This window comes from Rhinolophus sinicus, linkage group LG03 (genome assembly GCF_036562045.2).
Source record: "Rhinolophus sinicus isolate RSC01 linkage group LG03, ASM3656204v1, whole genome shotgun sequence".
NCBI lineage: Eukaryota > Metazoa > Chordata > Mammalia > Chiroptera > Rhinolophidae > Rhinolophus > Rhinolophus sinicus.
The window spans coordinates 187,423,964-187,496,052 of NC_133753.1; positions in this window are offsets into that span (position 1 = coordinate 187,423,964).

The window sequence follows — 72,089 nt, forward strand, 5'->3', positions numbered from 1 at the left end:
TTTTTAAATTTTGAAAAACCTTAAGTCCTGATTTGGAATACTTTTAGCCCGTCAAACAATATTATTACAGTTTTACATACATTAAATTATTTAATTCTCGTAACTCTCCATGAAGCAGCTGCAGCATAGAAAGTCTCGTCATCTTGCCCAGGGCAACATGTGCACTAAACGGAGAAGATGGTTCCAAACAAAAAAATGTTAATAGCTGTAATAAAACACATGTGGGACACAAATGACAATAACACAAATGACAATAAATGACAATAAAGTTTGTAACTGGCCAAAGGAATACCTGTATTAATATAAATATAAAATAAAGTATAATTCGATAAAACTGATATAAAAGGAAAAAGAGTGATATATCATCATAAAGTTTAGAGTCCACAGTCCATCAATCCGATTCAATAGCTATGAATTTTTATTAATAACACAGCACAAGACCAAATTTGAGTAAGCATAAGATGATTGTATAATTATTATAATAATTTATAATATTAAATGCATTATTTTAAACATTGCTAAATAAATGACCTAGATTTTACATAAAGAACCATAAAAACAACAACTTGAAATAAAGTGAAGTACAAGGTAGAAAATCAATAAAGATAAATTCAGAAATTCATATACTTTAAAGATATAAAAATATTATTTTAAAAGATAAGAAAAATAAACCATAATTTTCAAAACAAAACATATATCCTCAATCCGGTGTTCCTCCTTACCCTGATTTATTTTCATAGCATTGTTCACATTCCAACAATTATTATACATTTAAAATTTTTATGTGTGGGTTTATTTCCATATTTTACTACTAAAATGTTAGCTGTATAAGAATAAGTGTGTCTGTGTGTGTGTGTGTATGTGTGTGTGTGTGTGTGTGAATATTTACTGATGTTTTCCATCCCTAAAACAGTGCCTAGCATGCAATAAACATTCAACAAATATTTTAGGAATAAGTAATTACTTGCAGCATTATAGAATATAAGAAATAAATGTCAAAAAATAGATATCCATGTACCACGTAGTTTTAAATTTATGTTTAATAGAAAAAAATGTCTGAAATAAAGCTCATCAAACAGTTAACACAGTTTACATCTGATGAAAAATACTGAATTTTCAGTGAGTAAAAAAGATCTTTAGTCTCTGCTCATATTCTGTTGAAAACACTGAATTGTGGTACTCTTCAAAAGTGTCAAAGTCATGACAGACAAAGAAAGATTGAGGAAGTATCACAGACTGGCATACTAAGGAAACATTACATCTAAAAGGAATGAGGTGTTCTGGATTGAATCCTGGAAACAAAAGAAGAATATTAGGGGAGCAGAAGGTAGAATCTGAATAAAGTTTATAGTGTAGTTAATAGTACTACACTAGAGTTAATGTCTTAGTTTTGAGAATTGCACAACAGTTATGTAAGATGTTCATATCAGAAGCGATTGAGGAAGAAACTACCGGACCTCCTGCACTATCTGTTCAGCTCTTCAGTTAGCATGTACTTATTTCAAGATAAAAGGTTAAAAGAAAATTCCAAACAACAGAAAAAAACTTCTGACCAAACAGCTTCACTAGTGAAGTTTACCAAATGTTTCAGGAATAAATAATACTAACACTATACAAACTGATTAAGAAATTAGAAGAGAATACAACACTTCTCAACTCATTTTGTGAGTTAAGTATTTCCGTGGAACCAAGATCAAACAAGACATTGCCAATAGAGAGAACAACTCATCAGTATCCTTAATAAATAGACAGATAAACAGACAGGAATCCAGCATCTTAACCAACATATTAGTAAATAAAATTCAGTAATATATGTAAGTATACATATGAAAAAGTTGGTTTAATCACAGGCACGCAGTGTTAGTTTATCATTCAAAAAATCCATGAATGTAATTCACCCAATCAACAAACTGAAAATGAAAAAACATATTACCCTCAAAATAGATGCAGAAAAACAAATACTAGAATAAATTCAACATCCATTGATGATAAAGGAATAACAAAATAGGAAAATAAGGGAACAGCTTTAGCCTGAGAAAGGGAATCTACAAATAACCTACAGCAAAAATTATAGTTATGCTTTGAACTAACTGCTATTGTTTCTTCTTTGTGCCTCTGATGACAATATATCTTTGTTTTCTATCTCACACCGACTCCTCATTTTTATTATTGATATTCTCCATCAAATGACACAGGTTTAGTCACAAAGTCATACTTTTTCTCTCCAGTACTAATTGAACTACTTGATTATGCCTTGTACAATAAATATAGATAGCATCGTAGTATTACAAAGAGTAGTTCTTGGTTTTCAATTATGGCATTAGCCACTAGTCAAAGCATTGTAGAAGAGAATGTAAGTGCAATAATTCTTAATAATTTAAAATTTAAAAACAATACAGACACAGGAAATAGAGAAGAGAAAGAAGGGTATGACTTCTAATAAATTAAATATAATTTAACTTATTCCCTTATGTGAAATTTAGATTGTCTTTTATCCCATTGAAAAGCCATTTTTTTCAAAAGCTATGTGCATGCTCTATGTGTGTGTGTGTGTGTGTGTGTGTGTGTGTGTGTGTGTGTGTGCGTGCGCGCGGGCGCCATGAATCCAATTCTCTCAGATTTCATAAAAATCTCTGGCAAGACGAAGGATCAGTTCATGAATATAAACAGGCTTAAAGCATTTAAACTCTGTCCTTTATGCTGTCTTAAAAACTACCAGGCCAGACATAGTTAAAAGCATCTGGAATGGCATTGATCACCTATACAACAGAGTAGAGGGTCCATCTTTAAATAACACGAGATGGGGCTGCACATTTTCCATTAAAAATTTTAATTAGAACCATGTATAAATATTCTCTGTATGAATTTTGCTATGAGGCCTTATATAGTCTCGTAATTTCCTCTGTTAATAGTCTAGATATGCTCTGCTAAGAGGGAAACAATGTTTCTGTGAATCTGTGTGCCTGGCGATGCTCATTATTCTCTGAGATAGGTTAGAAAAGGGTTTCTGACAGCTGTGTTTCAATCTTAATAGTTTTGTTCTTCAGCGTATCAATTCTTGCTCCGATTTATTATAAAGCAAAATTACCAACATATATGTATCCCTTCTATTTTAATAGAAATATTCACTAGCGTTTGAACTGTTAATTAGGGTTTACTTTTTCAAAAGCAAGTTTATAACGTTGTTTAAAGAAATATTTTTTACTACTGTGTTTCTCTGAAAATAAGACCAGGTCTTATATTAATTTTTGCTCTAAAAGATGAATTAGGGCTTATGTTCAGGGGATGCCATTCTGGAAAAATCATGCTAGGGCTTATTTTCAGAAAAACACGGTAGTTATTTTTACAAGGATTAGCAAATGCATTTCTACTTGTTAGAGTCTCTGCACAAGTCCAGACATTTTGTTTTGTTTCAGGAAAACAATTATTATCATACTCCGTATCAAATAAGGAATTATTGTTGCATTTTCTGATCTTTTATGTTAAAAGAATCACAAATGGTACCTTGTTTTCTTTCCTAAATACAACAAAGTCCGGTTAAATTTATTTCATGAAAATGCTGTTCTTTTCTTAAAGGTTACAAAAGACTGTATAAATATATAACATCCTGGGACCAGGGGACCAGACACATAAACAAAACCACTCTCAGCTATCACAGCTGTGATGATCACATTTCAGTTTTTCAATAAAATATTCTGCAAAATTTAATAACTGGGAAAACTACCTTTGTATGAAACAACCATATTCCAACATTAAGATATCTCAGGATGCCTTGGAAAAAACAGACTCATGCAAGGATATTTAAAGCACAGGTTCCCAAATATTCTCAGTGATAACCAGGGGCAATAGCTGCCTGGTGGGTTGTATTTTGCTACACAGACAGGGGGGGAAAGAAATCCCCAAATCAGAGCTTCATAATTACATTGTGTCTAATCCATACTTTCAAAATTGACTCAGAAATAAAAACAAAGAAAAATGTGTAAGAGCACCCTTTCCTCCAAGAGGGTGTCAGGAGGGAGAGAGTGAGGAAGAGAGCTCAGGAAGCAGTAGACATGAAAACTGATGATAAGGAAATTTAGTACATTAAAATTATTTGACTCTTTGGAAAGACTTTGTCTCTGGATGTGTCTTCCCCCTTTCAAAGGATTTTAGTCTGGATTTTAGTCTTGGTTCTTAGAGGAAAATACCTTTTTTGAGATTCTGTCTTGGGTGCCTTATTTTAATAATTTCTTTGTGATCATCTCTTAAACATATTTTTCAAACTTTTCTTCTGTTCCATTTTGTAGTATTTTGCCACATGTCTGTTATTTCCTGTTTTGTTTTGTTTTTGTTTTTTGTTTATTCCAATTAATATATTTTATTATGTGTTAGCATTGACTGTGGGGTTCTCATGTTGCCCCCTCTCTCATTATTACTTAGTTTATATAGAGGATTTTTTGTTTGTTTATTTAGGATTTGCTATATCTTGAAAAAGCCTTGAGAAACAGGCTAGGAATTTATGTGACACTGGTACATTGAGCTTTGTTGTTTTTCTTAGAATGTTCTCACTAATACAATTATGTTCCCTGGGGTATGCCTTTTCTTTTCAAATGCTCCATTTGCCTTGGATTAAAAATACTATAAATCCAAGGCACAATCTATGAAATATAGCTTCCTAATACAGGGACACTTCAACAAATGGAGGAAGGCGGCTGAGAGCTGGCTCAACACCTCTACAGGTTTTAACTAAGGTGCAGAAGGTTCCCAACTCCAATTATCAGCAGGGTGTTACAGAAAATTGTCTTCTCACCAGATTTAAAATACTGTAGGTATAAGTGGAGGAAAAATCAGCTGTCAGCTAAAAAAAAATCAATAAATAAAGTAATAATAATGAACAGTTTGGCTTAAGGGCTTCAGCAAAAAGACCAGCAGATTTCTAGTATCATGAATTTCCTAAAGTAGCATTTTTAATGTAGCTTATTTTATCACTGGCGTTAAGCCTTTATTTTGTACTCCAAATCTTTTGTGTGTGCGTGTGTGTGTGTGTGTGTGTGTGTAAATTTTTCTAAGTTAAAAATAGATATATGAAGAACAAGGTCAAAGGAAGAAATAAGTCTCCACCTCACCACCAACACCAAAATAAACAAACAAACAAACAAGAGACTCTTTAGAAATCGTTTTTAGCTCTTTTTGATACACAGAAATGATAGTAAGTGGAGGTTATATTTTCATGAAGTCCATTTTGGATGTCCTTCTTTCCAGCACTTATTAAAATCACACTGTTTCTTCAGGAAGCTCCCAATTTTCTGAATTTTTAGGAACAGAAATGTTTAAACTTTGATTAAGAACTAATGAAGGGGACAGCACCAAGGAACCACCAACACCCAAATTAAAAAGTAATTTGCATAATTGATATAGTCCCTTCATTTTACTTTGTTTCATTTTGAATGGTATATCATTCAACTGAGATTCATTTTATTATTTTTTGCATATTACTGTGTAGTAAAAGTTTTTAAAGATGTATCTTCCTTTAATATTCTTGCATCCACCTATATTAAATTCAAATGACATTTGTATCATATATTAGATTCAACAATTGCTACAGTCTTATTATCCTCTTCCCTGCTATATTAAAAATTATATGTTTCACAAAGTAATTGTTATTTAGTTTCTGACCATTTCATTGTTATGAAGTTTGCTTCCCAATCACACTATTTCAGTTGTTCATCCAGGAATACTTGTACCCACAGTGATATCAAAGGGTTGTATTAATTATAGTTCTTAAATTGAAACATTGACACAGTTAACCTACAGCATCCTTAAAACATTGTAGCCTAATAAAGAACAATTGATGCAATGAGTATAAATGCACTATTAAGTTTTATAAAGGTTTTATAGTAATAACACAACAGGGATGAAAAACTAAGACCTATTAGTGAAATAATTTTTTTTGTCTCTTTAAGATAGCAGATTTGTGACATCGATTTTCTCTTCTCATAGAAATAATTACACGCATGTATATTATCAAAAAATGTAATTCCCATCTTTCTAAACTAATAGTCTATTATTTTTTCCTCTCAAGATTTTAAAGAATGTTCAGGGAAATTAGTATCAGTTCAAAGAGAGGAATTATTATACAAAAGCATCAGTCTGTGGGTTATTTCATTTCATTGTGGTCTGATAGGAATTGTTGGGGACTTTGATACACTGTATGCTCTCATTTGCAAATGAAAAAAAAAAGTGGCTGTAACCAAGTAGGCAAAATTGTTTGCACATTTGGATACATTGCTTGAGTATTATTAAACATGGCTTGCTAATTTATTTAGAATTTATTGACTGCTTTCTTCATGAGTTTGTATTTATTAGCATTATGATAAACTTAAGCTAAAAAGAATGTCTGAACAAAAACTATGGCCTGGAAATATGATTTATTTTGTTTTTATTTTGTTTTGGCAACTAATGTGAAACTCACACCAACTGGTGATAGTCTCAGTAGCAACTTTGCTCCTTTTTCTATTAGAATCTAATAATATGATGGTATCCAAGGAACTATTCATTTGTATTTCTACTTCTTGCTCAAATGCTGGATATTTCATAGAATCCAGAATTCCTTGTCTCATTACCACTGTAACCTTGAGTTCAATCTAAAACAAAATATCTGAAAGTCCCATTCAACACACATTGATGAAACTCTTCTTATATGTTAGGCAGTGAGCTAAGAATTTTAAGGGTGGAAAAAGATTAAATAAGACACATTCACTAATCTCTAGCATAAAAAAAAAAAGAGGTTAGAAGGAAAATAAGCTTATAAGGAAATATTTACCTAATAGCCTAAAAATGTTACAAGGAATTAACAGAAATTCACCTATGTAGTAAATGATCCCCTGCCCATTGTCGTCTCAAAATGAACACCTGTACAGACAATGAAATGGAACCATGCAAGTGATGGACACTCCAACTTTTATCCTAATCAGAGTAATGAAACTGTGAGGGCACAGAAAGATTAATTCTGATTTAGGGATTGAGTCAAACTTACTTAGCCACACTTATAAAAGTAAATGAAGCTGGGCAATTCAGTAGCATTATTTACATAAAATAAAAGGCAACCACTTGAGGAAATAAGAGTTATCCTCAATTAAGAAGGGGCGAAACAGTTTTACTAGAACCCAGAGTGTATAGAAATACAAGTGAAAGACATGAGTATGAAATTGCCTGAGGGGAAGAATTGTGTAAGGTCTCATTTCTATCAGTAATGAAAAATCATTCAAGGTTGAAACTTATTTAACCTTCAAAAACTATACTTTGGAGTTCCTGGAAAATAAACACTCCATCAAAATATCATAATCTCATAATTACCTCCATCTCCTCCTGACTCCACTTTAAAATGACCAAAGGAATAAAAGGGTTGGCAGAGAAGAAATCAGTTCCAGAACTACAGATTAGGTAACTATGACATATTTATGCCAAAAGAAAAATGAAAACAAAAAATATAATCTATAATAAATATAGTCCCTGATGAAGGAATGATGCGGTTGCTGAATGGGACCCTTCATGTTTCAGTCATCAGTCAGAGCACATCATCTGTTTTATTTTGAGGTTCAAGGTCTTGAATCCAAGGCAGTACTCCACTCAGAAAAGAAAAATAGAAAGCAAGGGTGTTGGAAGACGTTGGGTCAGCAGGATTTAGAAATGATGCTCATAATCTCTTCGACAAGCCTGGCAAATGCACCCGGCCACATCGGCCATATAAAACCCAATATATGAGCACCTCCAAAGAGAAATAGCGACACTAATGGTGCCTCCCTAGTATGGAGTATAGAAAATGAACCCATTTGAATCAGTACATATCCATAATTCCAGCTCTAGTTTCTCCTCAGACTGCTAGTTCACTGGGAAAAAATTCAAGTTAGAGTAAGCAGCCCTCAGACACAAAATCTGAAAAGTGGTTCCTCAAAGTAAGAGGTGATGGAGTCAAAGGGCAACACATCCTTCTTTTTGTGAAAGGCCAGCTACTCCTGGTGTGCATATAACCCAATTTCTGTCCCCAACACAGGGCTCCAGCAATTACGTTCTCTTTAGCATCATCAATTTCCCTCACTCAACCAAATTGTTCACATCAGCTGTTCAGACATGCTTTACTATCTCACGTATTAAGAAGAAATATTTCCTTCTTACTCTACCTCTTTCTGATTACCACACCATTTTTCTGTAACTTTTCACAACCAGATATCTTGCAACAGTTCTAAATAACTGTTGTGTGCATTTCTTCTCTTCCCAGATTTTCTTAAATTTACTTCAGTCCAGTTGTGCCCCACTATCACACCAAAAGTGCCTTTGTCAGTTTCGCCAATAATCTCCACCTTTTTATATCTAGTGTTCAATTCTCAATCCTGATCTTAGTGAAATGATCAGCAGTTTCTAACTTGTTAGTTTACTGCTTCCTTCTAGAAAGGGTATTGTTCACTGGCCTCCTGGGATGGCATACTCTTTTTGTTCTGTTCTCCCCTTGCTGAATCATACTCCCCACTCTTCTTTCATGGTGTCTCCTCACCTGTCCAAATTCTAAAGACAGGAATTCCCCAGAATCCAGTCTTTCTCCCCCTCTCATCTCTATTTACGTTCATTCCTTTATGATCCACTCTGTGGCTTTTAAAATCATCTATAACTTCTTCTATCAACTCTACCCCTCTTTACAGAATCAATAGTTTTCACCACAATAGATGTCTTAAACTCTACATAAATAACAATAAAACTCCTGCTTTCCATCCAAAATTGCTAATTTCACAATACTTTCCTTCTTACTACGTAGTATTGCCAGTCTAAAAATCCTTGAAATAAGCCCTGCTTAATCTGCCAAATAAGATGCAATATATCATCCCTATGTAATGTCTGCCTTCAAAATAAATACATGCAGAAACTAACCATTTCTCATCAGTTCTAAGCACCTTCAATGCCATTATCCTGGGCCAAGCCTCTATCATATTTCTCCTAGATTTCTACAAATATGGAGGGTGCCAAAAATTGTATACACATTTTAAGAAAGGAAAAAAACTATTAAAATTGTAATATTCAATACATACCGATAACAAAAGATGAATACAAGTCACGTTTGACTTCTGCAATTACAAGAGGTGCTCAAAGTGGTTACCACCAGCATCCAGACACTTCAGATTACAGCAAACTACTGCTTGAGTAACACTGACCAAAGTGTCCACTTGTATACGTTTTTGGCACCCCATTATTTTTTACATGTTTTCACATTATTCTAGATATTTTATTATGAATGCAGCAGACAGCATGGCCCATTTACACCCAGTTAGATTGTACCCCTTCTTCAATCAACCTCCAGTGATTTCCCATGGGACAAACAGTAAGACAATGTCCTTAAAAGGACCTCAAAAGCCACACACCTCTTATACCTCATGCCATTCAAATCCCCCCACTAACCACTTTACTGCAGCCCTGGTGGGCAAGGCTTCTCTTTACCAAAGGACCTGTGTTTGTAATTCTTGACCCTGAAATTTTCTTTCTCAAGAGAGTCTTGTGTTTCACTCATCTCTCTACCTTTCAGTCTCTGCTAAATTAAGTTATAAGAGAGACTTGCCCTGATCCACCTATATTAAACAGGAACACTTATCGTCACATACACACATTACTTACTTAGGCAGCTATAGATACATGGTATGTGGTTTTTGAGTGTTGTATGTTTCTCTGTGCCTTGATTTCCTCAGTTACTAACATATCATGAAAATTTCTCCCTTTTAGCTGTTATAGATCAAATTCATTATTTTAATGGTTGCATAATATTATACGGTACAGATATATGAAAACATATTAGACAATTAATATACATTCATTTTGTTTCCATTATATTATCACAAGTAAGGCTATAATAAACATCCTTATATTAATTTCTGTGTTGTACATATACTGCAACATGATAGGGTGGGAATGAAGAGAATTCATGCATTTAATTATCGTGATCATTGCCATTTCTCACAGGCTGTGAAAACTCACATTTGGCCTGTAGTTTGAATGAGAAGTTACCTGTTTGCAGCATCCACTCCTGATGACACTCAAGTGGAAATCAGGTTCTCCTGGGCTGCTCCCAGGAGATGGTTTTACCATCTCAGAGAACTTTCCATCCAATGAAGCATCTGGAATGAATATATGCTAGTTCAGTTCATTCCATTAACATGAACAAATCTGTGATCAGCCTAATTGCAAGGAAGTTTGGGAATGTAGGGGAACTCAAGGATATTGATGGGACGTTTCCTATGTAGACCCAAGGTTAAATATGTTTGCAGATGTTAAAAATAAGAAGAAGATAAAGGACACAACATGACACTTTAAAAATTGGTCATTGGAGGTAGAGAATGAAGGGCTGTCTCTATGACATATGGCATAATAATTAAAACCTTTATTATACACAGGCTTCTTACAAAATAATGAAAACATGATGGCCTTGATAAAAAATTAGCAAAATGCGCGATTAAGAAACACACAACAGTATTGCACTTAGGATGAAAAAGATAAAAATTGATTATTAGTTACTATTACCAACTTACCTCGGTGCAATTATCAACTGCTATTAATTACCCAACAAATACCAACTATTCATGAATCAGTTTTAAAAGTATGAGAAAGCCTTATGTAGAGAAACAGACATGAGAAGCTTTGAACTAAAGGGGGAAGAGGAAAGGACAAAATTAGAAAAGATCGTTTAATCTACCTAAGAATTCGGGGAGGAGCAGAAGGAAGCAAGCAAGAGGAGAGCTTATAAGGCTGAATGTGAATAGAGTATCAAGAGAATACAGTGGCTGAAGAGCTTTAGGGTGGATACAGGACGTGATTTGATACTGGTGTCTCTGGTAAAATGGCTCCGATCAGACGAGGGCCACTCTGCAGAGTGGAATGCAACTGTGACCCATTGTCAGCTGACTCTGCAGCAGCTGGAACATGCACGCACAGGCTCAGTAGCAGTATCTACTCTTGAGCTAACACAAAGGGTAGGACTATGACAGTCAGACTCCCACAAATCAAAGACCTTACCCCAAAACATATTTTACAAATAATTTCTAGGATACCAGCAATCAAGAGGCCCAGGAGAAGTAGAGAGAAATCAAGGAGAATCCACACAGCAGCCCCAGATATTTTCTCCACCAGACACATGTCGATCGCTGAGCACGGGATGAGGTCTGTAAATGAGGATAGCAGACACCTCCAGGAGGAAGCACTTTAGCTTATGAACCACTTTTGTTTGATACCCAGATGCACAGTTCATCTGAAATTTTCCCAGGAACCATTCACAATAAATCACAGATACTCAGTACGTTTACCATTAGCAATTCTAAGCCAGACACATCTGGCCGAAAGCATCTCTTGCATAAGGATTCATCTCTGAGCAAAATCATTAATTTATGTATCAGAACCTCTATTATCAGCATATTTACATTAATATAAGACTATGGTATCTGCCTTCTTTCTTTCCTGGATAGAAAGAGATTGCAAGACACATCCTTTGCTACCGAATTACATATATATATATATATATATATATATATATATATATATATATATATATATATGTATATATATTACATCTCTCCATCAACAGCAATATGTATGACTAATCTGTGTATTTCCAAACTTTATGAAAGTATTTGGCCATTGGAAATGAAATTTTGCATGCAATCACATTTTTAAGTCTCTCATGAAATTTTGAACACATGAAGTAAGAAACAGAAGAGAACCTATACTATTATTAAATTTATATGAAGTTCCAAAACAGAGGAAACAGAACTATGAAAAATAGCAAGGAAATGGATATCTTCAAAGTCAGATTTATGGTTATTTCTGAAAAGTAAAGTGTATGACAAGATTGGAGATGGGAACACATTGGCTTCTGGGAGGACTGGCCACATTTTATCTCTTGATAGGTGATAGATACTATTAAACAGTGTCGTTCAGAGTTATTTTTATGCTGTGCATACATGTCTTTGCCCTTTCTGTGGGTGTGATCTCACAGTAAGGTAAAAGAAACCAGAAACAAAACTTGAAAAAATGAAAAGGAAAAGTATAGGGGGGGATGTCTGGGATGTTTATTCCCCATTTCCTCCACCAACAACCTTTCTTAGAGTTTAACATTGTTAATTATGGCTGCTGTGCTTCCTTCAACACTACATTTCTGAACTTAATGTTTCTTTTAAGTGAACTTTTTTAAAGGACAAAAAGAATTGCATTAATATCTCTTGTATGTTTCCAGTTGTTTTTTTTGTTTGTTTGTTCGTTTTGATTATTTTATGTCAAAATGATAATAGTAGCAACAAGTTCATAATGTTCAATGGTACTAGTATCTGCCAAAAGTGAGGAAACTACCTCGGTCACAAGAACTAGACATGACATTATCGTTGACAACTACCCAGGAATTTGTTGTCTTCTTTTATTCCTCCCGAAAATTTCCTTTACTCTTTTTTTTATCATTTTCATAAACTGAAATTATAAATGCAATGTGGAAATTGCCAGTTCAAGCATATTATTAATTTTATAATATAATATATTCAACCATGGATTAAGAAATGTATCGTCTCTGATCAGTAGGCTTATGACTGCTTAACAATATGAAATTAATCACATTCACTTTAACAACAAGTTTTAATAAGTCAAATTCTAATTACTTTGAAAAACATTTTGCCCAGCGCATCACAGCAGTGCACTCATTTTGCTTTAAAATATTCACAGGAGGCTACAGCCTTTTCCCCTTGATTGTAAACAAGTTACAGTGACAACAAATTGTCTCAAATTGTGTCACATAATTAATGGAGGAGCAAATAAAGACAGCACCACTTCAGAAATAATATATTTTTTGACACTATCTTAGTCACTTTTGGCTGCTCTAACAAACACCAGAGACTATTTGGCTTAAACAACAGGCATTTATTTCTCAGAGTTCTGGAAGCTGGGAAATCCAAGATCAAGGTGCCATTGGTTCCATTCCTAGGGAGAGCCCACTTCCTGGTTTGCAGAGGGATGCCTTCTTGCTGTGTCTTCATAAAGTTAAGAGGTTATCTCTCTCACGTTTCTTGTTATAAAGGCTCTAATCCTATTCATGAGGGCTAAACCCCATGACCTAATAACTACCCAAAGGTCCCGCCTCCACATACCATTACATTCGAAGTTAAAGCTTCAACGTATGGATTTTTTGGGGGAAATAAACATGAGGTCCGTAGCACATAATAATCTCTGTTGCAGTTTCAGGAAAGAACTGAAAACTTTTGAAATTCAAAATGCACTTTTTAAAAATAAGCTTATATAGATAGTTTTCACAATTAAATATGGTGAGCTACATAGTACTCAATTAATATGTACTAATGGTTTTAAGAAAAACAAAGTAGATCTTTATACAATACAATGTTTAGTGAACTGTTATCTTTGATAGAAGCACTTTAAAATAACTTTTTGAAAGAATTAAAAACAAATTCAGTACCAGTTCTCAAGATGCCCTGTAAATTTTCTGTCTTTCAGATTCTGAAAGATTTTTTTTTTGCAATTTCTAAATCATTTTAAAATGTAAAATATAGATGCTATGTTACCATAGTAGACCAATAGTTCTGAGAACAATTCATATGGTTAAAATGCTTTCACTTTGAAGAAGTAAAATAAAATATTGGCAACTCCCTGTTTAAAATTAGTAGCATTATTACAACTTAAATCAATTTAGCTCCTTGGAAATTCAAATGCATTTTATAAAAGGAAAAGTACTACTGCAGGTAGAACTCTGAATGAAGAATGGACTTTAGTTAATGTGAATGTATCAATACAGGTTGGTTAATGGTAACATATGCACGACACTAATGGAAAATGTTATAATAGGTGAAACTGGGTGTATGGTGTGTGGAAACTTTATACTGCCCTCGGACTTTTTCTGTAAATCTAAAATACAGTTTATTTTTAAAACACCATTAGAGGTAGTTGCACCCTGAAGTCAACCAATTAAAGACCTTTGTAAATATGTAATACATACATTATGGATTTCAATCATTGCATTACAGCCCTACTTATAACCCACCTCAAACCACAGGAGACACTCTGCCTATTCCACGATGAAATGGATGGTATCTGGAAAATAGAGAGAACTTAAATTGATTTTGAGCTGCAGTTGTGTGTTCCAAGAATATCTGGCCTGGAGTCAAGGGGAGGGAAATTAAATATCCCAACACTACACCTCTCTTCCCCCAAAAAAGTAGATATACACTTCTAAGTGTCATTTTTGTGAATTAAAGACAGCTTTTCGTTGGCAAGATTTTAAAAACTCTTGGCAATTCATATTGCATCTAGATCCATGAAAAATGTAACACCAAAAAAATTGCTATACCTTTCAACCTAACAATTTATTTTACCCAAAATAATATGATACCTGATATTAACAAAGCTATGCTTAAGTAAGCTACTCTATGAAACATCTTATTCAAATTAAATTTATAATTCTGCACATCAGTTAGCAGGTGTCGCTATTGATGTTTTTTTGAAAGCTATCATGATGAGATTTTGTTGAACATTTTCTAGTTGCTTTACACTTGTAAACAAGCATCTCATGTCTGTTGGCTCTAAACGTTGATTTTTACAAAATATATCAAATTATGAATCCATACGTAAGTATAACAAAAAATATTTTAATAATTGCGGGAATAAAATATTACTCTTAGTAAGTTCTTTCTGTGTATATATATATATATATATATATATATATATATATATATATATATTTTTTTTTTTTTTTTTTTTTTTTCTTCCCCAACCCCAAGCATTGTGTAAGTGGGGAAGCTTTAAACAAAGAAATTAGTAGGAATCTGGTGTTTCCCAAAAGTGGGCTTCAAAGAATAGTTTCAGGGTGCTCAACCAGAGAGAAGAGAAATTTAGAGAAAGGGTTTGGGGAGAGAGAGAAAGGGAGAGGTCATTGTAGGAAATGAACATCGTTCCTGCCCCCATGGGAAATTTCCTGTGTCAACAAGCAGCAGATATATATATATATATATATATATATATATATATATATATATATGATAGAAATTCCAATTTTGAATAGTGTCTTTTGCTAGGCTGCGGGGAAACACAAACCTTCAACAAAACCTTGTTACACACAACAGCTGTGTGCTAGGGATATGCCTTTTTAGTTGTTGGGTGCAAAGAGGTAGTTGCTTTCCCAGGGGAGTAGGACAGCAGCTGTAGCAGCAGCGAGCAATTAATATGCAGAAGACAGTAGGTCAACAAGCTGTGGTATGGATTTCCTCAGAAGCAGACATAAGGGAAATACTCTTCCAAGAGTTCCCAGATCAGTTGGAAATTTTACAAGCTGAAGTATTAGTGCAAGTAATGAAGAAGATAGAAGAGATGCCCATGACTTCGGATGTTTGTGAGTTCCTAGAATTTGTAATGTGGTTATTGAAATAAAGGAGGGCACAAGGAACTCAAAAGTCATCCATTAAAAGCATAAGGTGAGACATGCAATATAGGCAACTTTCAATTATATAGACCTTCACAGGACAAAGAATTATATCATCCAGCGTGTAAAGTTCATTAAGAAGAGTGTTTACACTCACCGCTATTTTGTTTAGAAATTTTAGAGCTTCAAAACATTTGTCTATTTTGTCTCTCATACTTCTTTGCACTCTTTTAAAAGAGAAAACTAGAACTTATAATGCTTTATCATAAAGTTACTAAGAACTAGGCACTGTTAGTCATTTGTAATTTGTTATCTATTTTTTTAATTTTACATGTATGTATTCATCTCATTTATTGACTCTTAAATCCACATTTTCCTGCTAAATCTTTTTTCATCCTATGTCTTTAAATATAATCTTAGAAAATTTAGAGTAAATAATAATGAAGATTATAATATACATATAAAATATAATTGCGATTCATATGCAATGAGGCATCTATATCTATTAAAAGAGACAAATGTGATACCAGATAATGCTATTTTATTCTAATTTGGGATGTGGATTCAGAATGTATGCAGCTTAATATATTATACAATTCTAAATTTAATTTACTGTCTGTTCTCAACTTTCTATGCAGTTCCTCTAAAACAGAGAATGATTCTCAAAGCAATTCAGACAATGACTAAATTGGAATTGTCAGCATAAGCACTGTGCACATATATTTAACAACATTCTCCTTTCAACTTTGGCTTAATACAGTTTAACAGCCTTATATCTCACTTTCAGAAACTTATGTCGTAGATAAATAATTCTACTTCCTACATAAGGATTTCTGTGCTTAAGTATGTGTACGTTATCCGTATAGCAAGGTTGAAAGCAAATATGGAAAACAATCCATCAAAGTTATAATAGAAGTTTAAGGTTACCAAATGTGGAAATTTTATGAAAAATATGTTATTGCACATTAGCTGGGGGCCTGGGATTACAAAACTCTTCTATTTTAGGCCCAGATCTTATTAAATAAGTATAGTTTAGCCCATTTAACAACAAAATTTGTAACCTCCTTTGCAATAGGTAAAATCCAATTTCCTTTTCAGTCAATGGAGTATTATACCAAATGTCCTTCTTCCCACTCTGCTGCTCTCCTTTATGACTTGGAGTTCATAAAGCAATTCCCTAGCCTGAGAAGCAAATAAACAAGCAAATGGCAGCACTTAAGGAGCCCTAGGCATAACACCTAGAATAATCTGCAATATAACATGTAGCAAGCAATATTAAGTTTCAAAACATTTGAGAAATTTGTTTCTGGAGGGAGTTGAGAAAGCTGGTTTGAATCCACTTTGTCTCATAAAGGAAACACTGTGTTCATAAAACCACCGGGAACATTAGGAAAACAGCTGTTTCCTTTCAAAATAGAGCAGCCACATCAGGTATAAATTTCACCAAAGGTATAGCTTAATCAAATATCTCATATCATGCAAAATACAATCCAGTCTATAATTTCCAAACAGAAAATATTACAACTTTATATTTTCTTTTCTCAATAAAACCTGTTACATGTCCACCAAGAAAGATTTGCCATTTTTAAGTTACTGACTTTGAAAATGAAGTCTCATTTTATCTAATTTTATAAAACTTAAAATAAAAATTCTTTATAGCACAAGAAGTATTTATAAATGAAAAAAATATCAATCAAAATAGCAGACTATGAATATACCCTCCCAAAATTACTATCTTGGAAATTTTAGGTGGAAATTTCTGTCATCCATTTGCATAAAGTTTTGAATTAATTATAAGAAAAGTTGCTTATTTTGCTATAGATATTCAATATAAAAAATTAAAATGGTGAATCAATTTAAGTATTTTAATTAGAAACTTAAAGAAAATATAGTGTTAAAATTGATTTCATGTACCATTTGTTATTATAATTTAACAAATAAATATGAAAATAATTGGGAAATGATTGTGATAATAAATAGCAATTCACTCAAGGCTGGACCAGGTTATTATTTGGAAAATCCACAGTACATTAATAATGGTCAATTGTCAATTAGTGAAAAATGAGATGTTTGATAAGTTTCAGACCTCGTTTTGAGGAAGCAATAAACGTAAATAAAATGGAAACAATTGTTTACATATAATTGTCTGGTTAAAGGGAAAATGAAAAGCCTAGTCGAAGAAAGAATAAAAGAAATATCTGTATAGGTATTATATTGTCACTAGACCATGTATCTTTAAACAACGTAGCAAATCATACGATGGACAAACATGTTTAAAAAGTTATTTAAAATATCTTTATTATTTAAGTTACTTTCAAAATTTACTATTCAAATCATATTCATATGAGGCATTGTCTTCACTGGCTCTTGTCAAATTGATGACATCAGATCAAATCAAGTTCAATACCAAATCCCAAACTGGAGTGACCTGTCACCCTTTGGGTTATATGTTTGTATACAGAGTCAGTGAGCCATGGTCTTTTTCCACAGGGGGTGGGAGGTGGCCTATTGGGCCATTTTTTTCTCCCCTATAATTATTGGCAAATACACCAAAGATCAAAAGGTCACTCTAACTCACTTCTTTGGGTCATAATGAATATAGACTAGCCTCAGACTATCTTGGTTGTCTGAAGTAAGCTCTACTGATACCACGGAACACAGTACAGTGACAGAGACCTTGAGGACTGGAAAGGAGGCATGCTTGAGATCCGTGTTGCTTCTTGCCATTCTGTTGATGGCATCCCTAATTAACTCTGGAATGAGATGAATTGGTCCCAGCCTCTGTGTGCTCCTCAAAACTGAGAACTTAAGGCATTGTAATTACTCTTCCTATATTGCTAACAAGTAAATATAATTGTCTATGTGTGCATTGTTTTTACTGAGATGCTTGTAGAGTTCTCTCTTCATCCCTGGATTTCAAAAATTTACAATATTTATCAAATAGCTTTAGGACATCTTCTGTATCAGCGAATCCTTTCCTCTCCAAATTCAGGTGTCTATTTTATTTTTTTTTTCCCTATAATATGTGTGATTATTTTTCAGTCCCTTCTGCCTGGCCTCTTTTTGCTGATCTTGTATTCCATTTTGTGCACTTATAATTAGCGATTTCATTATTTTCTTTGTTGTCCTATATTTCTGCTTATAGGAAGAAAGCTCCGAGTTTGAACTCATTGCCTCAACTTGCTATAATATTAATTTGTCTCTTTAGTGCTTTTTGGCACAGACTTAAATTCCAAGATTGCATTTTGACTTCCTTAACATATAGTATATGCCACAGGGATTTTGGAGTGGTTAAATAATATATCTGAAAATATTTTTAAGGTAGTTATTTTAATTTTTATCATGAATAACACCTTTTTATTTCTACTTTATATAACAAATTCTCCCCATTTGTATATCTTTCATCTCAGTAAATGAATTCACATCCAATTTTCTTCTCTTGTTTTTGCAATACACATTGACTTTATTCTTATAATAACCAAACAGCAAAGGCTTCAAAAGCTCTATTTGTTTTCCTTTAAAGAGTAAACTTTCTCTTTAGTGAGAATGTTGGCTTCATTTTAACTTACTCTGTTATGCTATATATTTTTTTAATGGCCTGAAATCAATGTATTTCTCATTCAATCTAGAAGTGAAATACCCTGTGTGGTTTTTGTTCATGAACTATGTTTGTGGAGTCATGTTTGATAACAACAGAGTACAGATATTTATCATTAGGGCTCAGATTTGACCCCTCTTCCTGGGAAAACCTCACTGATCCACTTAAATTGAGATATGTGCCTCCAAAATGTGCTTCAGAACACTGTGCATTTGCACTTTTGAAGCCGTCCTGGAATTGTTTGATTACTATCATTCTATAATAGAAATGATGCTGAAATGACAAGAACTATATTTGTTTTGTTCAACATTCTAGCCCCCATGTTACTGCATGAACTGGACTGCTGTGAGCCCTCCAGGCACACTGTGAAAATAGGTGCAGCTGACGTGAATTGAATGGAATTTGATGTGGTAGCTGAGAAAGTCTTAGATAAGAGGAATCTGAGAAGAGGAATTTTATGTCTCCTCATCATTTTCTGTGTGTTTGATAAGGGTGCTTGCGAAATGAGGACCAGATTTCTCTCAGTAGGTCTGTTCAACCTGACCTTTAAACAGGGAGAATAAAATAAATTTTGAAGTGTCATGTTCCTCCCTGCCTTTTGGAGTACCCTCATTTTCATCCCCCTTCACCCCTGCAAATAGTGGGTCAGGGAGGTTGTGACATGACCCCTTTCCTCTTCTACTTAGAATACTAGGGATTGGTTTTTACTTAACTCCTTCCCTTCTTCCTCCATCAAAGTAACCAACACAACCCAAATCCTCCCGTGTCGTGCATCTTTTCTCATTACTCACATACACCCAAGGCAACTAATTTTACGAATGCACAGACTTTGTGACATTTTCTACTTTACAAAAATTGTATAATAGTAACTAATTATAGTGTTTCATGTGTACATCTCATTGAAAAATACATTGCATTCGTAGGTTCTCTCCCTTTTCACTCCTCTAAACTGGTCAGTTCCTTTCTGTGCTCATTTTCCTTGAAAACCTTGATAAATGGAGAAAGTAGGAATTAACTCATACAGCTAATATTCCACTGCCTGTCTTGTCCCTAAAGCTATGAGGCTATAGGGAAGGTCCATAAATATTAATAAAATGTAACATGATTTACCCCCACCACCACCACCATAAATATTTCTATTCTGTCCTAAAGATCTTTTGGTCAATGGTAGCATCAGAGTCCCCATTGTTCTAAATTTATTATCTAGTAAGACCAATCATTTTCATCGTTTTTCCTTCTAAAGCATTTTTGACCATTTTCCAATATGTGTTGTCCATTTGAAATGGAAATCATTAATTAATTTAAAACATGAGATGCTAAATAGAATACCATCAAGTATATTTACTACTACTAATTTGTATACTGATCATTGAATATTTTTATGTACATTAAATCTTCCCTTCCAACATTATGGTATAGATTTTTACTTGTTCAGGACTTCTGTTAAGAGTTTCAGTAAGAGTCAATATGTTTCTAAAAGTCCAGTAGCCTTGCTGTTGAATTTAACTCTAAATACTTTAGAGATTCTTTGTCATTTTGTAATGAGATCATTTTTACATGCCATATGAGCCGATTGTTGGCAACACAAAAAAGTTTAACGTGTATGTATATCTATCTATATTTTCAATTACCTTGCCAAATGCTAACAATTATTTTGATATTTTAGTGTAATTTATCAGAAAATGGATTGCCCCAAAAGCAAACTTAACTTAGCAAAAATTAATGATATCGGTTATTTTAAAAGTTTTTTAAACCACTTATTTTACCATATTTTATTTACCAAATCGTCCAAAGTGATCAAATAATTATGACATAAGAATTCCTTTTTTATCTCATTTATACAAAAATTGTTATTTGAATTCTAGGATTGACATATGTAGGGTTTAAAAGATAATTCTCTCTTCCACGGGATGATATATATATACTTCCCAGTCCCTCTTATTTTGTTTGGGCCAAGAGATGTGCTTTGCACACTGAGATGTGTATAAATGCAAGTGAAGTAGAGGCATTAAATGGGATTGTGTGGTGGTTTGCCTTCTCTTTTTTCAGGCTTGTGAAAATCTATTTCCCCTTCAAACTGAGCCTGGAGTGAATATATGTGTTTTAAACCTGAACCTGAGAGAAACAGAACCAATGAGATATACACATCCCAGATATATTTTCATTATATTTATACATACATATATATATATATATATATATATATATATATATATATATGTGTGTGTATATATATATATATATATATATATATATACACATATATATACCTTTATGTATACACACACATACATGTATATCCATACAGAGGAGAGGGATGGAGAAAAAGAAAGAGATATAGAGATTTACTGTAAGGATATGGCTCACGAGACTGTGAATACTGGCAAGTTTGGAGGGCAGGCCAGCAGGCTGGGAACTCTGGCAGTATTTCCATGGCAGTTTTAAGGCAGAATTCCTTCTTTGGAAACTTACGTCTTTGTTCTTAAAGGCTTCAAATGATTGGGTGAGGCCACCCACATTAAGGAGGGTAATCTGCTTCACTTAAAGTCAACTGATTGTAAATGTTAATCACATCTATAAATACCTTTACAGTAAATCTAGGCTAATGTTGACCAAATAACCATAGCCTAGTCAAGGTAGCAGGTGAAATTAACCATCACAGTAGGAAAATAAATGTGGTTGTTGGAAGCCACTGAGATTTGAAGTGGATTTTAAAGAAGTGTTATTATTGAAAGATGAGCCTAATTCCGAAGTCTAGGGTTGTTATATGTAATATGTTTCTTGTATCTCTATGTCATTTAAGACTGTTACTATTAAGAATGGTTCCTGGACATTCCCTTTGTGCACCTATTAATGGATCATGACTTTTTTTTTTTAACCATTGATTTTATATAACTTATTTTGACAATTTTTCTAATATTGACTCCCTAAAAACTGTAGATTATAATAATTCTGACACTCTGCTTGGCTTTAGTTGATAATAATGTATTTCCAATTTTAATATATATCTATCATTAAAATGATCTATGATTTCCCATGTTTAATGATATGTGTTACGTTTTCATATAAAGTTATTCATAAAATGAAGATATATAAAATGAATGTTTCTGAGGATAGTTAAGTAACATTGCTTTTTCAAAGATTAGATAGATCTCCGTTGTGAAACCATCCTTTATAAGTTAATATTAATTTATCTAGTAATTAGTCCAGTAAAGCCTTATACTTCTTCAATCATCTGGTAATTTTGCTGGACTATAGTGTCACCTATTTCACTAGTTCTTAAGTTTGTTTCTGCAGTCTCACATATAGTACATTATATCAATATGATTTCATCAATCATTTCTCTGCTAGTGGCTATATATTCTTTCTCCTTCCCAAGTAATATACTTTTATATTCTGTTTAGCTTTTATTTCAATGTGCTCTCCCCCAGTTCATTTTGGCTTGTGTTGAGTTTGTAACGTAGAAGACAGGAGAGATTGTTTTATTTTTCAGAATCTTTCTCCACCTTCCTATCCCTATTAGAGGGTGAGGTTTGCTTGCCCTTGTCCTGTGAATTGTAATGCTTCCAGTTAAGTAACATGTGTGTCACTGGCCACATCATCAGGCCTGGCCATGAGATGTGTTTGGCCAATAACAACTGAGTGGACAAGTGCAAGCAAACACTTTAAATGCAGTTGTGTGATGGCTGCTTCTCCCTGGGCTATGAAAATGGCACTCTCCACATAGGTACCTCAGCTTGAGTCCCCAGACTCAGTCCTTTTAGTCTGGAGAACAGCAACAGCCAATGCAGTCCTCACATTACAGGCGCAAGAAAGAGATAATTGATGTTGTCATCGCTAAGATTTTTGTCTCATTTGCCCGTGCAGTGAAGCTGGCTACTGCAAGATGAGGATGTACCCCAATTATCTGAGTTAATTTTGAAGATAAAAGCATTTAGTTTTGTTACTAAGTGTACTCCCTTTCAATTGACTTTCCTGAAGATTGTAATTTCAGGAGTATTTCCTTTTAGGATTCAGCATTAAACATTATTTATGAGAGTGTTCCTTACCTTGAAGTAGTTCAAATTTTTATATCATATTTTTATAATTTATTTCTAAGTTTATTGAATTTATAGCAATGGTTGTAGCCTTTGAAATATGTACTTTTTAAAAAATACTTGAAGGCTACCCTTGCAACCAAGTACATGATCAATTTTATAAATGTTCCTCAGATACCAATAAAATATATATAAAATATACATATTCAGTATTCATACAATGCAAAATCAGCCATTTATGTCTGAGTGGAGTTTATAACAGTATCCAATTCCTATATGTTCTCATTTATTTATTTCTACTATATCTTCCTAATTCTGAAAGATATATTGCACTCCCTTAATATAATTCTATTTTTATCAACTCCCTGCATTTCTAATAGACTGGGCTTTCTGTTTGGAATGTTAAGTGGTTTGGTGTTTACAGTTTTGTGAGAAATGTGTCCTTCAAGCAAATTATCTTTTATCATTACATGAAACAATATTTTACCTTATTTAACAGCTTTTAACACCTTAGAAGAACATTTTCATTTCCTCCTGCTCCAGCTCACCTATCACACTTAATTTTTCTAAAATGATGTTACACTATTTATAATCGTTTATCTTTGGGTTTTTTCAATATAAATGCTTCATGTCAACAAATTTTGCTTAGCCTTGATAGTACAAAATTCCAAGCACATTATCATTGCATTAAGTATATATAAAGTGTCATCAGTCACTTCTTTTCCTTCTCCTTTTATTTTTTTCTCCTCTTATTTTTGAGTCACTTATAGTTGTTTAGAGTGATTTCTGAAATATTTTCCATAGATGAGGTACTTAAAACTGGAGTCCTTAGTTTTTCTTTCAACTCAACAGGTAAATGATAATTTTATTTGTCCATAAGCTTCTATGGTCCTTTTTACCCAATAATTTACTGATACTTTTAAATTACCAATTTCAATATGTATTTATATTACATATGCATATAAATAAATTATTGCATCTACTTGGAAGCTTCTAATTTTAAAAAACCATGTTTGAAATTCAAAAATCATGGGAGATTGTCAGTCTAGCCCCACCCTCCACCAAACACACACAAACACACACACTCAAAATTCATTCTTCCATTTGTCCTGGGCATATAATTCATATACTTATTTAGCTAGCACCTACTTTCTAGTTTTCCCAGTAACTAGGCTCAACGAATTTTCTGTCAATGGCACATGGTTGGAAAGCTGTGTGTGTATATCCTCCAATTTACATTCTTATAAAGAAAACAGTTGTCCATGATTTATTTTCTTCTTCCCATGAGCTGGAACATGGATAGAATGGCAGCTATGCTGATGACAGTGACCTGGAGGATAGTTTTGACCACGATACAGCAGAGACATTCATGTGTTGCATGAGCTGTCACCTGCACTAGCTGCTTTTGTCATCAAACACGATTTGTACTTGAAAGAATAACTGAAAGACAAGCTATGGTTATTTAAACATGAATATTTGGCAAAGGGAAAACAACCGACAGTATTTCTTGATGATGATAAAATTTGAGCTTTCAAGGAAAAAGTAGAATTTTGGAAAACTTTTTTCCCCTATGAGAGCTTGCAGCTTCTCAATACTCAAAGATATTTCAAAGATAAACGTGTATGTATGAGTGTGTATGTGTGTGTGTATATATGTTTTGGTAGTGTGTAATGAAATGTGTTAACTATTTGGACAATCGCAGTTAGGCAATATTTTCCAAATGATCTATACATAATTTCCCAAATCTGTGCGTGGATAAAAGATCTCTTCACAGTGTAAGACGGAAAAATGCATTTTAATGTAAAAGAATATAAAAAGTTCATCGATACAGATTTAGATTCCACACAGCAGTTAACCTTTAAGAAATTATCTCTCATCGAATTTTGGTGTAGTGACAGAAAAAGAATCTTAATAATTATCTGAAACGGTTTAAAACACCCTCACTTTTCCAAATACCTATCTAGGTGAGGTCAGATTTTTTTTCATGTGCTTCAACCAAAACAATGTATCACAACCAATTGAAGGCAGTAGTGGGCATGAAATCAGCTGTCTTCTGATAAGCAAGACCTTTAAAGAGATTTGCAAAAATATGAAATAACATCTCTCTTCTCATTAACTAACCTTTTTGGAAAAATATAGATTTTTCTAATGAAACACATTTTTATGTCAACATAATTTATTAGTTTATTTTGAAATACACTAATCCATATATTATTTTTAATCTCCATTTTTATTTTCTAATACAGTAAATATAAATAGATATAAAGCACATAAATGAAAGCTTGTTGGGATCATTAGTGGTATACAAGAGTTTAAAGGATTCCTGAATCCTAAACTACTAGTTTGCCAAAACTAATATGTTTGAGAACTGCTTACCTAATATTTACCCAAAAATAACACCAACATTTTTCAGGATATCTCTAAATGTGTGCCATTTTTAATCAATACTTGGAGAAGTTAGTGAGCCTATCCAAAATGAAGATGTGAATTTGTCAGAGATTTTTTTTTCCTCTCCCACCTAGTTGATTTTTGCCACTATAGCATCTGTTCACTCTTCTCCTTGTAGAACTCATCCCTCATTAATTCCATCCTTTTTTTAATTTTATTTTTGATGATTTGACATATTTGTTTTAACTCTGCTGCATTTCAACATTTTTTATGTACTACTTTTTGTACATTTATTGATATATTTTAACATTAGAAAATAATGATTTGAGCTGCAGGGTATATATATATTTATGATCTAAGGAAATACCTTTACGTGCTCTTTTGAGTTCATGAACTCGTTGGTTGATCGTTCCAAGTCATCAGGGGTCTGCTCAGGAATCCCCACCCACTTGGCTCGTCCTACTACCTACTGGTACTTTGTCTTCCTCTCCCTTGTCAGTGGATTTTCTTAGCGAAGTTGGTGCTCTGCCTACTCTCGGCTCAATATGTTCCGGGAATTTAGAGCAACGTGTTGGTATTCCACTGAAAGGCAGCATGTCCTGGAGTGTTAGATGGTCAGCTCCTGTGGGACAGTGATGGGCCAAATTGACCGCGTCAGTATTCATTCAGAGCTACTGAGGAAATCTTCTCCACTCCCAATGTCCTCATTTTTCACTGAACTTAATTCTGCCCTCAGATATTGTGAAAAATTCAGCCCAGAATCTTTCTAGAGCTTAAACTACACAATAGCACTTCCTAAGACCATAATTTATGTCGAGGGAAACTGCGGCACTGTTTTTCTCACAGAGGAGTCCAGCTCTCCCTGGGAACCATGAATTTGTAATCTTCACCTCAAGCTTCTCCCCATTAATGGCCCTGGGATCAGGTAAATACTGTATTAGAAGAGATCAAGATTTTGGTTTGTTCCTGCATCTGCCTGGGATTTCTGAAAAACCCGGGGATGTACATTTTCACTACAGCTGCTTCCCGCATCCAAGTCCTAGCCATTGCTTTGCTCAGGAGAATTCTACATCCACGTCTCATCCATAATGCTGAAAATCCCAGGAGTCCTAAAACAAAAAGCCTTTAACAGTAAAGCCAGAGCTAGTGAGAATCTGCCTAGGTCTCACTGTAGAACTATGTATGTGTTTAAGAACAGAATAATGTCCCCATCTCCCTCCCATGGTTTTATGCAATGGAAATTACATGCACTGTACTGCCTTTGTAAAATAGCAAAATTTCTGAACTCTCCAATATACTTGACCCATTTGATGCTGTGCTTCTATACTTAAATGTCTCCAAACTCTGTTGTTCTTGGTGATGTTTGGCTCTGAGCTATGACTTCTCCTTTTCAGTTACTCTCCTCAGCCACATTTGATCGGAGAGTTTATGCTTTCCTTGCTGCAAGACTGAGTTTTAACTGGCCTTTGTTACCCCAAGCATTCATTTGTAAATTTATGCTTCCTATTTGAAGTTAAGAAAGAATTCTCTTTTCAAGCGACTAAGTCTCTTAAATTGAGGACTTTTCTTTTTTCCTATTTTTTAATTAAAGTTTACTGGGGTGACAGTTGTTAGTAGTTACATAGATTTCAGGTATACAATTCTGTATCGCATCATCTATAAATACTATTGTGTGTTCACCACCCACAGTCACTTCTCGTTCCATCACCATATATTTGATCCCCTTTACCCCCATCTACCACCCCCTCCCTCCTTATCCTCTGGTAACCACTAAACTATTGTCTGTGTCTATAAGTTTTTGTTTCTCATTTATTTGTCTTGTTCTTTTGTTGTTTTTGGTTAAAATACCGCATATCAGTGAAATCATATGGTTCTCTGCTTTTTCTTTCTGACATTTCACTTAGCATTGAAGTCTAAAGATCCATCCATGTTGTCACAAATCGTCCTATTTCATCTTTTCTTACCGCCAAATAGTATTCTATTGTGTATATATACCACAACTTCTTTATCCATTCATCAATTGAAGGACATTTTAGTTGTTTCCATGTCTTTAGCAACCGTAAATAAAGCTGCAATGAACATTGGAGCACACGTGTCTTTATGGATAAATGTTTTCAGATTTTTGGGGTAGATACGCAGGAGAGGGATTGCTGGGTCATATGGTAATTCTATTCATAATTTTTTGAGGAACCTCCACACTGCCTTCCATAGCGGCTACACCAGTCTGCATTCCCACCAACAGTGTATGAGGGTTCCTTTTTCTCCACAACCTCTCCAACACTTGTTACTATTTGTCTTGTTGATGATAGCCATTCTAACTGGGGTGAGGTGATATCTCATTGTGGTTTTTATTTGAATTTCTCTGATGATTAGTGATGTCGAGCATTTTTTCATATGTCTATTTGCCATTTGTACGTCCTCTTTGGAGAAATGTCTTTTCAGGTCCTCTGCCCATTTTTCAATTGGGTTGTTTGTTTTTTTGTTGTTGAGTTGCACAAGTTCCTTGTGTATTTTGCATATTAGCCCCTTATCGGAGGCACAGTTTGCAAAAATCTTCTCCCATTCAGTTGGTTACCTCTTTATTTTGTTAATGGTTTCTTTTGCTGTGCAAAAGCTTTTAAGTTTTATATAGTCCCATTCATTTATTTTAGCTGTTACTTCCGTTGCCTTTGGATTCAAATTCGTAAAACGCTCTTTGAACTCAAGGTCCATACCTTGGGTTTCTTTAGTACCTATGTTTTCTTCTATGCAGTTTATTATTTCAGATCTTATGCTTAGGTCTTTGATCCATTTTGAATTGATTTTGGTACATGGTGACAGATAGCAGTCCAGTTTCATTCTTTTGCACATGGCTATCCAATTCTCCCAGCACCATTTATTGAAGAGGCTGTCTTTTCTCCATTGTATGTTTTTGGCTTCTTTGTCAAAAATTATCTGTCCATATTTATGTGGTTTTATTTCTGAGTTCGCAATTCTATTCCATTGGTCTACATGTCTGTTTTTCTGCCAATACCATGCTGTTTTGATTATTATTGCCCTGTAGTATAAGCTAAAGCCAGGGAGTGTGATACCTCCAGCATTGTTCTTTTTTCTTAAGATTACTTTGCCTATTTGGGGTCTTTCGTGGTTCCAAACAAATCTGGTGATATTTTGTTATATTTCTTAAAAAAAAAAAAAGAATGCCATTGGGATTTTAATGGGGATTGCATTAAATCTGTGTATTGCTTTGGGTAATATGGCCATTTTAACTATGTTGATTCTTCCAATCCATGAGCACAGAGTGTCTTTCCATTCTTTTGTGTCTTCTTCAATTTCTTTTTAAAATGTCTTGTAGATTCCAGCATAGAGATCTTTCACATCCTTGGTTAAGTTTATTCCAATGATTTTAGTCTTTTTGCAGCAATTGCAAAAGGAATTATTCTTTTTTCTGAGATTTCATTGTTAGTATATAGGAAGGCAATGGACTTTGTATGTTGATTTTGTAGCCAGCAACTTTACTGTATTCGTTGATTGTTTCTGACAGTTTTTTGGTGGAGTCTTTAGGGTTTTCTATATACAGCATCATGTCATCTGCAAAGAGTGACAATTTAACTTCTTCATTCCCAATTTGGGTTCCTTTTATTTATTTCTCTTTCCTGATTGCTCTGGCAAGGACTTCCAACACTATTTGAAAAGCAGAGGTGATAGGGGCAGCCCTGTCATTTTCCTGAACATAGAGCAAAGGGCTTCAGTTTTTCACCGTGAATTATGATATTAGCTGAGGGTTGGTCATATATGGCCTTTATAATGTTAAGGTAGTTTCCTTTTATACCTATTTTATTAAGTGTTTTCGTCATAAATGGATGTTGTATCTTGTCAAATGCTTTTTCTGCATCAATTGATATAACATGATTTTTGTCTTTTATTTTGTTTATGTGATATATCACATTGATGCATTTGTGGATGTTGAACCATCCTTGTGCCCCTGGGATGAACCCCACTTGGTCGTGATGAATAATCTTTTTAATGCATTGCTGCATTTGATTTGCTAGAATTTTGTTTAGGATTTTTGCATCTATATTCATCAGAAATTTTGGTCTGTAGTTCTTTTTTTTGTGTTGTCCTTACCAGGTTTTGGATCAGGGTAATGTTGACCTCATAAAATGAGTTAGGGAGTACTGTTTCTTCTTCAATTTTTGGTATTAGATCCTCTTTGAAGGGTTGGTAGACTTCACTAGTGAAACCATCTGGTCCCAGACTTTTGCTTTTGGGAAGGTTTTGGATGACTGATTAAATTTCCTTACTGGTGATCGGTCTGTTTAGATTTTCCAGTTCTTCATGGTCCAGCCTAGGAAGGCTATATGTTTCTAAGAACTTGTCCATTTCTGTAGGTTATTGAATTTGGTGGCATATAGTTCTTCATAGTATTCTTGGATGATCCTTTGTATTTCTGTGGCATCCGTGATAACATCCCCTTTTTCATTTCTGATTTTGTTTATTAGTATCTTCTCTCTTTTTTTCTTAGTGAGCCTAGCCAAGGGTTTGTCAATTTTGTTAATCTTTCAAAGAACCAGCTCTTTGTCACATTAATTTTTTCTATTGTCTTTTTGTTCTCTATTTCATTTAGTTCTGCTCTGATTTTTATATTTCCTTTCTTCTGCTGACCTTGGGTTTCATTTGTCCCTCTTTTCCTAGTTCTTTAAGGTGTAAAGTGAGGTTATTTATTTGGGATTTTTCTTGTTTCTTGAGATAGGCCTGTAATGATATAAGTTTCTCTCTTAAAACTGCTTTGGCTGCATCCCCAAAATTTTGGTAAGATGTATTTTCATTGTCATTTGTTTCTATGTATCTTTTGATCTCTCCTCTAATTTCTTATTTGACCCAGTCTTTCTTTAAAGGTATGTTGTTTAATCTCCATGTATTTTTGGTTTTTCCTGCTTTCTTTTTGCAGTTGATATCCAATTTCAATGCTTTGTGATCAGAGAATATACTTGGTCTGATTTCAATCTTCTTAAATTTGCTGGGGTTAGTTTTATGCCCCAATATATGATCTATCCTTGAGAATGTTCCATGTACACTAGAAAAAGAATATATAATCTGATGATTTAGAATGAAGTGCTCTATAAATATCAATTATGTCCATTTCATCTAATATGTCATTTAGGGCTGCTATTTCTTTATTTATTTTTTGTTTGGATGATCTAGCTATAGCTGTCAATGATGTATTTAGGTCCCCTAGTATAATTGTGTTTTGGTCAGTTTCTCCCTTTAGTTCTGTTAGTAGTTGCTTGGTTCATTTCAGTGCTCCGTGATTGGGGCATAAATATTGATGACTGTTATATCTTTTTGTTGTATACTCCCCTTTACCATTATGAAATGTCCATCTTTATCTCTTGTTACCTTTTTCACCTTGAAGTCTGTTTCATTTGATATCAGTATAGCTACACCTGATTTTCTCTGGATACCATTTGCTTGGAGTGTCAATTTCCACCCTTTCACTTTGAGTCTATGCTTGTCCTTATAGCTGAGATGTGTCTCATGGAGACAGCATATGGTTGGGTTTAGTTTTTTTGATCCAATCTGCTACTCTGTGTCTTTTTATTGGTGAATTCAGTCCATTTACATTTAGGGTGATTATTGATATGTGAGGATTTCCTATCATTCTATCTTTAGTTTTCTGGTAAGGTTATGTCTCCATTGTTTCTTTGCCTTTTTGTTGTTGTCTATTATTTCTGTGTGGTGGTATTCTATGATGTTTCCCTTTGTTTCTTCTTTTATTACAGTATATATTTCAGTTCTGGATTTTTTTTTTGAGTGGTTACCCTTAAGTTTATATAAAAAAAAGTTTGATATTTAGAGTATTCCATTTTCTTCAGCATGCCTACTTTCTCCATTCCCATATTCCAGTTCAAGCCTTTACTCTCCCCTGTTTATGTTTCGGTTGCTACAAACTGTCCCTTTTGATGGTGGTCAGATAGCCTCCTTTAGTATTTCTTGTAGTGCAGGTCGTGTAATAGAAAATTCCCTCAGCTTCTGTATGTCTAGAAAGGTCTTTATTCCTCCTTCATATCTAAAGGATATCTTTGCTAGATATATTATTCTTGGCTCATAATTTCTCCCTTTCAGTGGTTTGAATATTTGGTTCCACTCCCTCCTGGCTTGTAGAGTTTCTGCTGAGAATTCTGATGATAATCTAATGGGCTTTCCTTTGTATGCTACCATCTTCTTTTCCCTGGCTGCCTTGAGGATTCTTTCTTTGTCATTGATTTACAATATGCCTTGGAGAAGGTCTGTTGGAGTTGAGGTAATTAGGTGTTCTATTTGCTTCTTGGATTCAAGGATCCAGTTCTTTCCACAATAGGGAAGTTCTCATCGACTATTTGTTTGAATATACTCTCTGTTGCATTCTCTCTTTCTTCTCCTTCTGGTATGCCCATTATTCTTATATTGCTCTTCCTGATGGAGTCAGAAATTTCTTGTAGAGTTCTTTCATTTCTTTTAAGACTCAAGTCTCTTTCTTCTTCCTTCTGTGTCATTTCCAGGTTTCTATCTTCTATGTCACTGATTCTTTCCTCCATCTGGTCAACTCTACTACCTAAGCTGGCTATTTCATTCTTAATTTCTTCTATTGAGTTCTTAATCTCCAGAAATTTTATTTGGTTCTTTTTTAAAATTTCACTCTCTTTGGTAAAATGTTCACGTTGTTCTTTGATTGTGTTTCTAAGTTCATTGAACTGCCTTTCTGTGTTTTCTTGCATCTCGTTGAGTTTTTTCAGCACTGCAATTTTGAATTCTCTGTCATTAATGTCACATATTTTCATATCTTTGAGTTCATTTTCTAGAGACTTTTCACTTTCTTTCTGAGCTGTCTTGTTGCCTTGGTTATTCGTGGCAATTAATGATTTATTATTTCTCTTCCTAGACATCTACAGGAGTGGGTTCTGCAACAGGTGGATAGGAAGAGGTCTTTTTTGTTGTTGTTTTCCAGTACGTGTTGGCAGAATGTTTTATTTTATCTCCAACTGCAGCCTTTTTCTCTCTCTCACACTGTAGTGTTATGTTTTCTCTGCACTATTCCAGCTTCTCACACAATGGGGGGATTCCCTGGAAGGCAGGCTTCTCCTCTGTTAACAGTCTGCCTGGGTCATAGGGCACCGCGTCCCTGTGGGGATGCAGAGAGCTTTTGGAATTCCAAATCTCTTCCTGCGCCAGATTCAGAGCCTGTGTGTTTCAGCAGTTCTGTTTACTCCTGCAGGGATCTGCCCAGATAGGTGGGGACAGGGGCAGTTGAGTTGTGAGAGGTGGCCCAGAGCAATGGCAGCGACCACCATCAAGCCAGTCCTGCTTCCACGGCTCACTCCCCTTTGCTGGAACTAGTTGGGCTGTGAGTCCATGTCTGTAGACCTCAGTTCTCAGAACTACAAGTATTCTGTTCTTTTAATCTGACACTGCTACTGTTACACTTCTAGCACTGGACAGGTGGGAGCAGGGTGAGCTCTGGGAGGTAAGGAAGGGTTGGCTAGGCTCACTGCCTAAGGCTCCATTCTCTGTGGCAGTGAGGGCTTAAACCACCATTTTCAACCTTCTGTCCTCAGTCTTTGCTCTGAGGTCTCTCCTGTGAGCATTGGGTTCAGCCATGTTATATGCTGTCCCCTCAGCCCTGTGGGCCATAAATGGAGCCCTAGCAGTCCGAGATTTTCCCTTTCCTGCAGCTGTGGAGTTCCGGGATGCAGCGAGCTCAGAGCACTGAGCTAAGTCTGTGTCCTGTGCCCCCGTGGCTCCATCTCCGCACTTCTCCCTTCCCTCCTCCCCTGTTCGTGCAATTTGCCCACCTTTAGGTGAATTTACTAGTGAGACTCTTCGTCTTGCCTGTCTGCTGTGCAGGGAGTCCTTTGTGGAGTTATAGTTGTTCAATTTGTTGTAAATTCCAGGGGAGATTTCCAACCTTATGCCGCCATTTTGATGACATCTCTCCAACTTTTCTATTATGTTCTATTTCTGCTCATAACCTAGCGTGATTGCGTTCCCTCTTCACCTCCGCCCCCAATCTCTGACACCATCACCCTACCACCTTTGATTCAACCCCTTTGATTCAACCCTCAAGCCAATGGCATATGTTTTATGTTTTTATTTGTGGTTGTACTCTTCCTTCTGTAATTCTTGCATCGGTACAGAGACGTTTGGCTATTTCTCATTCTCATTCACACACTCTCTCCATCACTGGTTGACAGGGAAGCTTTGCTCATTGTTGGCACTCAAGCACTCAGGCTGAAGGAGCATCTGCCATCTTCAAGATTACGGGTTGCCATGCTAGGAAAACAATAAGACACAGTAAGGGTTCTCTCCCACCACTGGGTGATTAAATATTCTAGTCACTTCACACATATCAGCCTGAATTAGGAATATGGCCCTACGAAAGCCCAGGGGAGCCAAGAAGTGCAATGAAACATTTACCTAGAAAAGGGGCAACCAAAAAGATTAGATGAAAAGCATTAATGAGTTCCTCAGATTATAAGCCAAATATATCCTACTAATTCTGACGGACAGAGGATTGATGAAGAAAGACTTTTACATATTGAGCTCATACAAGCATTTGTGAATTTGAAGACGTACATAGTCAGAATAATTATGTGATTATGCACCATCTGAAAGTCACAGTGCATAGTAGATATTTGTTAGATAATTTATGTAAAGTACGATGACAATGATGACAGGATATACTATAATCCTTATTTTAATTTATTAAAGAAAAGTACTTACAACAAGACCTGTTAAAGAATCAAGGTAAAATTCATGTAATTTCTGCTAATGATGTGGCTGGATGCTGTGCAACACCTGTTGTTTACAAGTTCCAACCCCCTATTGGGTCACTTGTAAATTCTCACAGAGATTATAAACTATATTATTAAGATTTAGGAGAACAAACAATTTAACTGAATAAATTAACACTACTTTAATTAGAAAATTATATCATTCATTATCTATAGTAAATCTTAAATAATTAACCCTCTCAAGAAAACTTACTCTAAAGCAAACATTGCAGCTATTACATTGGCTCTCCAGTTGAAAAATTAAACAAAATTTCCACGCTACGCCTCCAATACATTTAATAAATCAACTGAACCATTTTTATTGTTCTTACAATGTGAATTTCCTCATGGAAAGAAAAAGCAAGTAGCTTCACTATTTTCAGAAAAATATTTTCCTTTGTTTGGTAGCATTTTTCCCCCAGCTCTCGTCACATCAGTTATTATTAGCTTCCTCCTGGATGATTATGCATAATATAATCCACCAACATCAAAACCATTTTCTAGAAATGGTGTAATATATGAGTACAAATTCTGTAGAATCAATAATTGGCAAAACACTATTTTTTTCTTAATCTAAGTGTACATTTATAAGATACTTTCCTTAGGAATTTGGGAAAGAAGGAATATAATCAACATTATAAACATATAATCACATCCATTATCTCCAATTACACAGGAAGAAGAACATTGCACTGATAACTATATTTAAAATTGATTACATAGTAATTTAAAACTATTAATAGAAATGCTACTTTTGTGTCAATTGGGTTCTCAAGATGAAACAGATTTATTTCCAAAAGTTAACACATTTATTTTCTAATATAGTGATTTAATTTGATTTATGAAATAAGTCAATTAAAAAATATTCAGTATATGATGAACATGCCACACAACCTTCTGAAAATCCTTCAATTATTTCCTAAGTGCTCTTCACGTGAGCAGCAGATCTTTACACAATTTGAATCCTACTTCATTACCCAGGTTATCTTGTATCTGTTATGTGATTTCTTTGGGGGTCAATTTCACTGACCTACATTCATTTCTTACTACTTTTCATGTTTGTTCAGGTTACAAGAGTGTTAGTGTTGGCTGTTTCCTCTGCATAAAATTATCCCTGACCTTGTTTGCCTAGTTACATTTTAATAGGCACTTTGCTGTTTTCATGTGTTTTCCTTCCCAGTATTTGGTTTCACTAGGATTCCCCCAGGAATCATCTGTCTACTTATCCTCAGTCTATGTGGTTTGGATGTGGCTGCACCCTACTCCACAAGGAGAAGCATGTGTCCCTAAAGTGACTGGTCATTAGAATTGCATCCTTTTAGTCCCACAAAGATTCTTGCAGGGATGGAAGCATGACTAAAATTAGTCCAATTAAATAATTTCCAGACATATTATGAGAATGCCTAGGACTCAGAATTATGATGATTATATTCAGTATGCTAGGGGTTTAGGGAGAGCAGTAGGGCTCTCTGGGAAAGAGGCAAAAATGGAAAAGAGCAGATGGAAATATTCAGACTTAATGCCCTTGTTTGGGCCCTGAATCCACATAGCCAGACCCTATGTCATCTTGTTCTCACCCACTTATCTCTAGTGCCATTGGCACATACTAGGTAATTATTATACTTGTATTGATTTCACAAAGGACTGTGAAATTTTTTAAATCATTCTAAGTGAAATAAGTCAGACAGATCTGATTTCACTCATATGTGGAATATAAAACTTAAAGCAACAAATAAACAAACAAAACTCATACACACAGACAACTGTTTAGTGGTTGGGAGGGAGAAGAGGGTAAAGGGGTCAAATATATGGTGATGGAAGGAGACCTGACTCTGGATGGTGAGCACACACTGCAATATATACTAGTAGATGACGTATTACAGAGTTGTACACTTGAGACCTATATAATTTTATTAACCAATGCCACCCCAATAATTTAATTTTTAAAAGTTTAAATATTTTGTAATGCTTGTGCTTTTTATCAACGTCCTCCATAGTCTGAATGATTAATCAGTCAATCAATTCACACATCTATCAACAAAATTTCACAGTGAGACTACTGTGTGCTCAGTAATTAGCATTTCCTTATGATGTAATAATGGACAAGTCTAAGACAATTTATTCTTCTCACAGAGGGCTTACAGTGCAGCTAAGGAAGACAGAGCCAAGTAATTGGAAGTAAGATGCGTGCTGCGAAGAAGCACAGAATGGCATGGAAGGGTACATTAATCTGGTCTGCGGGATGAGAAGACATTGGAGGTAGGAAAGTTTCCCTGAAGATGAGGCATTTAAACTAAATCCAGAAGATGAAAGAATCGAGAAGGGGCAGGGTAGGTCCTCCATGAGCAGTCTATGGGAAGTCCAAGAGGAAGGAGGGCTGAAGAGGAGAAAAACAAGAGAGGGTGTAAGAGGCAGGAGGAAGGTTTGCAGAAATTAGCGCGTGGAAGGGCTTTTAAGACAACATTAAAATTTCTGAACTTTACCCTAAATGCAAAAGAATTTCATAAAGTAGTTCAAGTATGGAATTTTTAATGAGATGACCTTTGGGCAGAAAGAATTAATGAGTGCACCATAGGGAGACATACTACAAGAGTGCTGTCAGAAAATTACATTTGAGTTATTTGAACCATATTGGTGGACTATTGCAATAGGTTAGTCCACTGATGATATTTTAGTAATGTGAACATAAATGAATGTTTCTGAGAAATTTACGTTATGGAGAACATATTCAGTAGGGAAATATAAGCTATATTTGGTATTTGATAAACTATATGGAATGAAAAAAAAAATGGAGAAATAAATATTCCCAGATTATAAGTATAAACATCTAGTTTTCATTTACTACAAAAGAAAACCTAATATACAATTTGAGGGGAGGGAGTTAGTTAATAGAGTGATGATTACTTTATAATTATTCTTTAAAAATAAATTGGCACTTAGGAAGCCATTTTAAGTTTTGGAGCACTACAAAAAACTAATGGTCCAAAACATTTTGTTGAAGTTTACATTCATAATTTTGTACATTACTATGTAGTTTATTTGACGTAATCTGTCATTAAACTTCATTGTTTTGACAACATACTAAATTGAAATTGTAAAATTTTATTCAATGAATATTAGTTAAACTCATTTACCTGATACAATGAAATATGTCACCTTGTCTTCCAACATTTGGTATTCATTTCAGCATCAGGTAGAGAGGTGAGCCAAACAGAAAGTATTGAGTATGAGTGTAAATGATTATGAGATATCATAAGACAAATGCGGATTATAAATGCGAATAGAAATCTGAAGTGAGAGTAAATGTTTTGGTCCACAGTGATAAGAGTACTGAAAGATTTAGGCCTAGAACAGTGAACAGGCTTAGAACCCACCAAAACAGAAGAATGCAGTGAAAGCTGTAAGCAAAGGTTTGTAATGGCTTGAAACACAAGTCACAAGTGCTTCTTTTTCACAGAAATTACATAAATTAAGAACACACACACACACACACGCACGCACGTGCACTGCTGATAGCTGTCAATGCTACTCCTGGGTAATTACCCACTTGATTGTCTAGAAACACAATGAGTTGTGGGCCTCCAAAAGTGGCCACTATTTGATGTGCTCTCCTTCATTGCAAGTCGACATGCAAATTCTGCCTTCAGTCACCGCATGTGCATGCTATATGTAAAATTATATTTTAGACAGCTCATTACTTGATCTTCGTGTTCTTTCTGTTCTCCCCATGCTGTTCACCAGATTTGCCAGTCAGATTCTACTTTAAAGCCTATGTACCTACTTTTTCTTCACCCTGGAACATTCCATGTCCAGGTATGAGCACAGCTCATTATATTCTTTTATTCAAATTTCTGCTCAAGTGCCAGCTGACTGGAAAGTACTTCCTCCCTAACGTGTGTACTCTGGACAAAGCTGTCCTACATGTGTCGGACAGGATAGAGCAGGAAGGCATGAGATTTCATCATGCTACTCAGAACAGAACACAATTTAAAACTTATGAATAGTTTATGCCTGGAATTCTCCAGGTAATATTTTCAAGCCATGGTTGATTAGGGGTAACTGAAACTATGGATGAAGGAGAATGACTATAAAGGATGTTACTGAAGAAACAAATCAGTGGAAACTAGTTCTACTTTGTTACCTAATTATTTAAAAAACAAAACAAAAACAATCTCTTTGAGTAAATCCTGGTTTCTCAGCAGACATACATGAAAGTAATTATCTTAATTATTATGTTTAAAAATCATTTATTGAAATCAGAGTTTATGAGCAAACCTAGCTTTAGTTATATATTATTACAGAAAAGGTAATATGGATTGTAGGTAAACCACCAATTACAGAAAAATTTATTTTTGAAAACTGAAGGAAATTTCATGATTTTATTTTCAGTGACGCAGCATTTTAGATTACATCAAATCATCTAGTAGTCATTCCTTATAAAATTACTTCTCCATGACAACATGCACATGCCAATTTCAGCAAATACAATTCTACTTAGAGTTTCTGCTATATTACATCTCCAACAGGGTATGTGCCTAGCACAGACTCATTGGGATATTCTCCATTTACTAAAAATGTTCATGATGATAGCGTTTGCTTAAAAATGTACAGCATGACTTCCTAGAGATTCTGGTCTGCTCACATCCAACCACCTTTAAAAAATGTACTTATAAAACTTCACTGCCACAAATAATTTAAAAGATATACTCAAAGAGAGAGAGAGAGAGAGAGAGAGAGAGAGAGAGAGAGAGAGAGAATGCCAGGGATGTGAGTATAAGGATTTTTATTTGAGTATTCTTAATTTAAAGCAAAACCTGACAACAACCAGACTGTCAAACCCAGGCGTCTGATCAATTGCCGTTTGGGTCTGTAATGGAACACTTCGCTTTTAGGAGGAATGCAGTGAGTGTATCCATAGCACTGTCATGGAGAGTATTACAAATGAGATTAAGTTGAAAAGTACAGAGCCCTGCATATGATATTGTTTTTGCATAAATAGAAAACACATCTATAACCTTTTTAGTGCATGTGCCAAAAACGAGTATACTGAAAGTTTACAAAGAAAATGGCAAGAGCGATCCTTCGTGAGCTTATGGACTGGGAGTCTAATGATAGGATCAAGGGATATTTACTTTACACATATATCTACTACATGTATTGCTTTAATTAAAAGATTAACAAGGGCAATTATTAGAAAATTCAGAATGTTTTGGGGGTAAAAAAGAGGAAGAGGATACGTTTGGGAATGTGTACATGGGCCTAAGTATTTTTAAAGGTACTGAAAAAGTTCTGTTGCTTAACCCGAAGGGTAATTATACAGCTATTGTTTCACACTCATTCTTTAGAAATGCAAATACCTTGTTATACTTTCTTTGATATATATGACATGTTTCGCAAAGTAAATTTTTTTATAAAATGCAAGCTTTTTTATTTCACCTGCATATCTGTGTGCTATTTTAAAACTGTATCTATGATTAAATTTTCTGCTCTCGTAATGTTAGCAGTGGTATTTATTTTGACTTTACTTTTATAAGTTAATTCATTATGAATTCTGCATCTGTACTCCAAAAGATATAATTTCTGCCATTGAAATATTATTACATTTTTATCCTTAAGGTATGGTTCACTGTGAATTATGATTATTATAAATTGAAAAGGCTCTAAGATAAGCTTAAAACCTATACATATATTTTGCCTCTTATATGTCATTTTCTCTGTGCTTTGAGCCCTATTTATAAATATATATACATATATACATTATATATATATATATATATATATATATATATATATATATATATGTATATACGTTTTATAGGAACACATTCCTGTGCTTTGAACCCTATTTACAAACATATATGGCACATATTTATTAAAATTTAAATTCCATTACTATTTTGATGCTAAATATTTACTTTACCTCTGGTTCTCACCACATTTAGGATTTTCAGATCTTATCCTGAACATTAGCCATTCCCTTCTCATTCAAGTTAACTGTGGACACTGCTACAAACTCAGCACTTTTTATTTCCTTCATCACCTAAGTTCCTGCCTCAAGTTAAGTTTGTCTGCATATTCTGGATTCTATTATAGCTTGGAATCTTTTTTCAGAATTGGTAGTAAAATAGTGTTTAAGCTGACCTGAGGAGAATATTTTATTAAAATTACCAAGGATAAGTAAGAAATAATGTTTTATGTTTTGTAATGACCTAAAATATGGGTTCACTGCATCATGACAAAAGATACTTACTGGCTACACATAGACAAAATATATAATATGTTCACCATGCTCTAGTACCTTCCTGAACATAAAGAAAAACTACATTGCTAAGCTTTCTTTACTATTTGGAGCCATGTTACTGAGTTCTGGTCAATGGAATGCCTCCCTTACAAAAAGAGGTAACCCGCCATGTAACCAAAGAAGCTACGTACTTGTTATAGCAGGCATAGGTGCGTGTGCAACAGAAAGAACTCAGATCTTAGAGCACTGCCTGGAAGAGAGGTGTGGGCAAGAACTGGCTTTCTTATATCACATAATGAGGTGTGTGAAACATATAATTTATTTGATTAAGGCACTGATATTCCACGTGTGATTTCTGACCTCCGTAGAACCTACTTTCATCTGTCCAGTACAGAAATAGGTATCCTGAAGAGAAATACTGCTATTAGAAAAAAAAAAGAAAAAAAAAATCTTTAAATATGAGGACTAATGAGGAAGCTTATTTCAGAGGTTTAAGACTTGGGGTGATTTCTGATGCAGTAGCAAATATTTGGTAAAATTCTTACCTGCACTAGCCTAGAAATAGTGCAAGAGCAAAGGAGACAGTGAAATAATTGGATGATTTGCCTCAGTAGATGAAAGGAAAAAAGCTTTCAGAAATGAGAGGATTTGTAGGATAGGAGAGAGAGAGAGAGACAGAGAGAGAGAGAGCTCTTAAACCCCCAAATAGTGAGGGATTGGATTAAAAAAAACTTTGACAACAAAGGCCCAGTAAAAAAATTTTAGGTAAATAATGTGACTTAGGGTAAAGATCATATTTAGGGTGAAACTTCCTACCTATTGCTTTTCAATTGCTTCTAGGGGTCTTCCATTAATTTGACATAAAGAAAAGTCAAAGTAAGAAAAGAAAACAGTTTTTAGAGTTATATCATGAAAAGAACTTTTGGACAGGACACTATTTGGAATAAAATATATAAGTTTTTGAGTGGGCTATATATACATATATGTGTGTGTGAACATATCTATGTAACATATCTATATCTGTAAGCTATATCTATCTATTCTTTTAAAGCATGAGACCTTTCTTCTCCTTAAACAATCCTTACCCTGCTTGATATTTACTAAAATCCTTGGTGAGATGGGGCCGTGGAATTAGTGGATAGAAGAATGAGGACAAGATTGTGATATCAAAAGAAATTTTCAATCTCAACAAAGCCCTCATAAAAGGACAAAGCAACTATAATGACAAGTCAGAAAAACCCAAGATAATGTTTTCAAAAGAAAACAGTGGTAAGTATTCTTGGAAGCCTTAACATCCAAGAAGCTCGGTCCCATTCGGCACATGCGCTAACATGATATGAGCAACTACATGGGATGAAACATGAGTCAGAGAAACAACAGATCATCCTGAGATCCAAGGAACCCAAAAATCCTTCACAAAAAGAGAAATCTTCATCCATAATAGACACTTGGTGGGATGACTTGAGAACAAGAGCTGAAGTTGGAAAGAGTTGGATAGAAGTCAAAACGAAGTATTGCAGGAAGCCCAATGGTGCTATGACAGCCTAGGAGGACACGCTCAGAGAACAGCAATAAGGACCAACCAATGAGAGGGGAATCCAAATTATGAGGGACAGGAAAACTACGAGCAAAGGCAAGAAGAGGTCCAAATACATGATGGGAAGAGGAGTAGATAGAAAGGTCTCAGAAAATAGAGAGAAGCATATTTTTAAAACACTCTTTAGAGAGAACAAAACAGAAAACTTTAGAATCATGAAACTAGAAAATTTATCCTGGCCCATCCCCTGACCACCTACATAGAAACATCCCTATAAATGTGCAGAAAAACCACTGTGTTCAAACATGAGATATGAGTAAGGACCAATTGAAGCTCACCCAAAGATCAAAAAGGAAAAACAAAAAGTGAATTAGTTGAATGACACCCCAGTAGATATGAAGGCAGTAGAAAGAGATGGTCACAAAACATAAAAACCAAAAATAAGTATTTCAAAATAAATTGAACAGAAATCAGAACACAATAGAGCATGTGAAAGCGTAGTATAATCAGAACTAGAAAAAACTCAGGTATGAACTATTAGGTAAAAACAAAAACACAGAAAGGAAATTGACAAAGGGAAAGAATTAGAATTTAGTAGAAAAGATTTAGAAAGAGAAGAAAATGATTGTGGGAAAGAAAACTAAAGTGAAAGTAACACAAAAGTGATAGAGATTAAACAGATTTGAAAGAAAACAAAGGATGTAGAAGATAGCCACAGAAAATTCAACAATGGGGACAACACAGAATAAAACTGAAGCAATGGAAAATAACAAAGGCTAACATCTGTGATTAAAATAAACTTTCTTAATTAAAAAAATACATTTGAACCTATATATTTAAAATGAATACATACTATATATTTAGGAAAATCATCCCACAAAAGGAAGAATTTAGGTTCTTATAAAACTACTAAACTTAAAATATAAAAATAAAAAGAAAATATCATTGGACATCCAGACAACAATGTCAAAAATTCTTATGAGGGAAATAAAATCATGTGGACAATGAAGTATTTTAAGTTGTCTGCAAGTACAGAAGGGAAAATGTGAAAGATGGATATGTAAACCATGAAACACCTGCTATCCACATGTGCTTAAAGAGAATACTCTTAGGAATTACACTTGATAGAGACATTCACAACTTATTAATATATTTATCCTGTAAGATTAAAGCTAGAATTTTAACCTAGCTCCAAGGACACAATACACTGATTTTTATTTTTTTATAGAATAGGGTGTTTTTAATTTTATATTTCAATCATTACATGTATCCCCAGCTATAAGATTTTGGCAAAATAAAAACTTTTTTTTCGTATTGTCTATCTCAAAAATACTCATAACATGTCATTAAAGCATTAGGAGTCATAATTATTAGATATTCAATGCCCTGCAAGCCACTCTAGAAATAATGATGCTTAATTAGAAGACCTCATGATATTAATTTATATGTAATTGATATGAAACTACTTTCCCTCTAAAAGATCCTTAGGGTATGAAAGAAGAATCTGAGCTAAATATCCTTAATCCTGATGGGAAAATGTTTCCAATCTGATTAATGTACTAAGGTTGTCAGTTCTTCATGAAGCAATTATAGTGACTTAAATCTCCAAATAGGAGAGGTGGCAGCCTCCTCCCACGATTCCTATCCCATCAACTTTCAACAGTCATATATCCATATTTTTCCTTTAGAAATAAAAGGTGAAAAACAGAAGGCTACATGAATTTTTTTTTGAAAGCATAAATAACCAATGTACTAGGAAAAGAATTTTATCAGGGGAAACTATGAACAAAATGGAATATTGCATTTTTATTCTGAAAAATAAATCAGTCCAGGATGATGGGTAGTCAATAAAACAAAATATGTCAAAATGTAAATCCCCACTAAATGTTATTTTCTTAAAGGTCAGAAAGAAAATAGTCTTGATTAAATTGGTTTCAGTGAGTACTATCAAAATAAGGAATTTCATAAAACCACTAAAATTGTGAGAAAGTTGATATGGGGAAGTGTTACTTTTCAACAGTAACTTCTAATAAAAGAAAAATATGTTTGTTTCTATTCAATAAAACAAGAACATAGAGAATGCTTTTATGGATGCCCGTAGTGAAAATGATACATGAGGATTGAATTTAAGAAAATCCAATAGCAAATGGAATAATATCTGTGAAAATAATTTGTGGCCTTAAGAAGACAATTCAGTGTATACCCAAGGTATATATTTGAAGTAACATAAAGATACTGATTCTCCTTTCAAATGAGACTTGTACATATAAAATATAAATTTTACCAAAAGTTCCAAAAGCCTCTTCAGCAAACACAATATTTTAAAATACAATCCAGGTTGGTAGCAACATAAACCTTAAATCTCTTTCTAAGTAGAAATTAGATAAACTAAACAATAATATATCAATTTGCAAAAGTGATTCAGGATCAAATCTAATATATACTATATTTTTAAAATACAAGATTAGTGGCTTTTCCATTCATCCTAAAATAATACAAAACACAAGAACTATTATTATAAAGTGAGAATAAAATATGAAGATATCTACCAAAACTTCTACTATCACTCTAACCAAATGAAATACACTTCACACACACACACACACACACACACACACACACACACACAGACACACACACACACACACACACACACAATCCTTCATGTCAAACTTACACTTATTTTTATGTAGAATGAAGAAAATTTTATAACTACTTCTTACACCTTATCCCCCAAGAGTGAAACACAATTTATCAAAAAGCATAAAGTTTTCAACATCATAAAATATTAACTTAAAACTGAATGAAGGAAGAGCATGACAAAACCAGTTTCTTCAGTACATACCATGTTTCCCCAAAAATAAGACCTAGTCGGATCATCAGCTCTAATGCATCTTTTGGAGCAAAAATTAATATAAGACCCAGTATTATATTATATTATATTGCATTGCATTACATTGCATTGCATTGCATTACATTACATTACATTACATTATATTATATTATATAAGACCCAGTATTATATTACATTACATTACATTATATTATATTATATTTATTATATTATATTATATTATACCGTGTCTTATATTAATTTTTGCTCCAAAGGACACATGCGAGCTGATGGTCTGGCTAGGTCTTATTTTCAGGGAAACACGGGTATACATTCATTACAGTACATTTTATTCAAATAAATGGAGTATTTGAATCAAGAAAAATGTTAAGAGTAAAAACATTCCAGGTTGCTTTAGAAGTTTATTATAGAAATACTCAGAATTTTTTTTAAATTAGAATTCTGTCTAAATGCCTTGATAAATTGCCCTATCTTGTTTTTAACTGCATACACCAGTTTCATTCTATAATTTCTATAGCAATTAACACGTTGCATACAGATCACGAGAATCTTCATGAGGGATTTAAACCCTGCCGTACGCAAAGTGTTAAAGTGTTTCTCTAAGGGTTCCTTGATCCATTCTTATAAATTTACTTGAAACAAGAAAACCAGATATGTGGAAAATTTTTAAATGGCAATTTTCATAAACAAATGGGTAGCTTTTAGCCACATTTTTCCACTTATTAAATGTTAAATATTTAAAGGCAAAACATAAATGGGAGTTATATTCCAAAGACTCGAAATACAAGAGATAAGGAAAGCAATAGCTGATGAGCTGAGCAGTCACTTATTTTATAAAATCTGAGGGGGAAAAACCCACAATGATAGATAACAATACATATTTATTATATTGACACTGATAAAGGTGAAATTGTTTAATGGCTCCATACCAAAAACAAAAAACAAACACGCTCCTGGTTACACCTTCATTTAGGGACTGTCATAAAAATATGGAGTAGTTCATAAAGTCTACATTATACTATCTCACTCAGTTTAAAAGACAGAAATTATTATAAAATATAGATAACTGGCAGCACTTGTATGCACGCAAACATCTCTGTCATTCTGTCTCATAAAACACTGCATTTTGGTCGTAATTAAAATAAGACCATTGTTCCATTCCACATAGCTTTACTGGTTAATTATAAAACTTTTGGTGTAAAAGAACATGAAAGAATACATTTCAGAATAGTGAGTATATAGTGAAGCAGGTGGAAAGAGGCCACCTCCCACAGTCCTTAGCAACACTGTATGTTTTACCTGCCTTTGTATTAACCTTTGTTTTCATGAAACTAGTCTGACAGCTGATTGTGACCAACATCCCTAGCCTATATTAATATTGTCCTTTTTGTAGTATTTTGGTTAGAAATTGCTCTCACTGACATGTAACAGCATTAACAGACACGGATCTGAAGCTTGAGATTTAAGGACAGAATCAGGAAAGTGTGATTGGGTGTGGGTGACCACTCCACCCGAAGACAGAGTCCTGACAGTTCCTTTGAAGCTGCTGGAATTTGAAAACATTGATCATGAAGGCAGCATCAAAGCCCAAAGGTCCAGGAAGAGTGACTGCACAGCGTGGGATGCTAACCAGGGCCCGTATGTGCGATTTTACTCATGAGTTAATGGAAGTTCTGGTTTGAGAACCTGTCATCCCAGGGACATGATTTTTGTGCACAGGTCAAAATTTCAGACATACAAATGTGACATCAAATCATTTATCAATTCCTCATTCACTCACATATTTTAAAAAATCAAGCAACTTCCTAAGCAGTGAGGATACCAAAAAGAAATGCTGCTGACCCTTTATCACCGTTCATAATATTCTTGGAAATTTCACTGGTTGTAATGAAACTTAATCCCTGTAGCAAGTCTCAGTTGTCTTCAAACCGGTAGTGGATGCTGAGATGTGCTGCAGATACCCCATCAGAAACGAAAACTTCTTCCCCCAGCTGTTGAGAATGCCATCAGTAGGCAGCCCTGATGTATTTCTCGTCTTGGAACTGCCTTACTGACAGTCTGTGTCCTGTGTCTGCCTAGTCATAGGCTGTGTATATTGGTCTCATGCAAGTATGAGTCTAGCTTCACAGGTGACTAGTTTCCGGACTCTAGCTCCATCATAGGCTATTACTGAAGGCCACTGCAATCTCACAGAAACTGTGAGGTTAGATTCGGGTTGGTTGTCAGTACGGGCAGCCCAACCTCTTCCAGGATCCTCTCCTATTTCCTTACTTTCCTGCACACAGGTTTTCATTCCCAGACAATTCTCGCCCATTAGCTAATATCTATCTCAGATGCTGCCTCCGAAGAATGCTACTTGTGATAAACCCAGTTCATCTGTATCAGTAGATGTTCCCCTCGACTGTCCCCCATCCCTGTATAGTTAGCCCTCACTACCTATTTTGCTTCTTTGATTCACCTTTGCTACACAAATAGAACAGTGATAGTCTTGGTAGCTAACAGCACTGAGCATCATGTATCTCCTATTTGTTCAGAACCCAAACTCCAAGAAACTTCAAAGTCAAGTGCAGCCATGAGAAAGACTGCAGACCCTAGATTTAACTGTGTGGGTTATAGTTCTCAAGGAACCTGCACATGGGGTTTATGGGAGTGTTAAGTTAAATGTGGGGAGATGTGTTAAATACTGAGGACATGGTAAGTGTCAATTAGATTGACCAGTTGTCCTGGTTGCTTTATGACTTTCCCATTTTCAGCACTAAAATCCTATGACATCTCAGTCACAGGCAACCTGGGACAGTTGGTCATCCTGTTGCCAATACCCATTAGCCAATATTGTTAAGTATATAAAATCCAGAGCCATGGCTGAAAATTCTGTTGCCAGTGGCAATAGCCACTCCAGGTAACTTACAACATATTTTAAAAGTTCATGTAATAGTTCACATAAGATGTTATTAAAAAAGAAGAGTCTTCTCACAGCTTCCTGTTTTCACTTACTATTCTTGAACTGGAAACATCATTTTTGAAATTCCAGTTTTCAAATTGTGAACATTTGAAATGTTAATGACATAGGACAATTCCTTAGGCGCCCTAACTTATGAGGCTCATCTCAGCCACACTCATCAGCCCACTGATGAAATTTTTCCACTACAGCATTCTGCCATACTGGGTATATTTGTCCTCACAAAGACACTGAAGAAATGTGAAAACCCATATCCAGGGAGCAATTCATCTGTGCACCAAGTTTTATATATTTATAATGCTGAATGCAAATGAAAAGCCATTTCCCTCAGAGAAAATAAATCATACACTTCTTCCTAAAATTTAAGTATTAGAAATGGTATTTTACATAAAAATTCATTTTATAATTACTCTTAGGAATTTCTCTCACTTTGTAGATTTATGCTTTTGGCAAACTCACCACCTATACTTCTATCCCCAACAATTTATTCTGGCTTCTCAGCAGCATTTACATCCATGATTTCTTTCTCTTTTGAAAATTTAGAGCAATTCTGAAGTATTTATGCCACCTTGTTGCATTATTTCTGTTGCTGTTGTTATAAGCTATAGCATAACCTTTGTCTTTGTGTGGATAAAGTAAAATTAAGTTTTGGATTGTTCAAAAAGTTCTTCATTCATGATGAGATTTTCAATTCTCTAATAACAGGAGGTAGCAATCCCCAGAGCAGGCAGCCAAAGTGTCACAGATTCACGTCTCTGTTTCCTATTTTACCAGTTGTGGAGTATAAGAACCATACTCATATGCCATAATTTGTAATGAAATCAATGTTAAATAAGAGTTTTATTAATGAAGCAAGCCATTTAAGATGTAGTTAAACCTAGTGGTCAAAATTAACATCATCAGTGACCTGCCATGTTGAGAATATGGACCATTGACATGGTATGATACGAGTGTCACTTAACCTCTGTAGTCTTCTTCCCTAGTACTCGTAACTCCAACTTAAGCATGAAGAAAAAACATCCTTGTAACCCAGATGATGTGAAGAAGTCCGAACTAGTCCACATAAAGGCACAATACACAAAACCACATGGCGAGGAACTGAGGACCCCAGTTGAGAGCTAGCCTCAACCACAACACATGTGAGTAAATGAGCCTCCAAATGACTTCAGATCCCTGCCTTTGTATCTTTTAGCTGAGGCTACAGAAATCACAAAGCTGAGGGAAGGCAACATCTCCACTGTGCCTTTTTGAATTCCTAGCATACAGAATTCATGAGCACAATAACAATTAAGTGCCATTTAGTTTGGGTAAGTTATTATATATCTATAGTATCAGAGGAAAAAAGAAATCTCAAAAAGATATTGGATGAAACAGTACATATGATTCTAATACAGGCAAAGTCAATCTATGGTGAACAAAATCAGAATGTTTGCTTGAACTGAGAGTTTACTACAAGTAGCATGAAGGAACATTCTTGATTAATGGAAACAGCTTATGTCTTGTTTGTGATGGTTAAATGTTATTCATTTTTTAGAACTCATCAAATAATACCCTTATATTTATTAACTGATATGAATTATAACTCAGTAAAACAGTAATGGGAAAGAGTTATAGATTGAGACTTCTCATTTTTAATGATAACATAGTAGACTAAAAAGTACACATTTATCTATGCATACCACCAGATGAAAATCATTGAGGTTAAATACTCAAATATAGTTGGTTTGTATATATTTAATTTTTCCTAAAACTTTAACACTATGTAAACCAAGTTACTTAAATAGTACAACGATAGGGAGCTTGTTTCTGCTCAAAGTGTACATATCCCGAGTGAGCAGGGTTTCAAAGTTGCATGCATCTGTTCTATACCCAGCACATAGACCTGCTTTTTTGGTTTGTTTTTGTCCTGACACAGGTCACAAATATTAGAAATTTATTTCCAACATTTAAACAGTTAAGGAACTTAATGTACAAATTTGATTTGCTGCTCCTGTTAAACAAATTTTATGACTCTATGCCTTCATTCCTAGTAGCAATAAGTAGCTGTACGTGTATTGTGTGTTATTGAGTCAGTTCTGATTCCAGGCGACCCTATGAATGAGTGACGTCCACCATGTCCTGTCCTCACAGCCCTGCTCAGCTCCTGTGGACTCACGCCTATGATTTCTTCTATGCAGTCCATCTATCTCATATCTGGTTTTCCTCTTTTACTGCTGCCATCTATCTTCCCTAGCATTATTGTGTTTTCCAAAGTACCCTACCTCTTCAAGAGGAAAAGAAAACAGCTGGCTTCTCTTTAGGGAAAGTCCATTCCCTTTATTTCCACAACAAATTGGATCCACTCATTTTCTTTTCCTTTCTGGCCTTGGGGCATTCTAGGTCCCTTCCTTTGTCCTAGGCTTTCAATGTGCAGTGAAGAAACATGACTTTGTGTATTACTTGGATACCAATACACATTCGTCAGGTAAGGATTAAACCTTAAGACACTGAAACACCAAGCTTTGCATCTGCTCTTATCTAAAAATTGAGAAGGGATTGTACTTCACCCTGCCAGCACTAAAAAAAAAAAAAAAAAAAAAAAATCCCTCAAGGGACTGTGAAATTTTAAGCTGAAAGGTGTCAAGATTTCTAATTTTTTCTGTGATGAGTCCTTAATCTCTGATTTTTCAATTTTTCACCTCAAATCTTTTCTGGAATGAGACATGTTAAAATGTAAAAATTAATATAACTGAGACTTTTTTGTTATTAAAGCAATTTTCTCTTTGATTTCTCTGTGTTATAATAGACTTAACAAAATTCAGTCTTCTAAAAAGGGATTTAATTCATTTGACGGTGCTTTTTTCAAAATTGTTCCCTTATTTAAAACAGCAAAAAATGTCTGTTTAGAATGTTTGCTATAAAATGATACCAATGGCATTGTCTACCACACTGAGAATATCTCATTTTGGGGGGCGAATCGGCCTGATTCCCTATGCATGACAGTAGTGCACCATTTCAAGGTCCATTTAGTGAGTAGTATCTGATCTGTTGCACTCAACATTCACTCTAGGAACACTTAATTGCATATCTATGAAATAATAGACGTTACCAGAAGCACAGGAGAGGGAAGACGGAGTAGGACATATTCCATTTGCTCCATAGCCTATAGTCAGTAGTTAAAACTGAGTTTTGAAGCTGTTAAGTATTTCACAGTCTAAGTCCTCACCTTTCAAGCTTTCCTGTTGATACCGATGGAGTGTTTTTATAGTGACTTCACTGCAGTGTCTTCAAAGACAAGTCAAAAGCTACAACCCTTTGATCAACCTCAAAGCTGATGCTTTGAACTGAAGAGTCAGTGACTTGGAAATAAAGTTTAAGATATATATATATATATATATCATATATATATATATATATATATGTATATATTATATACACACACATATATGTTTTATATATATATATGTTTTATATATATATATACACATTATATATTTTTTTATCTCCTAATCTATAAATAATACAGATTATTTTGAAATTTTATATAACAAGATGCCAGGGGGCAAAATAAATAAACAAAATATTATTCTTCACCTAGCCCCAAACCAAAATGTTCGTGCTTGGTTCTGGTACTGCTATTCTGTTTTAAAAATCCCAGTCAATATATTAATACAAAAACAAAGAAAATGAATGACTACAGGCTGGAGAAAAGTACAATTTTATGAAATCATAGTAAGTATAGTAAGTTAAATTTTAAAAATCAAACCTTACATTCAACAACAATGGCTCTACCCAAACTATAAAATGTTGTTGTTTTTTGCCAGTTCTGATTCTGTTTGTAGTGAGATTTGCATAACCATGACACTGAATTTCACACATTCAGAGGAATGAGCATGTGTATCAGGTGAGGTAGTTTTTCCGTAATCTAAATCCTGAATTTTAGTCTGTAAAAAGAATTCTGTCCTCATGAAGATAAAGTTCAACAGCAGTTACATATAATGTGTGTATAGCCACAAACTTAAATCTTACATGAATATTTAGAGAGAAATGTTAGTTTTCTATTGAATTTTATACTTCGATAATGGATCAAATATACTTGGTGAAATTCAAGTACCACAAGAAGGAAGAATAGTCACTTTCAAATGCAAATAAACTAGCCACTCCCTAGAGGTCAGAAGTTCATACCCACCTTGAGGTGAAATGACAAAACTAAAAAGTAGCGTGACAATAGTATATCTGATGGTTGTTGAACCTAACTCACACTTGTTTTTTTATTTGTTTGTTTGTTTGTTTGTTTGTTTTTCCCAATAATTCCATGAACATTTTTTCCAACAGATTAAGATTTACAATCTTGTGATTCAGTTAATTATTCATTCAGATAACAAAATTAATTTCACAATTAACTATTTATGAAGAACTCACATTTGCAGAAGAGTAGCATTTTTCACTCATTGGAAAGGTCATGAAAAGTAGGAGCAGACTGACTATTCAGCTACCAAAAAGCTTTTCCTGGGGGAGAAAAATAGAAGGCAGTGTCAAGTGAGTCATTCTCCAAACTTCCCATTTTCTTTATGATTTCACATGTTCAAAGAATATAAGGCAAAGGCAAAGTCTTATTTTACTCTATTCCCATTTAAATGGGACCTTTTGAAATTGAACGTAATTAAAAAAATTCTCAAGCAAAACTGGAATGTGGGACAGTTGGCTGTTTTTCTTCTTTAAAGTTATAACTAATTTCAAACTGAACTTCATAGTTTATTCAAATGCTGGAAAACTCATTTAAATATGTTGTATGTGAACTTGTCAACAGATTTGAGAAAAGCAATTTTAGATGACAGAATGAGAAAGCACTAAGGGGAAAAAACACAATCTTTTAAAATGCAATCTCTGTGTTAAGATGCATTTTTATTCCCCATAATGTTACCCTTTGATGTACAATGTAATTCCTAAGGTAGTCAATTAAAAGATTAAAAGACCTTGTGGCCACATTATGAATTATAATTATTTGAGCAATTGGTGCTCAAGCAGGTAACTGGCTGTGTCTGAAAAACAGTTTGAAAATAATGATGCTAGTACAGACGGAAGTCAAAATATGTTTTTCTTGTAGAACTCAACTGTGCAACATAATTTCTTAAGCACTTTTTCTTTCGATGTCAACTCTTTGAGCCACAGGTTGCTGACTTCTATATATTTTCAGAAAAACTCTGCAGATAAGTATACCCATCCCTATTTAAGTTACACCACAGGTAAGAATCCATATCTATAAAAACAATCTGCCTCTAAGTGCGCAACACACATTCCTTTAGAAAAGCTTCAAAGCATTTTCTCCTGCTGCCAAAATCAACTATACCCTTTCCATCTGACCCTTTTCAAATTTGATTGTCTTTTCTCTATTTTCCCATTAGCAGACACAAGGATCCAATTGACAGTCAGTGGACACTCTCGTTTTTGAGTTGTAAAAGCATCACTTTTGTCATAAAAACTTTACCAGTGACAATGAATATCTCATTCTTCTGGCAAATCCTACTGTTCTAGCTTAGAATACTTCATTTGGAAGTTAAAGACACTTAGTTAAACATGAAGCCTTTCATATCCAAAAATTCAATTTAAGGTTCTCAATTACAGACTTAATTCACAACCTCTACTAGTTCAGTATGAGATGTTAAACAATAGTCCTAGTAGAAGCTACAATGATAGACACAACCCGTTCAATGAACAATAAAAAGAAAAAATTTGACTATGGAAGGGAATGAAGCATGAGTAATTAAATTTTATTAGAAATGCTTAGAAATATTTTAGGCTTAACATGTTATAATGCGAAATATAATGTCCAATTCTGTTCTATTTGTTTATTCAACAAATGTTTTTAAAAACCTGTTTCATAAAGATTAAATCAGTCACTCAGGTCACTTTCAAATAATTAAAACCTGAAACACCAGTTTCTGAAATTTAATTTAGCCTTAGATTGAATTAACTTTATAGTAAGCATCATTATTACTGTAATGTTATGTACAAAACTAAAACCATAATGTTATGATATAGTAATTCAAATAATATTTATTACCACTGATAAAAACTACAAATATGTGTATATATATATATAATGTATTTAGATATATAACATTTTCACAATATCTCACACAATGTTTTATAACCTCATTAGATAGACAGGATCTAGAGATTCCGATGCTTTAATGTTAATAAAAATTATAGGGGGCATATTCTTTTAAATTCAGATTTCAGTTCATCATCCACAGAGGGTTAAATTTAATACAACTGTTTCAGAGCCTAAATATCTGCAATTTGACAAATATTCCATGTAGTTTTCATAAATAACTCAACTTCTCATCACTCTAAGGAGCCGCTGGATTAGACATCATTATTCTGCTTTCTCAGTCCTGGATCAAGATTTACCTCATAAATAAAACCTACATCTTTCTGCTCTAAAGACCTTAAGCAGCTACACCACCTGAACATATAGCTGCTCTCTTCATGTTCTGTCAAAATAAACTATATAAACAATTTAAGGATTTTTAAAATAGGCATTGTTGACCAAGTTTAAGGACTCTTCTGGAGAGGACACGAATTATAAAAGTTCTGATATTTATACAGCACATATGTTTTACGATAATTTATGACAGATCCAGGATATTCTTTCAGTAGTTAATGTCTTGGAATGCTATGAAAACAGAAAGAAAGGACAACACACTCTTTTATGAGGCTTCACTTCACTTGGATATAGTTGGTGAATCACTTGGCTAAAAATCCTCCATGGCAGAAGCATTTCTCCTCCTTGAGTTTCTGCCTCCCTGCAGAGGTTTCTTTCACTTCCTAACATGGTGTGAACTCGTAGTCTCAATGAGTCCCTGGATTTCTGACAAGTTTGGTGGCCAAATGCTCTTCTAGAGATAAACACCAAAATCAGATAACTTGACCCCACATGCTTTTCAAAGGACTAACATGATAAATCCCCTGGAGATACAATTTATCTGGACTAGAGAATAAATGCATGGTAGATAAACTTATATTATGTGAGAACAGAAGAAAATGCTACGTAAAGTCTCCCTTTCCTCTTTCTGCCCTCTATTTCAAAGTGGATAAACACCTGTGTACGTCAAAGACAGGGACCTACCATGAGCACACGTTTTCTTCCCTGAGTCTCTAGCTCCTGCTAAATATGAGAACTGAAAACCAACAGATGCTGCCCACAACTAACCTATTATATATTAATTTCTATGGAAAATTTTGTCTTCTGATCTCTAAAATACTAATAAAATGGCTGGAAAATATTTATTCATTCAATTCAATAATTAAATATATACTTGTATATGTATGTATTTAAAACACAGACAGATTGAATAGGGAATATAATAGTTGAGGTATTTGGTTACATCTGTTACACCCATTTATTTTTAATTACAATCCAAATTTGGGACGTGGTCACTTCAACTATAAAAGAGATTTATGTCTGCAACGTCAAATGTTTTTACAAGCATCATTGATCCAAAACAATTCCTGCTGGGCAATACCATTATATTTTTGTTCTTTATAGATGTATTGCCTCTGGAAGAGGTAATTTCAGAAGTAACACTGGAGTGCTACAACTTTTAGAATTTCTTCTTGTGTTTTGTTTTACAGAAAAGATTATAAAAATCAGCGCTACCATCAAGTATTACTTTTGTCCTCCCATAAGCAATTCATCGTGAATGGGCACACCTCCCGAAATGCAATACTTCTTCCAAGTACACATAGATCCTCCCGGCGGCTTCCCAGTCTGTTCACAGCTTAGAAAGTACATTGAATCCCATTCAGCCTGAAAGATTAATAGTGTCCATGGTGCAGGGGTCACTAACCTGGGTTCAAACCCCATTTCTCCCACTTAGGAATTCTGTAATCTTGGGTATCTGATATTTGGTATTATCAGTTAATGGGCATAATTATGTTGCCCAACGCAGCAGATTGCTGTGAAAAAATGAGTATGAAAATGTGCACGGATGCACATCAATTTTTAAACCATGCCTTTACCATCAAGTATGTGTCTGTAATATTTATCTATCTATATCTGTATCTGTGCACATCCTATGGAGAGGGACACTCCAAGAGTATTCTCTATACAAGCATATAGAGTTCGTGGATGAGGTAGAAAGAGCTCATTTTCTCCATTCTGGTTGCATCTGCTTCAGAAGAATGAAAATCTATACCACGAACCAAGGGGAGGTCTCACTTTTCTGAAGAGGTATCAGAGATCAGCACGGTCTTAACAACTGCAGAACAACAGACCCCAGGAGAGCCTCGTGGCCTCCGCTCCATTGCCAGGACCAGGATATTGTGGTTTCCTGGGGCAGGGGAGTCTCACACAAGAGATAAAATCACATGCCTTTTTATTGTTCTTTTCATTTTTCTTTTTCCTCCTGCAATGATCTTGTAAAATATTTGCATTCTTTTTTGGAGATGATCCAAGTTAGAATAGATACAGAAAGTGTCTTCTGTTCAACATCAGCAATATAATATACACTTAAGCTAAAATCAGCTAAAAGCGAGACCGAGCAAACACATCATTTCCCTTCTTTATAGAGATAATAGTTTATAAATTGTTCTGTGTGTCTGAGCTAGGGGGGAAACACTTAAGAGCTTTTTTTCCATTTTCTCTTATGGTACATAAAATGCATTAAGCAATGCTGAAGCCTGATTGCTGACTTTCTCTGACACACAGAGGAGATAAAGAGCTCTGTTGCTTTATTATCTGGAAAAATAACTAACTTAGGTTAGTCAGTATACAAGGTCAGACAATTAAGTTTGTGAACTTATCCTATAAAAAGTGCTAGATGCCTCATTGTTGAATATTACTATGGTTACCTTTAAAGTACTCCCCTTGGGAAGCTATGCACCAATGCCAGCGCCTAGTCCACACTTCAAAGCAATTTTGGAACTCTTTTTCTGGAATGGCCATCAGAGCTGCCGTCATATTACCCTTGATGTTCTGAATGTCATCAAAATGTCTTCCTTTCAGTATTTCCTTTATCTTTGGGTAAAGAAATAAGTCATTGGGCACCAGATCAGGGGAGTAGGGAGGGTGTTCCAATACAGTTATTTGTTTACTGGCTGAAAACTCCCTCACAGACAGTGCTATGTGAGCTGGTGCATTGTCGTGATGCAAGAGCCGTGGACTGTTGGAGAAAAGTTCAGGTCGTCTAACTTTTTCAGGTAGCCTTTTCAGCACTTCCAAATAGTAAACTTGATTAACTGTTTGTCCAGTTGGGGCAAATTCATAATGAGTAATTTATCTGATATCAAGAAAGGTTAGCAACATCATTGCAATAAGTTCATGAATGTAATTGTCAGACCCTAACTTATTTTCAAATAGGTGCATAGCACTACATTTAAAAATACAATCTAAAGTAAAATAACTCATTTCAAATAGGTTCATGGGATTGCAAAGTTTAAAATGTACCTGGAGTAACATAATTTCCATGAAGTTATGTACAACATCATTCCCAGCATTTTTAGTTCTAGCGAGATAACATATAGAATTTCAATATTACACAATTGACATAACATAACTATCAAATTAACAACTTACTTTAAATTATGCCAAGCATCACTTTATGTATTTTGGATTCTATTAGAACAAACGTTATTAATTTAACCTGCTTTTTTAATGAAGTATAATATTACAGCCAAGTTCTGGTATATATATGAATAATCTAATAAAAAGAGAATGGTGTATAAAATTCTAGGAGAGGTAACAGTGCAGTAACATTGGACTCAGTATGCTCAAGAGGAAGCTGAATGTCTTGGGATAGTATTGCATAGTAAGTAATTGCTGACAAAATTGTGCCCCCTGTAAGATCAGTATGATTATCATAATAGACTACATAATTGCAAACATATTGTTCCAATTCCAACCAAATACCTCTACTCAGTCCTCTAGAGGAATTTATTTTACTGTAAATTTAGTATATATTTTTACAGAAGATATTACTAGATAGGGATCATTTACAATAATGCATTTCAATACTGAATTTTCTGGAACATTATATTTTGATAATTCTCATTATTTTTGAGCATTCTTGAGCTAGTGAGCTATTGTTTAAATCTTAAAATCATGTATTGAGTAGTATAAAACTTATAATTTTGTACAAAATTTTGGCAGGACAATGAATAATTTTAAGTGTCATGAGGAAAGCTGAGTAATGCTTTCAAAATGTGTGTCTTATAACACGAAGATGTATAAATCATGAAAAGGAAAAATCACAAGTTTTGTCATATTTTCCAGTCTCCTTGCCTCACTTAAAGGTATTTGAAATTTTCTGACCAATTAAATGTAACGGGAAGTAGTGAGGAAGACGATCAAGATGGCTCAATGTCTGGTCCACTGTTTCTCCATTCCCTCTTCTCCTACACGGGAGACTTTCGGGGCCAGATGTTTGGAGTAGTTGTATCAGGATGAAAGGAGCGTTGAATCCTGGGGTAAATTTACCCAGAAGAAACCAGTTAAAGAATATTTGTGTGTGTATAAATTATATACATTATTCTATGTATGTACGTAAAGCATCCTATATGTATCATGTATTCACTAGACAGATGCTCCTTGACTCATGACGGGGTCATACCCTGATAAGTCCATCATAAGTTGAACATATTGTAAGTCAAAAATGCATTTAATACAGTTAACCAACCAAACATCATAACTTAGCCTAGCCTACCTTAAACATGCTCAGAACACTCACATTAGCTTACAGTTGGGCAAAATCATGTAACTCAAAACCTATTTTATAATAAAGTGTTGATATATTACGTAAATTGTTATCGTACAGTTGAAAAATCATAAGTTGAACCATCGTAGGTTTGTCAGCATTCCTATCTATCTCTATCTATCACCTATCTATCTATCTATCTATCTATTTATCATCTATCTATCTATCTATCTATCTATCTATCTATCTATCTATCTATCTATTGTGTTGTGCTGCTGAGATTGTGCAGTTGCCTACCAGACTCACACAGTGTTAAAGCCAGGGGAAGAATACCTGGACTGTGGAATGAGGTTAACCCACAGCAAGCATGCAATTAGCACCAGATGCTTTTACTATTATTAATGAACAAAATAAAACATGCAATTTGAACTCACGCTAGAGGAACAAGACAGAAGAGGGATACATTAAAAATTACATTAAGGAAAGAACTTAGGAATTGAGAATACCTTGTCTGGGAGCGCGTTCAAAGGATCATTGTAAGGGACATTCCAGAAAGCAAACGTGGACCACACTAAAGATACCTGTTGACTGAGAGCTTTAGGGAAACCTAAGGTAGTGATGATTTAAGAATTGTAAAGGGATGCTTAAAAGCAATATAAAAAAATTAAAGTCAAAAGAGAATTTTCAGGAGGAAAAGGACCAGAGAATAAACTTGCAGTTTCTATAAATGTCCTGTTGCTTAACCAAAAATTAAATATATAAGGCATGTTTCTTTCTCATGAGTTCAGAAATAGTCAATATATCTACAGTTTTCTTTAATAACAAATCTTTACATAATTATAAGAACAAGCCACTAAATCTTCTTTTCACCGTTTATTAACGTCTGTTGATCAACTTGAGCTTATATGATTGTTTAATTAGGACTTGCGTTATGTTAATAAGCATTTAATGCAATTTAAAAATATAGAACAATGAAAATGTATTAATTTTTGTGTTTCTTAAATAATTATTATTTTTTATTTAAAGGATATCCATTTCTCTGTCTGTTCGATTAAAGTTGAGACATTATAATGTTTTGAAATTGAAGCAATTGAAAATATCTGTATTTCAGCATTGTTAGTATGAATATACGAACATAAAATGACAGTACAACAGACTTATAGTGACATCTACTGAACAACCAAAGTCTTCCTTTAGCATTAAATATAAAAGGAAAAGTATTTCTGTTTGAAAAATAGAAGAAAATTAATTTTCTTGAGGTTCCATACAGATTTAAAATATGAGATTTAAAGTCAGGCAATTAGGTAGTTCTTATTTAATGTAACAGTACAACTAGGTCAACAAGAATCTTGACTGTGTTGACACATCACAAAATATAAATCATTGCCAAAACATGTTGCCAATTTTCTTTACTCATGATCTTCAATTCTATAAAAGTTTATTTTAAGGGAACACAGTTTTAAGATTAAAAAAGATTTTTTTTATGTCAGGAGCTGCTGAAAATAAGCATAGCATACATAAAAGAGTCAAGAAAGTTTGAGAAAACAACGAGACATAACAGTCATATTTAGGAAAGCAAGCAAGACTAGAAGATTTCTGATGGGAAAAAAATGAAGAACAGAAGTTTTTAAAAATTTATAAAGAAACTAAAATAAAATAGATTATTTGAAAATTTATAATGGAATTTAAAATTATTCATAAAATAGACATATTAGCTATATTAGTAAATTAATATGAGATAAAGATAAATACATGACATGGGTCAATGACTAGTAGAAAAATATTAAATATTGTTAATGCTAGCAAAAATATAGACTAACAAAAAATTTAACTAGCATTAAATAATTTTCTTAATATACTTATTTAATCAACCAAGTAATCCCAAGAGGTGGGCATATGTTAGTTTAGCTGGCAAGGAAACCATGGTAACATGAACTTAATTGGCCAGGTTCATACAAGGCAGGATGAGGTTACAAAACTTGGACTTCAAAGATTAACTCCAATGCTCTTCATACACACGGCTCCCATTTAGAGGAAAAATTACATTCTTTAAAAGCTGAAGACACAACATTTGGCATGGATCAAAATAGAACTGTTAGAAATCTTCACCTAAAATAGTATATCATGACCCTGGAGCAATTGTCTACATTCTTTAATTGGAAAATAAAATTGCCAAGTGTTCATTTAATTTCTTTTAGGTTTAATTAATTTTTTTTCTTTCTATAATATTATCTTGAATATTTAAAGATATTGAAAGCATTGCATTGGTACATATTGTTTTTTGGCATGTGTTTATGATTTTAAATTATGAAAGCAATTATGTAAGGATCCAGCCAAATTCTGTTTATGATACAAAGGAGAAATCTGGAATCCAGGTAAAATAATAGTGTAGCAGGTATCATTTTTCAAAACCACAAATGTATTTAAACGATGTGAGTTTTCTCTAACTCACTTTCATCTCTACAAAAAGATACAATATTAGTTTTAGTCCACTCCAGGAACAAAGAATGTTTGGGTCCATCTCCTGGCCTCTCCTATTTTCCCCAAAGATCAGTGTAAATTTCTGAGGGTTTCTATAATGTCACAGCATGAGCTGGGAAACTGAGAGAGGCAAAGGTGGCCATCTAGCCTAACTGGCTATGTCATACTGGGTAATTAAAACAACTGGTTACAATTTCTACAGTCCATACTCTATGCCAGACACTGTTATATATACTTTATATATATGTTAGTTTACTTAACCCTCCCTAGATTTTATATCTAAGGGACCTGAGACACAAAAGATTAAGTTACTTGCCTATCATTCTACAGCTTGAGTGGGGAGTATGGCTTCTTATGAATTCAATCGCTACAATGCACTGCCTCTATAGGCACCCAAGGTGCCAGGCTTTATCCATCCTTGGATGTGGGTCTATTCATGCTGGCATCATGGAGGCATCTCTGCCCACCCCACCCCTACCACTGTCTCTAACTCCATGATATTTGAAATGCTGTTGTCCATTGGGAAGATCACAAGAGTCCTTCAGGTCTTGCAGTGTCATATGTATGCATGCACACATGCTCTGTTGACATCGTCCCTCCCACTAGGCACCCTATCCACACTCAACTCCCATGTCATGGTAGACAAGAAACTTTCTGTGGGAATTGCCTCCCAGGACAAGATAAGAAGTAGGGCACACACCACCTACAATCTCAGGTCTCCAAACTATGTAGAGATCCCATTATCCCTCCCTGTAGAGCTAACACCAGGAGTGAACCCAAGTGCAGAGGCGCTTTCCAAAGCATTTATCTCTCCACTCTTCTGTGGATTTTTTCGTGTGTGCGTGTGTGTGTTGGTTGGTGGGGAATAGAGCATAAAAGAGAGGACTAGTGGCTGTACCTCAACAGGTATTCTTTCTGGACTTGTTGTACAAGTGGGCTAAACTTTACTAAAGCTTAAATTCCAATGGTCTTATGTTTTTGTTCCCTAGTTGACTCAACATCCATGGACAAGCAGGTTGTAATCGAGTTAAAGATTCACGGAGGTTGAAAGAATAGAGCAAAAACTTCATAATGTTATATCATATCACCACGGTAAGGGTTAAAATAAAAAATACTATCCTCTGTATGCAGAGAATTTTAGGGACCTCAAACCCAAATTCTTGCCTTCTCATTATTTTTGATTACTATAATATTTTAAAGGTGTTCTTTAAGAGTATCTACATTCTGCCCTCTCCCCAACAAATATTGACACACATTTTTTTCATTGCAATTACTCTGAAATGTCATATATGAGCCTTCTCTTTAACATACTCCTTAATATACTACAAAATCACTATAATGGTTTGGATAAAATACTCTCCACTCCAACTTACGTTACCTTCTCTTCTCAGGACTCATCCTCCAGTTTTTAAGCTTTATTTGATGTTGTTCCGTTATATTTCTCATTCTTTACTATAACTTTCAATATGTAAGAATCTTCCTCAAGTCCCAGAAAACAGGGAAAGTTCAAATTGAGTGTCATATATAACAGTCTACTCAAATCACCTGTTGTTTTTCGGCCATGTGTGTCTTTGACTTTCTTCCTTTTGGTGGGTGAGTTTCTTTATGTCAGATACTAGAAATATTTAGTTGCTGGCTGTTAAAAGATAAACTGAGACATTAAAATGTTTAAGGGTGTGAGTGAAAATTAATTAAAATTGGGCAGCACTAAACTGGAAGTGATCATGAATGCTCTGTTGAGAGGAGCTAGGGGAGAGACACAGAGAAGGTACAGAAGCAAAGAAAGGAAAAATTTGACTGGGTATAGCTTAAAGCCTCATTGACTACTTGTGATTGGTTGTCTTTAGCATTTTGATTTTGTAACCCTGAGATATTTACAAACTTGGATTTTGGTTTGCTTACATAGCATTAGAATCACCTCTTTCTTGTGGCCTCCTTGTTTAATGAAGTTAACATGGCTATAATATCTCAATTTTGTGGTGGCCAAATAGTCCTGATACATCCATGTTTGTCCCACACCTCAAAAGAATAGTTCATACTTGCACACTGTCTGTATTAAGCTGTCTGGTTAATCCAATCAGTAGAGTTTCAACTAGTCTTTCAACTACATCAGATGTGGCTAAAGAGGTAAACATAAACTGAATGGCCCCAACCCATATCTGTATTGTCTTTTCTGGGACCCAGAGTCTACATACCAGGCCAGAAATATTCCTGTTAACCTTGGGGTGAAGTGACCAAGATGCTTGTGGGTAGAGGTTGGGTGGAAGTGGGAAGAGGTGTAGCAGTTACTTACATTCAACAAACACCCATTGTTTTATTAAGCCACCATGAACAAGGATCTTTTGTTTACTATAGCATTTCCTAAGTTTGACAAAACATTGTTCATTAAGCTTTAAGATGACAATAACCGTGAGCATTCATTTGAAATGATAAGCAATTCAGGAATTTGGGGGTCGGGGATGGGGGGGAGATATTGCATTTTACAGAACAGAAATGTAAACTTCAGTTTACCAAAGCAGCAGAAGGTAGAAATAAGCTAGCCTCTTGGATTTCAAGTCCTGCTTTTCTAGCCTTTAAAAAATGTCCAGTGTAAGGAAGAGACAGTTTCTCATGGACTGAAGCCAGCGGGGAGCACGTTTTCCTCTGGAGTCGGTGATTCCTGGTTTTCACAGGCTGAATTCAGATGAGGCAGTTGGTCTGTGTTCTGCTTTGTTTCTAAGCGCTGAGCGATTTCATGCTCTTATCCTTTCTTTTCTGCCTGTCTGGTTTCCATGGAAATGCAGACCTCTTGGAAAAAGCAAAGCCTTGCAGCTCATGCACAGGCAGCGCATGTTATTTTTGGAGTCAGCTGAGCAGGAAAGCATCCCAAAATGTCAGTGCGAACAGGTGCTCCCAGGGGCCAGGCAGGGAGGCAGAGGGAAGGTGCAACATGCAATTGACTTGTTATGGAAGGAGCTTCACATCCAGCAGGATTACAGGTTATCTGTCATTCTGTAAGAAATACAAGATTTACCTTGGTAAACGTTAATCTAGACAGAGAGGAGGAAACAAACGTAATATAGGGCAAAAATTCAAACAGGTTTTTGTGGTTTCACTAAATATTTATTCAATATGTGCTCAGTAATTATAGAGATTTACCTTCTACTCATGTCAGCATTTAAATAAAACTATTATAAAATGTATATCTATCCACTTCTCCACCAGAATATATAAATTCATGAAAAATTTTTCCTAATAGAAGTTAAAATCTATTTCTCCTTCCACATCACGCCCTTTCAAAATAAAATAAAATTTGAATAATAATTTAAGGGAAAACATTTTTTATAAAAAAGAAATAATTGGAAAAATTGATTGTGGTATATAATGGGAAAACAATTTTGTATTTCTCCAAATTATATGCTGATTATTAATGAAGAATGTATTTTAGTACCTACTTCTCAGTTTTAATTCTTGATATATTATTGCTTGATACGTTTATATTAGTTGTATAAAATACAACTAATTTTATTCCTATCATAATAGGATTTATAGAACCTCACAGAAAATCATGAGCTTCTAAGAGCTTCTTGGTTATGAAACGTTAATCATAAAAGGATTTGCTAATTGCAGTTAAATTAATCCTTTCTTTGTGCAGGCAAAATTCAAAGAATGGTGCAAAACAAAAAAATTTTCAGGTTTTCTCTCTTTTCAATTTACTCACATCAAATGTATTTAATACATGATAATTGAAAAATAATAACATAGAAAGTACTGTGGGATAAACAAATCAGTGTATATTGGGGGGGGGAATTACTAAAACCTTGCTTGTGTTCATGGAGGAGAGTGGAAAGCAAAAAGATTTGGGGAACAAAACATAATATGGCCCAAACACAAAAGACAAATTGTATATCCACACAAATCACTTTATGAACTTTGTTCTGTATTTCCAGTGAACGGGAAGGTGAAGTTTGCAAACGAAATAAGAAATAAAACAAATAGCTTAGGCACCAAGAGAAAGGAAAAAAGAAAATTTTTATTATGAACCAGAGGTAAAAGTTTTGGTTTCACCCAGATGACAGTGTGAGAAAATAAAATTGTGACAACAAACCAATTTTAATACTTAATTGGTTATAAAACTGCAATAAATGTATCTTTTTTCTAGCTTTATTGAGATCTAATTGACATATAACATTGTGGAAGTTACAATAAACATATTTTAATTTAAGGTATAGACAGATAGTAATAAATTTCTACTTAGATTAGTTTTAAACACTTTATCGTTAATAAGAAACATGCATCCTTTTGATCCCATATACCACTCAAAAGTGTGCTTGTTTCTTTAAAACATAAAGCTTCATTTGAAGTATCTAACGACAGAAACAAATGCCATTGTCCAAAAACTAATGCTGACCCCCGCTAATTATCCTAGCAATTCAATATAATAGAGGTTGTTTGGGACTGAGGATGAATAACACACTATAAATGCCACTGGTGATTCAAATTTCAGCTCAGAAAAACTTGTAGATATATAAAATTTGTAAAACCAAACATTTAAATAATGTTTATGACGTAGTGCCATTGTCTTGTAAGTCCTTTGGACAAGTTTCATCATACATAAACAGCAGGAATGCAGAACTACTCTTGTAAGCTGTTATTTCCATCCTTACCTTGTGCAAAGTATTTCTGTTTGTCCTCTCCTTACACCTCCTCATACTTCACTGTTCACACTTGTTTATCGTTTGTCCCCACATATACCTAAATGAGACCTGACAACCAGGACAGAAATGAGACTTTTAGGCCTCATGAGTCATTCCTTTAGATACAAATCTTTTGGATTGGTACTATCACCCAGCTTTAACTTTTCCAGTGTTTGCTATTGAACAGGGAGAAATTTTGAAAATGGACTGGCACAAATGGTATGTCTTTAATTTTCCCTTTATCTAACAGGGTATGAATTGAGTTTGGTAAGTCTTATACTTAGTGAACTTATGTTAGTTTCCAGTGATCACTTATCTTTATAATTGTTCCAATACTTCAGCATACCTTGTTTACTAATTCTCTTGGAAATTTTGCCTGAAAATGACACAATATGTTTTGCAGCTTGCTATCATCTCTACCAATTTGTACACACCAAATATTTCAGATACTGGCTTAGTGAGGGTAGCACTGGATTCTTGGAAAGGGTGCTGTACTGTGTGATGAGCTTTAAAAAGCAAATCTGAAATCCAACCATGGAAAGTACATGCAAAGATATCAATCAACTGATGACCAAATAACCAACAATAACCTGGAGTTAGGCCAAGGAGTGTATTACAGTCTCTTTCGTGAATTCTTAAAAGGGGCTTGGCTTGTGTAGAGCCAGGAATTTGCAGAGACTAATATCTTAACATTATCTGGAAGACAAGCCAAGGATATCATACGCTTGCCAGCACATCTCAAAACTGGAAATCTCCAACCATTCCATAACAACTGCTTTGTACACTAACAGCACTCATAAAATTATTATAAAAGGTGGAGCACAGAGGATTTTTAGGGTAGTGCAAGTGCTCTGCGTGATGCCATAAAGGTAGAACCATGCCATTATACATTTGTCAAAGCCCATAGCATGTACAGCACCAAAAGTGACCCCTAATGTAAACTGCGGACTTTGGGTGTTTACAATCTGTCAATGGAGGTTCATCAATGTTAACAAATGTACCACTCTCGTGGAGATTGTTGATAGTGGGGAAGGCGGTGCATGTGTGGGGGCAGGGAGTATATGGGAAATCTCTTCCCTCTGCTCACTTTTGCTGTGCACCTAAAACTGCTCTAAAAAACATAAAGTATATTTTTAAATTTTGTATTATATCACTTAGAAAATGCACCTCATTCTTCTGTAGAGAAATGAAATCCTGGAAGTAGTAACAGATTTTATTTGTGTCTTTGAATAAACCTTCTCTGTACACAGAGTGTGGCTAATAGGTTTATAGTAATTGCTTGAATGATAACCCTTTCCTGCAAGCCAGTTTTGTGACTTGCAGTCTAATTATTGTGTATAAAACTCATAGTTAAAACACTATTGTGCTTACTCGGACTGTGGATATACCATATATTTTATTAATCTGATTGATTCTTTGTCCTCCAACTGTTGCATTAGAATTCTCCTTATACTACTGTATCAGTAACAATTAGATCTCCTTAGTCACATAAAACATCCCAGAGATAGGCAGTTTAAGAAAGATCGATCAAATATGTGATATTTATCAGAAACACGGAAACCTGAGTTTCTGCTCATAATCAGTGTTTGACTTCCGTTGTCAAGGTCACCTCATGTTTCAAGATGGCTGCTGCCATCAAGTTCGTCTTTCAGACCCAAAGAAGACATTTCACAAACCTCCTCCTAAAAGAAAGAGCATTCCCAGGCGCCACATAAAAATCATCTGCTTAGATTTCATTGTCCAGAATTCAATGACGTCACACCAATTTGCAAGGAGGTTGAGAAATATCACCTTTTATTCTGAACAGCAACATGACTGCAAAAATCAGAGCCCTGTTACTAGGAAGGAAAGGGAGACTTCACGATGGGTGAGGATAATAGTCTTGCCTCACCGGGCCTCAGTCGTGCCTGGGAATTTCTCAAAAGCCTGCCTTACGTGCTGTGACAAACATCCAGGACGCGTGCCTTTCCTTTCTGAGTCCTCCTCGTGGAAGTCTGATGTCCTGAAAGTCCCTCCCTGGCACCGTCATGCCTGTTATTGTGCCATCAGAGTTTTGACCTCATTGTCACACCCTGAGGATGCTGTACCCCAATAGTCCCGACACCATTCGTTCTCAGGATTCCACAACAGACCTTACCTCTAAGCTGTATTGTATGAGTGGTCTCCGCCCTCCTTTAACAGAGCTGTTTGTAATCTGGACACAAACCACATGTTTTATGCCCAAGGTCTTGGAAATGTTGAATGAAAGTTTCTGACCGTGCCTGACTTCTGTCTCCTCCAAGGCTCCACCGCGGCCCAATACCGGATGCTTCACTGAAGTCAGGCCCCTTCTCCACCCTCCTCCTCAAGGCTCCTGTAACCAGAACAGAGCATATCTCAGGAATGTGATTTCTGGGAAAAGAAGTGGGGCTGATCCTCTGGGTTCTGGTAGCGTATCCCACTGGGACCACTTCCTGTTTTCTTCTCTGGAATAAAAGCGGGTAAGTGATACTTTCACATTGTGTCTGCTTTTGCCACAGAAGTTTTCTTACAGGTCAGGAAAGCAGACTCTATAAATACATATATTCCACTACATGGTAAAAGTTCAAACATCGAATTGGAAGGAGATTGTCATAGGATTAGACTAGATTTTAGAGGCAGATATAAACAAAGAGAATGAATACATTCTATTGATAAATGCAGGCAATGAGAGAAACATAAAGACAAATGTGACGACCTGAAAACGCGTTCCTTGTTATATGTTTTACTGTTTTGAATGATCAAGTGTAATCAATAGGATATTTCTTAGTCATATTAATGGGTCACAGATACACGTTAGCATAGATAGAATAGTCTGTTTATTATTCTGGAGAAACCCACCAAGTGGTTTGATTCCTTATAGCCAAAATGTAACACTAACTCACAACAGCAAAAGGGTTGTGAAGATAAACAGAGTTAGAAAGATAAATATTTTGGAGACAGAATAAACTTTATATTTAGGAAGAGGCACTGTGGAACCAAGCTGAGTTCAAATGGCAACTCAAACAGTTGACTGGCTCTGTGATTCTGGTAAAAGTAATTAATCTCTACGTGCTTCACTTTCTCAACCTAGGAAGTAGAAATCATGCCATTCTAGAACTTTTGTATTATTATCCGTAAATGTTTGAAAACAGCCCCCAGTGTATATTAGATGTTACATATGTGTTAGCGATTCTTGTGGTTCACTGAAAAAGATTTCAGAACACAATAATATTTATTAACAGAATACTTGAGCCAACAGCTTTTTTATTGCATAGAATGTATAAAATATATTCCAATTAGAATCTTGTCTCCCCCAGATGATGCAATATTAACAGGTACCGGCCTGCTCAAATAAAAACCTATGAACACATGAAGAAACTAACATGCATCGATATCAGGTATCTTCTCTGTGCCTGACATTCAGGGCCGCCATATGGCACAACCACACAGGACATCATTCACAATGTGTTACTGTATGAGTTCAGTGCCAGGGGTGCCATTTATAGAGACCGCAAGACAATGGGTACCCCCAGTCCCCCTCGGTAGTGCAGCATAAGAGTCATGAGTATTATGCCAGCAACCTGCATTATGCTACAAGTTTACTGGTGAGGAAACAACCTGACAGGGTCAGATAACTTGCTCAGTTTCGTATCATAACTAACCAGCACCGTCTCTTCACTGTCAGCTACAGCAAGTGTCTCCTCAACGGAGCCTGGGTGCTCTAATCGTGCACCAAATGTCATAGTCTATGAAGCACAGAACATAATGCACAGAACTTGGAAGCGCTCTTTTGTACTCAGAGTGCATGGCCAGGCCAGAGAACTTGTGGGCGTGTCCATGAGACCCTCCCTGACAGGGAAAAACCCTGTCAGAGGCAACTGAGACCTACTGAAAGTGAAAATCAGCAACTGTGTGTCATCCCAGAACCAAAGTTACTCATCACGGCGAGGAACTAGAGGGGCAGCTAAGGTTTCAGCTTCCTTTCTCTTTTGTCACGCCCACTGTTTGTGCCTTTTGTGCGTGCTCCTTGATTCTTGCAAAGTCTGTTGCCCTTTCTTTTCTGATGGAACTTGTGTTTAGTGAGCAAATCACATGGCTACTGAGCAGGCAGGCCCTAATAAATCACACTTTGTGCTAAATTCTGAGTGGAAAGAAGTGAAAAGAATATTCTAAATCTTAAGGTAAGATCACATCAAATTATGTAAAGAATAGTTAAGAAAATAACGAACCAATATGGGCACACATAGATGAAATTTTCAGTTTCCTATATTAGTCAGGACAGGCTACATTATAATAAGAACGTCCTCCCCACGTATTCGGGGCTTAATCTAACCAAGGTTTATTTCTGGCTGATTCAAATTCCTCTTTAGTCCAGGCAATATATACATCATGGCTTCAGATCTCCATGCCCGAACAGTGTTTCGAGCTAATAGACTCTGACATGCCATAGCTACAACATCTGGAATCTGTGACATCCTGGATCCATGCAATAAGGAAGACAAATACGGATAAGCCCCACGCTGGAATGAAATGATTCAAACCAGAAATGTGACAAGCCACCCATTTATAACGCAATGGCCGTTGCTAGTTACATGGTGTTGCCTAATCATAAAATAATCAGGAATAGTAACCTTGCTTGCTGCTTGCCCAGAGCAAGAGAATAACAAGAAATAAGTGGGCTGCAGAAGTACCTACCCACATCTTTCTGTCATCAGGGATTGATTAAACATTTCATTCATTGCACACTTTCTTCAAGGTAAATTTGAATAACACAAATTGGAAAAGTGCTATTTTCAGAACAATTTTCATTCCATTTTAAAGGATTATCATAATTCTATTAAGGAACAACTAAAGCCTATACACTGTTCTACAAACTCATCTGGGTTTTGTTTGCTTGTTTTAGATTTAAACACAGTATATCCTTTTACCTGTCAGTGAGTTACACTGAAACATTTTTTAATATGTTCCTATTCCTCATCAATGAGTGTATGCTGACCTATTTTTCAGGAAAAACAATTCTTCATAATGATTCCTAATACGTGTATATGCACCAATATGGATACCTGTAATCAGAACTCTATTTAGTAATTTCTTTCTCATTTGTTTTACTGGCTCTCAGAAAACTACAGGTAACTGTCACAATTCTTACCAAGCAAAAAGCAAGATCATCTGTGACCATTGTGTTGACTATAATTAACTGTGTTACATGCTATTTTTTTTTTCCAAAATATATATTGTTAGGCTTAATATGCATATTTGACTGAACTAAAAGCAGAAAACTCTTTAACTATTTTGAACAATGTGATAACACTATTCTCACTGCTTCTAACAACTCATCTAGGATGAGCCACGGAGGCTGAACTGACATTGCAGCTGATTCTCCACAAAGTGCTCCGAGTACCTTACAGGAAAAGATGGGAAGCCCCGACCAGTGACTGACCCAGGTGGGCTGTGAGAGAACAAGCATCCAGATTGAAAGTAGGACATGAGTCGCCAAAATGCTAAGCCAGTCAGACAAAATCTTACTCTGTAGCAGTACCGGGCCTGTTAGTAGAGCCAAATCTGTGCTCAAAGTTCCCATCTATGCCCTCCATGGGCATGAAGTGATGGGCGCATGTTTTATGCACATTCACAATGGACTGTGTATAATATCTGGTTCTTATGCTAAATGAAAAATGAAAAAGGCAAAGCTATAGAGACAGTAGAAAGATCAGTGGTTGCCAGAATGGATGGGGGGAATGACTACGTGCATCATAGATGATTTTTAGGGCAAATGAAACTAGTCTATATAATGTTGTAATGATGGATATATATCATTATACATTTGTCCAAACCTACAGAAGGTACAACCCCAAGATAGAACCCTAATACAAACTGTGGACTTGGTAGGATGATGCATCAATGTGGGTTCATCGATTGTAACAAACACCTCATTCTGGTGGGGGGACATTGATTAGGGGGGAGACTCTGCATGTGTGAAGGTAGGAGGTGTATGGGAAATCTCTACCTGTATACCTTCCTCTCAATTTTGCTGTGAACCTACAGCTGCTCTAAATAATAAATTCTTTTTGAAATGAAAAAGTTCAACCAGTATAAAAAAGGTCTAATCTAAGAAAAATATGATTAAACTCTTAGCTATGGGTTCTATAAACAATTATGAAATTTAACCAAATATTTTAATTACTCTGTAACCTAGAGCATGTAATAATGACAAGTACCACAACTCTATATGTCTCTTCTAAAAATGTGAACTTATTGAACTTGTTGATATAAATTATTTTACTTTATATAAGCACATGATAGGATATACATTGTGACATATAGTTGTGTGTGAAGACAGTATTTGAAAGTGTTTCCTTCTTTTTCTAGGCATGTGTTCACATCAATCAAAGTAAGGATATGCTCAAGTAAATTATTTAAAAATTTTATAGG